Raw genomic sequence first — 72089 nt, 5'->3', positions numbered from 1 at the left:
GTTTGCCTCATCTATAGAAGTTGAGCACAACAACTACCGGCGGCCACATACTCCGCTTCGGTGGACGAGAGAGACACACAACTTTGCTGCTTAGAAGACCAACTCACCAAAGAGCAACCAAGAAATTGGGACCCTCCGGAAGTTGACTTCCTATCTACTTTGTCTCCCGCCCAATCCGAGTCTGAAAAGCCCACAAGGTTGAAGTTAGCTCCTCTTGGGTACCATAAGCGAAAGTTTGGGGTATGAGCCAAATACCGAAAGATTTGCTTGACCGCCGCATAGTGGCTTTCCTTAGGTGAGGCTTGAAACCATGCACAAATTCCCATACTCAACATGATATCCGGTCTAGATGCCCAAAGGTAAAGCAAGGAGCCAATCATGGAATGATATACCTTTTGATCCACCGCTTTACCATTGGGATCTATGTCAAGTTGGCATTTGACGGGAATTGGAGTGGAAGCCGGCTTGACATCACTTAGCTTGAATCTCTTGAGAATGTCTTGAGTGTATTTGGCTTGGTTGGTGAAGGTTCCTTCTCTTCTTTGTTTGATTTCGAACCCGAGAAAGAATTTCAACTCTCCCATCATGGACATCTTGAACTTTGAGATTATGAGAGTGGCAAACTCCTCATTGAAAGCTTTGTTTGGCGAACCAAAGATAATATCATCAACATATAGTTGGCATACAAACAACTCCCCATTGACCTTGTTAGTAAAAAGAGTGGGTCGATTTTCCCGATTTCAAACCCACAATCTTGCAACAACTGGGTGAGGTGCTCATACCACGTACGTGGGGCTTGTTTAAGGCCATAGACTGCCTTATCGAGTTGGTACACATGATTGGGGAACTCGGGATCCTCAAACCCCGGGGGTTGCTTGACATACACCAACTCATTAATAGGACCATTAAGGAAAACACTCTTCACATCCATTTGTTGCAACTTGAAGTTATGATGAGAAGCATAAGCAATCAACAAAAGAATATATTCAAGGCGAGCAACGAGAGCAAAGGTTTCACCGTAGTCGATACCCTCGACTTGGGAGTAGCCTTGTGCTACCAAACGAGCCTTGTTGCGAACAATAATCCCATGAGCATCTTGCTTGTTCATGAATATCCACTTGGTTCCAATAACATTATGGTTCTCCTTTGGCCTTTGCACCAATCTCCACACCTTGTTGTGCTCGAAGTTGTTGAGTTCTTCATGCATGGCATTAAGCCAATCCGGATCCTCGAGCGCCTCATAGACCTTTTGGGGTTCAACACAAGAAACAAACGTGTGATGTTCACAATAGTTTGCTAATTGTCTACGAGTGCTTACCCCCTTTCTTAAGCTTCCAAGCACATTTGTCATGAGATGATCTTTGGTAGTGAGCTTGGATGCAATCTTGGCGGCACGACGCTCCAATTCCTCCTCGGGAGAAAGTTGAGGAGCGGTAGCTTAATCATATTGAGCGTCGTCATGAGCTTGTTCTTAATCTTGAGCTTGCTCTTGATCTTGAACTTGCTCGGTGGTTAGAACTTGACCTTGGGCATCACTTGGTGGTTCACCACCATCTTGAGGTTGATCTTGCCCTTGATCTTGTTCATTTTTTTGAGGGCCTTCACTTTGTTCTTCGGAAGCGTGTGGGTCTTGGGTTGGTGATGGTTCCACTTGAGTGGAACATTGTCCTTCTCCTTCGGCCACAAGGGGTTCCTCAGTGGGTAGGATATGACCAACACCCATTCTTCTTATGGCTTGGGGAGGAATTTCATCAGCTACATGATACGTCTCCAACGTATCTACTTTTCCAAACACTTTTGCCCTTGTTTTGGACTCTAACTTGCATGATTTGAATGGAACTAACCCGGACTGACGTTGTTTTCAGCAGAATTGCCATGGTGTTATTTTTGTGCAGAAACAAAAGTTCTCGGAATGACCTGAAACTTCACGGAGATTATTTTTGGAAATAATGAAAAATACTGGCGAAAGAATAAAGGCTAGGGGGCCCACACCCTGTCCACGAGGGTGGAAGGCGGGCCTGCCCCCCTGGGCGCGCCCCCCTGCCTCGTGGGCCCCCTAGTGCTCCACCGACCTCAACTCCAACTCTATATATTCACGTTCGGGGAGAAAAAAATCAGAGAGAAGGATTCATCCTGTTTTACGATACGGAGCCGCCGCCAAGCCCTAATCTCTCTCGGGAGGGCTGATCTGGAGTCCGTTCGGGGCTCCGGAGAGGGGAATCCGTCGTCGTCGTCATCGTCAACCATCCTCCATCACCAATTTCATGATGCTCACCGCCGTGCGTGAGTAATTCCATCGTAGGCTTGCTGGACGGTGATGGGTTGGATGAGATTTATCATGTAATCGAGTTAGTTTTGTTAGGGTTTGATCCCTAGTATCCACTATGTTCTGAGATTGATGTTGCTATGACTTTGCTATGCTTAATGCTTCTCACTAGGGCCCGAGTGCCATGATTTCAGATCTGAACCTATTATGTTTTCATGAATATATGTGAGTTCTTGATCCTATCTTGCAATTCTATAGTCACCTACTATGTGTTATGATCCGGCAACCCCGAAGTGACAATAATCGGGACCACTCCCGGTGATGACCATAGTTTGAGGAGTTCATGTATTCACTATGTGTTAATGCTTTGGTCCGGTACTCTATTAAAAGGAGGCCTTAATATCCCTTAGTTTCCATCAGGACCCCGCTGCCATGGGAGGGTGGGACAAAAGATGTCATGCAAGTTCTTTTCCATAAGCACGTATGACTATATTCGGAATACATGCCTACATTACATTGATGAATTGGAGCTAGTTCTGTGTCACCCTATGTTATGACTGTTACATGATGAACCGCATCTGGCATAATTCTCCATCACTGATCCAATGCCTACGAGCTTTTCACATATTGTTCTTCTCTTATTTACTTTTCCGTTGCTACTGTTACAATCACTACAATACTGCTACTGTTACTTTTGCCACCGTTACCGCTACTATCATATTGCTTTGCTACTAAACACTTTGCTGCAGATACTAAGTTATCCAGGTATGGTTGAATTGACAACTCAACTGCTACTACTTGAGAATATTCTTTGGCTCCCCTTGTGTCGAATCAATAAATTTGGGTTGAATACTCTACCCTCGAAAACTGTTGCGATCCCCTATACTTGTGGGTTATCACTACATCAAAAGTACCACTTTGCTCCACTTGGGATCCGTTATTCTCATAACTCCATGTTACACGTTTCCTCAGTGAGTCCAGTGGACTTGTTGAGGACACGGTAAGCATGACAGTTTGTAGCATAACCAACAAATATGCCCTCGTGAGCTCTAGCCTCAAATTCAGACAAACGAACATCTTTCTTGAGAATGAAACACTTACACCTGAACACCCGGAAGTACTTGATGTTGGGCTTGTTACCGGTGAGTATCTCATATGGAGTCTTGTTCAAGCCTTTGCGGAGATAGAGCCAATTGGATGCATGACAAGCAGTGTTGATGGCTTCGGCCCAAAAGTTGTATGGAGACTTGAACTCCGCCATCATGGTCCTTGCCGCATCCATCAACGTCTGGTTCTTCCTGTCCACTACACCATTTTGTTGAGGGGTGTACGGTGCAGAATAGTGATGCTTGATCCCCTCATCTCTAAGAAACTCATCCAAGGTGTAGTTCTTGAACTCGGTGTCGTTGTCACTTCTTATCGTCAAGATCTTTGCATTATGTTGACGTTGAGCTTCATTTGCAAAGTCGACGATGGTTTGTTGGGTCTCACTCTTCCTCTTGAAGAAATATACCCAAGTGTATCTTGAATAATCATCCACAATCACCAAGCAATACTTTCTACCCCCAAGACTATCAAAGGATGGAGGCCCAAAGAGATCCAAGTGAAGGAGCTCCAAGGGCCTCTTCGAGTAGATGATAGTCGTGGGAGAGTGAGCCTTCTCATGTAGCTTTCCTTCGATACAAGCACTGCAAGAACGATCTTTGGCAAAACTAACATTTGTTCGTCCTCGGACATGGCCCCCCTTGAGAAGACTTTGCAAAGATCTCATATTGACATAGGCTAAACGGCGATGCCAAAGCCATCCCACGTCAACTTTAGCCATTAGGCATGTCGCGGTATTAGTGGGTCGCTCCAAAAGTTAATCACATATGGACCGTTCTCGACATGCCCAACAAAGGCTACTTTAAGAGTCTTGCTCCACAAGAGGGCCATGGTATCAATATCAAAGAAAGCGGCAAAGCCCATGAGTGCAAGTTGACGAACGGAAAGTAAGTTGTATGCAAGGGACTCAACAAGCATGACTTTCTCGATCGTGAGATCATGAGAAATGACAACCTTGCCAAGACCCAATACCTTAGAAGATGAGGCATCACCCCACTCGACATTGGTGGGCATAGATGAAACCTTGTGCACGTCCACCACCAAGTCCTTGATTCCGGTCATATGATTTGTGGCTCCACTATCGAGCAACCATGATCCCCCACCGGAAGCAAACACCTACAAGAGATCAATGCTTGGTTTTAGGTATCCATTTTGTAATGGGTCCTTTGATGTTAGCAACAAGGGTCTTAGGAACCCAAATAGACCATTCAATGTACTCATAAGGAGAACCAACAAATTTGGCATAAACATGTCCATCACTAGCACGGCACAACACATAAGAAGGGTTAAAGTCGTCGGCTTTGTTGGAAGGGGTGGCATTGCCCTTCTTGACACCACCACCCTTCACATTGTTCTTCTTCTCCTTAGAAGCACCCCCTACCTCCTTCACAAAAGTTTGCTTGAGAGGAGGAGGTTGTTTGGACTCGTCATTCTTCTTCTTATTCTTGGACTTGGGTGCAAACCCAATTCCCTCCTTGCCCACAACTTCCTTTTGATTGCTCAAAAGGTCGTTGAGGTTCTTCTCACGTTGTATGCAAGACACAAGGCCTTTCTCAAGTTGCTGCTTCAACTTGGCATTCTCCTCCACAAGATGCACATGCTCACAACACGGGTTAGTAGCATTTGCATTATCAATTAAAACCATATGAGGAAATGTGGCTTTCTCCTTGGTTAGCTTCACTTGGAGTTGATCATGTGACTCTTTGAGGCTAGCATGAGCACCCTTCAAGGCCTTGTGAGCCTTGTCAAGTATATCAAACTCCTCCTTGAGTCTAGCATGATCAACCCCAAGTTTGGCCTTCTCGGAATTTATCACACGAGATACAACAAGAGCATGATCAAGATCTTTTTATAATTTAGCATGATCATCGTTGTGTGACTCCTCAAGAGCCAAACGATGACTATGCTCTTCCTCAAGCACATTAGAGAGATCCGATATCTCATCAGCATAGTCACGACTATGCCCTTCCATCTTAGAGATGGTTTCTTCGTGAGCCTCCATCATGTCATTGGCTTCACCAAGTTGTTCCAAGAGAGCAACAAAGTGCTTCTTGGATTTACCCTTGAGCTTACTCATAAAAGACTCAAATTCATTTTCTTCCTCCTTTGATCCCTCACTTTCATCAATGCAATCTGTCAAGGAAGGATCAGTAGTGATGGTAGTTTTGATGTTGGGGGTTACCTTGTTGGTGGCTTTAGCCATGAGGCACTTGGCGGTGATGTTCTCGTTGGGTGAATCGAAGAGGGACACCTGTGGAGTTGTTGCAATGGCAACGGAGGCCATGGCAACCCTCTCACCGTCTTCATCATCATCATCATCATCATTGTACTCTTCTTGCGCCACCAACCCCTTGGGAGGAGTCTTCTTGATGAAGTTGTTCTTGTTGGGGAAGGACTTGGCCTTGTCTTTTCGGATAAGCTTGCCACCATTGTCTTCCCTCTTCTCGTATGGGCAATCTGCAACAAAGTGGCTCACATTGCCACAATTATAGCATGTCCTTGCATGTTGCTTGCCCTTGGCGCCACTTGAGTTGTTCTTGTTGAAGTTGGGCCTTGATTTCTTCTTGCTCCAAGATCGCCGTGAAGCGAGAGCCATGTGCTCATGATATGCATACTTGGTATCTTCGGGGAAACACTCCTCATCTTCCTCTTCACCCTCTTCTTTCCACACTAGCCTTGGCCTTCAAGGCAAGGTTGGGCTTCTTTGCTCATTGATAACGCAACACCGCATTGTCGGCGGTCTTGTCCAAGGTCCTCATTGCAAAAAACTAATCCAACACCTCACTTGAGGATAGGGTGTGAAAGTCCGGCCTTTGACGGATGACGGAGGACGTGGCCTTATGGTAAGGCATCATGGCCTTGAGAAACTTGCGCTTGATCCAATTGTCATCCATATCCTTTCTCCCATGATCTCGGAGTGAGACCGCGAGAGTGGTTAATCTCTAGTAAAGCTCTCGAGGTTCTTCATCTTCATTCATTGCAAACTCATCGGCTTCATCTTGCACCACTTCAAAGTTTGAGCATTGAATGCTTGCGCTTCCCTTGTAAATGGAAACAACATGTTGCCATGCTTCCTTGGCCACGATGAAAGGTTGGAGATGCACAATATCTTCGGGTGGAAATGATTCTTGGAGAATGAAGAGAGCGGACTCGTTGAATTGATGATCCGCGGCTTCTCGAGGAGTGAATTTTCTTGGGTCGTGTGGGTATAAACCTTGCTCAATAACTCTCCAAAGATTAGTATAACTATGATTTAAATGACGTTTAAAGCGATAGACCCAAGAGGCAAAATCCTCATTTTTCACAAGCTTAGGAGGAGGACCAACATGATTCATATGCGTGGAAGGAACTAGTCCTCCATAAGTAATTGGAGGTTCAACATGGGCAAAGATGCCATTTCCACTTCTACCACTAGTCAAAGGAACTTGATCACTAGTAGCTTCCCCCTTTTTGGAGTAAGCATCCATCACCTTGTTAGTGGGATCGACCACGTCCAACGGTGCGGTGGATAATTTAAGACCATCGAGGAAATTCTTAAGCATGCCTCTGACCTCGGTCGTCATGGAGGTTTTCAATGTGTCCAAGGCCACATTCAACTCCTCACGAGAGACCGAGGATCCCTCATAGGCCGTAGACAAAGTGGGATTCGCACCGGGGTGCTCCTCCACCTCGTCCATGGTGTCAACCATACTCTTCGGACGACAAAGTCCTTAATAAATAGATGAGGCTCTGATACTAATTGAAAGGGTCGATATATATAGTTGACTAGAGGGGGTGAATAGGAAACTAACAAGTTTTAGCTTTTCTTTACCAAATTAAACTTTCCATCAAAGTAGGTTGTTTAGATATGCAACTAGGTGAGCAACCTATATGATGCAACAACAACAATCACACAAGCAAGCAAGGGACACAACACAATATAATCTTGCACAAGTAAAGGTATAAGAGATAACCAAGAGTGGAGCCCGTGGAGACGAGGGTGTGTTACCGAAGTTCCTTCCCTCTGAGAGGAAGTATGTCTCCGTTGGAGCGGTGTGGAGGCACAATACTCCCCAAGAAGCCACTAGGTCCACCGTATTCTCCTCACGCCCTCACACAATGCGAGATGTCGTGATTCCACTATTGGTGCCCTTGGAGGCGGTGACTGAACCTTTACAAACAAGGTTGGGGTAATCTCCACAACTTAATCAGAAGCTCCCAACGACACCACAAAGCTTCACCACAATGGAATATGGCTCCGCGGTGACCTCAACCGTCTAGGGTGCTTAGAGACCCAAGAGTAACAAGATCTGCAAGGGATTAGTGGGGGAATCAAATTTCTCTTGGTGGAAGTGTAGATCGAGGCCTTCTCAACCAATCCCTAGAAAATCATCAAGTTTTTTTGAAGGTTAGGACAGTAGGAAAGGCTCCTACTGCTTGTATATTACCTCAGATCAAAATATTTGTTACATATACACAGTATGGGGGGGAAGCAGCTACATAGTCAAATTACAAGGTGAAGATGCTTTCCTTAACAAGGATCCCCCTATGTGTTCCTCTATGGGCAGGATCAGTATATAGATGCAAGAGTATCATGCACAAGTTGTTTTTTGTGATCAGACAGTCTGTGTAAGAGGTCTTGAAAGTCATTTTTGAATCTTCTTTTCCATGACTCCACGCAGGGCAGCACCTTCCTAAAGTGATTGTTGTTGCGTTCTTTCCACAAGCTCCAAGCTGCCAGAAGGAAAATCTCCATGATCATTTTGTTGTTGTGTCTTTCCTTCATTCTCTCAACAAGCTGGAGACGATGTTGGTGATCACTCCAAGCAATGTTTAGAATCCTCCAGCAAGACGGACTGAAGGTGCAGTGGAAGAAGAGATGTTCCACCGTTTCTTCAATGTGTTGACCACAAAGCAGACAGTCCAGATTGGTCCCAATGTTGTAGTGTCTCCTCTTCAGCATGTGTCCTTGTATTGAGACGGTCAGATAGCAGCAGCCATCCGAAGACCTTTATCTTGGCCGTGCACTTAGTTTTCCATAGCCATTTTAAAGCAACATGTGCAGTTACCTCTCTGAAGTAATAGCTGTAGTATGACATTGTTTTGAAGCTATGTGCACCCCAGCAGTAGGTCCATGTGTCATTCTCGTTAGATAGTTCCATTTCAGCCACCTCTCTTTGAATCTGTCTCAGCTCGTCGAGGGCTTGTATTAAAAGTGGGAGATGGAAGGTTGTGGCCAGATCTTTTGTATTGAGGAAGGCCTGGACCGAAATATCTCCAGTTTTGCAGTATGAGTATGCTCTTGGGTATTTTTCCTCGTATATAGAGTGGTTCCAGTTGTCCTTCCAGAACAGGGCCGTGTTGCCGTTGTGTACATGGGTTTGGGTCACTCCCCAGTAGATTGGCATTAACTGGATGAGATCTCGCCACCAGAAGGAGTCGCAGGGTTCTGTTGCATGTGGAACAGCCTCTGTATAATATGTATTCCAGATGAGGTTAACCCAAGGAGTGTCATGCTGATTATAGAACTTGTGTAGGAGTTTGAGCAACATGGCATCATTTTGACATCTAGGTCAAGTATCCCTAGTCCGCCACTCTTTTTTGGGCGGCAAACCATGGACCATGCTGCCAGCGAGTTGCATTTGACACCATTATCCGTTTTCTTGTTCCAGAGGCAGTGTCGTCTGATTTTGTCCAGTTGGGCAATTATTTTGGGTCGAAGCCTCAACGTTCCTATCGGATAGATGGCCAGAGACGTGATGAGGGAATTGAGAAGAGCTAGTCTGCCAGCATGAGACATGAGTGACATAGCCGTAGTAATTTTCCTTTCTGCCTTGCAGACGAACGGTGTCAAATCCATGACTGAAGGTCGAGTTGTGCCCAGAGGCAGTCCAAGGTAAGTAAATGGCATGCTTGCCTGAGCACAACCAAACAGTGCTGCCAACGCATCACATTTGTCCTGTGGGGTGTTAATGGGCACCAGAGTCAATTTGTGAAAGTTGATTTTGAGTCCACTGAAGTGGCATAATCTTCTAGGATCTTCTTGATCGTGGCTGCCTAGTTGATGCAGGCCGGAAGGACAATGATTGTGTCATCGGCGTATTGGATAGGGAGAGAGATCAGGCGAAAATGGAGCTTTGAGCTACAATGGAGCTTGGGGAGGGAAGAGGTAGTCTTCTTGGGGAAGAAGACCCCCTTTATATAGTGGGGGAAAAGATCCAACCGTTACCCACCCACTCAGCCCGCGACGTGCGGTACTACCGCAAGGGGCTGCGGTACTACCGCTCGTGCGGCAGTGACCAGACGAGGCCCTGTTGCATATAGCAACGAGCGGTAGAGCCACCGGAGCTGTACTATCGCGCTCCCTTGCGGCACTACCGCAAGGCAGGGCTCAACTGGGCTGGAAAGGCACGGACTAAATAAATTACGTCCATGGCTACTTCCGCTGAGTTTAGGACTATGCAAAAATCCAGCACGGTACTACCGCTGGCAGGGAGCGGTACTATCGCATGGGGGCAGAAGTAAAAATTACTTCCGCGCCTACTTCCGCACGCCCCAGTGTCAGGGCCGGAGCTAGTGATACTACCGCTGGACCCTGCGATACTACCGCACCCTTGAGAGGTACTACCGCAAGGCCCTGCGGTACTACTACTCCCTTGAGCAGTACTACCGCATGCCATAGACACTCAAGCATTTGAAAGCCTTAATTTCGCAAAGACAAGGGTGAACGACCGGTGCTCCAATGAAGAGAAGGAAAGGTGGTGCAAAGGAATAGATGTGTACGTGTTGATTCCACCCTAACCTTTCCAAAGCGGACCCCCGATTAATAGTACGGCTTTCCTACGACTCAAATCCACCGAAAAGAAACGTAGAAAATTGTCGTCTTCGATAGGCTCCGAGGGGCACCGAATCGTCTTGTTCCTAGACATGAGATATCTGGAATTCTCAATGCACATGATTAGTCCGCAAATGCATTGTCATCAATCACCAAAACCACATAGGGAGAAATATGCCCTTACACGTACAAACTCCCCCAAGCTTAGACTTTGCTTGTCCTCAAGCAAAAGCCGAAATCAAAAAATATGTCCACATGTTTAGAGATAGAGGTGTCGATAAAATAAAATACGGACATGAGGGCATCATGATCATCTTCGGAACAGCAACATATATTGTCATATAATTTCTTATGCTAAAGTGACAATTCATTCACAAGGTGAAGTATGAATTAGAAACTTCATTGAAAACTAACAAACTATGATCTCTGTCATCGAAGCAATTGCAATTTATCATAACATCGGAAAGAGTCAATTCAAGAGCTTTTCAGCAAGTCCACATACTCAACTATCATTTAGTCTTTCATAATTGCTAACACTCACGTGATACTTATGGGTTCAAAGCTTCAGTTGGACACAAAGAAAGATAGGGGCTTACAATTTCGCCTCCCAACCTTTTACCACAAGGCTAATGTCAACAATAATACTTTATGATAACCTACATCCGAGTGGATATATATATTTGTATCTCCCCAACATAAAGTGCTTGCCAAAAAGAAAAAGTGTAAAAAGGAATAGGTGAAGATCACCATGACTCTTGTAGAAGGGTAGAAGATAAAAGTAAAAGATAGGCCCTTCGCAGAGGGAAGCAGAGGTTGTCATGTGCTTTTATGGTTGGATGCACAAAATATTAATGCAAAAGAACGTCACTTTATATTGCCCCTTGTGGTAAAGAACTTTATTATGCAGTCTGTCGCTTTTATTTCTTCCATATCACAAGTTCGTATAAAGTTTATTTTCCTCACACTAATAGATCATACATATTTAGAGAGCAATTTTTATTGCTTGCACTGATGACAACTTACTTGAAGGATCTTACTCAATCCATAGGTAGGTATGGTGGACTCTCATGGCAAAGTGGGTTTAGGGATTTTTGGATGCACAAGTAGTATCTCTACTTGGTGTAGGAGATTTGGCTAGCATGAGAGAGGAAAGCAAGCTCAACATGTTGGAGGATCCATAATAATATAACTTCTATTCGGATATAACAAAACATAACCCATTATGTTGTCTTCCTTGTCCAACATCAACCTTTTAGCATGTCATATTTCAATGAGTGCTCACAATTACAAAAGATGTCCAAGATAGTATATTTATATGTGAAGCCTCTCTTTCTTTATTACTTCCTATTAATTGCAACAATGACCAAAACTACGTTTGTCAACTCCCAACAAATTTTATTCAACATACTCTCTATATGTGAAGTCATTACTCTCCATAAGATCATTATATGATCTTTTATTTCTTTTTATTCTTTTCTTTTTTCTTTTTTTCCCTCAAGATCATAGCAAGAAAGCAAAGACCTCAACTCAAAACTACTCTTTATTATATATCTCTCGGATTCGATTACATAGATAGATCTCAAAACAAAACTCAAAGCTAGATCATACTAAAATTTTATTCTACTAGATCAAGATATAACCAAAAGGATCGAACTAAGAAAAACGATAAGGGTAAAGGTGTGATGGTGATACGATACGGGGACACCTCCCCCAAGCTTGGCAGTTGCCAAGGGGAGTGCCCATACCCATGTATTTATGTCTCTTTCTTCGGAGGTGATGATGATGGAGTTGATGATGATGTAGGCTTGTCCTCCATCTTCCAAGGCATAGGTTCACCATCATAGAAAGATGAACGAGTCTCCGGGATCCTCAAATATGTAGCCAAACTCATCCTCTTAAATCTGTATTCATACTCACAGTTTTGGTTTTGTAGGTCATAGATCTGGGCTTGGAGATGCTCGATTTTCTCATGAAGCTTGAAGATGGCCTCCCAGATGTTCTTAGCATCCAGCTTGTGGTCACGGGTAAATTCCGTGTTCATGGAGTGATTGGCGTTGAGTCCACATTCCACCATCCCCTAGCACTTGAAGACTTGCTGCTCCATTGCTTCGAGCCTTGTCTCCGCGCTTCTGGTCTCCTTTGGCCCTTCAATATCACGGATGTGCAGCACCCCTCACGCATCTCAATGGTTTGAGGGTGTCGCAACACCTCCGCAAGGTAGGGGTTGATGACCTTCTCGAAGAACTTGTCCTTCGGAGCAATTGGGGACATCATGGCGATCTAGATCTGTCTGGAAAAACAACACAATACAAGAACAGAGGATTTTGTCGTGGTACGGTGGTCAAAACCTTCAGGAGATTATATAATGAATTTTTACCGACCAAAAGAAGTATTGTGCAAGAAAATGGAGTTCGGAGGGCACACGAGGTGGCCACAAGGCAGGGGGTGCGCCCTCCACCCTTATGGTCTCCTCGTGCAACTTTCGGGCTACTTTTAATTTTCCTGTTTTTTAAATATTCCTAAACAAAGAAAAATTGCCATTGGAAACGTTTTGGAGTCGGTTTACTTACAGTACCACATACCTATTCCTTTTCGGGGTCTGAAACATTCTGGAAAGTATCCCTTATGTACTCCTCCGGTGTTATGGTATTAATTATATTGGTCTCAACATTTATGGGAGTACCTGAGATATAATGTTTGATTCTTTGACCGTTTACCACCTTCGGATTTGTGCCTTCGGCGTTGTTGATTCGGAGCTGATGCATATAATGCAATATTCGGGACGCCGAAGTATACTCTGAAAGTGTTCAAACTTTTTTTTGGAAATATATGTGGCCGAATAGAGCCCCTGGCATTTTAACCTATGCTGAAGTGTATATGCCAATCTGACATGAAGAGGGAATACAGATTATGAAATAAGCCAATACCGAATAGGGTTTGGTAAAAAACTATTTCCATTATAGTCTGATTGATATGTCAAAACGTCCTCTTACAGATAATGTCATAAGCATCAGGGCTATTTTACATGCCAAGAATTTGAGAACAAGGGAAAGCTGTATACAGGTCCTAAAAAAGAAAAGGTAATCGTGAAGATCCTTTGGACACCCTGCCGCACGTCTGCGCCGCTTTTCACCTTGGTGGAGGATCCTTTGAAAGGATCGACGATCGTGTATATAGAAGGGGCCTGGGAAAGAGACCTTGTACCACCGTAAAGTGATTTAGGTTTTAAAGAACCTGTAATATGAGAAAAAAGAGAAAAAAGGAAGGAGGAGATTAAGGTCCGAATAGGGTCAAGCCATATTATGGACCTCGTCCGCAGAGTCCCTCCGTCGTCGCCCAAGTTATTTTGAGTGCGTAGTTATGCACACGTGGTACATATGCCGTGATTAGATGTGGCAGTGGACGGAGGCAAAACTGCTAGTCCAGCTCTGGGTTGACCAGGCTGTCGTTCTGCAAAGTAGGCCGGACTCTTTTAGTAGTGTCTAGAGGCTTGATGGCCGATGAAGTATTCAGCTTGATAAGGCCGCTCTGTACCTCGGCTACAAGGGCCGCAGTGTGCTCCTCAGTACGGAGGGAGCGTTCCATGTTTCCATTAACCGTGATAACGCCGCGGGGTCCAGGCATTTTGAGCTTTAAGTAAGCATAATGCGGGACTACATTGAAGCGGGCAAAGGCAGTACGTCCGAGCAGTGCGTGATAACCACTGCGGAAGGGGACGATGTCGAAGATCAAGTCCTCGCTTCGGAACTTGTCCGATGAACCGAACACTACTTCCAATGTTAATGAGCCCGTGCAGCGGGCCTCAACGCCGGGTATCACACCTTTAAAGGTGGTGTTGCTAGGCTTGATTCTTGACGGGTCAATACCCATTTTAGGGACAGTGTCTTGATAGATCAAGTTAAGACTGATGTCGCCGTCCATAAGGACTCGAGTGAGATGATAACCGTCGATAATTGGATCGAGGACCAGGGCTGCCGAACCTCCATGACGGATACTGGTCGGGTGGTCTCTACGATCAAAGGTGATTGGACACGTCGACCACGGGTTGAATTTGGGGGCGACAGGTTCTACGGCGTAGACGTCCCTTAGTGTGCGCTTGCGCTCCCTCTTGGGGATATGTGTGACATAGATCATGTTCACTGTTTTCACCTCAGGGGGGAATTTCTTTTGCCCCCCTGTGTTCGGTGGGCGGGGCTCCTCATCATCCTCGCTTGGCGACCCTTTCCCCTGATTTTCGGTATTTAACTTACCGGCCTGTTTAAAGACCCAACAGTTTTTGTTGGAATGATTGGCAGGCTTGTCAGGGGTGCCATGAATCTGGCAAGGACTATCGAGTATTTTGTCTAAATTAGATGGACCATCTTTATTTCCCTTGAATGGCTTCTTTTGCTGACCAGATTTAGAGCCGCTGAATCCGGTGTTGACCGTTGTGTCTTCAGTTTCTTCATTGTTGTTTCGACGCTTGTGTTTTTTGCGTCATGGCCTGCCATTACCATCCGTGACTTCGAAGGTGCCAAGGTCACTGGTACTATTGCTTCTACGAGCCAGCCAGTTGTCCTCTCCAGTGCATAAGCGGGTCATGAGTGCGGTAAGAGCTGCCATAGACTTTGGCTTTTCCTGACCGAGGTGTCAGGCGAGCCATTCGTCGCAGACGATATGTTTAAAGGCCGCGAGGGCTTCAGCATCTGGATAGTCGACGATTTTGTTCTTTGTAATTAAGAACCTAGTCCGCAGTTTGCGGGCTGACTCACCGGGTTGCTGGACTATATGACTAAGGTCATCGGCATCCGGAGGCCAAACATAGGTACCTTGGAAGTTGTCTCCAAAGGCATCCTCCAAGTCTTCCCAGCTACCAATAGAGTTCTCTGGTAGGCTGTTTAACCAGTGTCGCGCTGGTCCTTTCAGCTTTAGGGGGGGGTATTTGATGGCGTGGAGATCGTCGCCGCGGGCCATGTGAATATGGAGAAGAAAATCCTCAATCCATACCGCGGGATCTGTCGTTCCATCGTATGATTCGATGTTTACGGGTTTAAACCCTTCTGGAAATTGGTGATGCATTAATTCATCGGTGAAGCACAAGGGGTGTGCGGTGCCTCTGTATCGGGCAACGTCACGACGGAGTTCTGATGACAACCGTGTTTGGTTTTCGGCCCGAGTTCGGTTATGCTGCTCGCGCCAAGCTTGAAGGTCGTCGTCTCTCATTGGAGCATGCCCCCTTGATCCGTAGATTGGTCTGGTATGGCCGACTCTATTGTCCAGGTCCTGACATAAGTCGTAGGTGTAGCCCGGAACCGCTACCTCTTTGCTTCAACGGCGAGGTGGCGCGGGCTGGTGTTCGGCGTAAGCAGCCGATCTGGCTCACCCACGTGGTGGTCGGTCTGGTTCATCAGCACGATTATATCTTGACGGTATTGGCTCAAGGGCCTCATCGTCAAATTGTGGCAGTAGCCGACACTTCGGATAACTCTTTGCTGGTCGCTCGAGGCCATATTCCTCGGCTGCAAGGACCTGGGTCCATCTATCGTTGAGCGTATCCTGTTCGGCTTGAAGCTGTTGCTGTTTCTTTTTTAGGCGGCTCGCAGTTGCGATGAGCTGTCGCTTAAAGCGTTCTTGCTCGAGGGGTTCCTCTGGCATGATGAAATCTTCGTTGCTGAAGCTGACTTCCTCCTCGGAGAGCGGTAAATAGTTACTGTCCTCCGAATCTTCATTCTCGGCCAGTTCTTCTGGGTTGATTTGTCCGTCTTCCCAATCATCCTGCTCTACGGCAGGCTCGATGGGGTGGTCAGAGTCTTCGGCCTTCTCCAGAGTATCATTGTCTCCGGTGACGGTATTGCTTTCTTTTTCCCACCGCGATCGTGGGCGGCGCCGTTGGCGTCGACGCTTTGGTGGTGCCTCGACGGGCTTGTCCTTGATCGGATCCTGATTGCCATCGTCATCCTCTTTGGGTGTATCCACCATGTACACGTCATATGTAGAAGTGGCAGTCCACCGTCCGGTGATAGGTGGGTTTCGGCCTGGTTCGGCGTCGGCATCGTTGTCCAGACCGTTGATGTCTTCGGAGGCGTAGTCGAGCATGTCGGTTAAGTCTTTGACAGTGGCTACCAAGTGGGTGGTGGGTGGGACGCAAAATTCCCCGCACTCAGCCCCTAGTTCGGGCTGGGCATAATTCGGAGGTGATACCTCCGTGATGGCGAGAGACCGCATTAAGTCCAAGGCCTCGCTTAAGAGTGAAGTCCGGACGAGGAACTGAGGACCTGCGGAGCTGGGCATGGAAGATTCTGCCAGGTTGTGCTCGCCAGACGCAGACCTCGAGAGTTTGGAGTTGGCGTCCAAAGGCAAGTTTGGCTCTCCGATGACAGGGAGGGTCCTGTTTGATTCCAGGCTCGCCGAACATACAGTTGCTTCTGGGTCTTCGGAAAAGAGCTCCATGGGAGGAGAGGGTCCGGTGGGTTTTAAGATCCAATCTTCGGATGAGGTGGCCTGCTCTGGATCTATGGCTAGGGCAGGGATGATAGTTGGTCTTTGAGCGGCACCTGATGACGTATCCGATGGGTTGCCTTCTTGGAGATGAGGAATAGTGGTCGAGGCTGTGACCCCTTCAAAGATCAAGTCTCCTCAGATATCGGCGACGTAATTCAGGCTGCCGAATTTGATCTGATGACCAGGGGCGTAGTTGTCGATCTGCTCAAGGTGACCAACTGAATTGGCGCGCAGAGCGAAGCCACCGAATACAAAAAGTTGACCGGGGAGGAAGGTCTCCCCGGAAACAGCATCATTGTTGGTGATCAAACGAGCCATCGAACCTTCTGCCAATGACACAGTGGAACTCTCAATGAAAGCACCAATGTCGGTGTCAAAACCGACCGATCTCGGGCAGGGGATCTTGAACTGTGCGTCTGAGGATCAAAGGTAACAGGAGACAGGGGACACGATGTTTACCCAGGTTCGGGCCCACTTAATGGAGGTAATACCCTACTTCCTGCTTGATTGACTTTGATGAGTATAGGGGTTACAAGAGTTGATCTACCTCGAGATCGTAATGGCTAAACCCTAGATGTCTAGCATGTATGAATTCTAATAGCCTCTACGGACTAAAGCCTCCAGTTTATATAGACATCGGAGGGGGCTAGGGTTGTACGGAGTTGGTTTACAGAGAAAGGAAACTATACATCCGGACGCCAGTCTTGCCATCCACGCAAAGGAGAGTCCCATACGGACACGGGGAAAGGTCTTCTGCCTTGTATCATCACGGCCCATCAGTCCGGCCCAGGTCACATAGCATGGACGCCCGAGGACCCCTTAATCCAAGACTCCCTCAGTAAGTGACATGCTTTTCCATAAACCATTTTATACAGAGACATACCCATAGGGTTTTTATATTTAGTTCTATAAGCCCAAAATGCATCATCAAGTTTCTTAGACCAATTTTTTCTAGATCTGTTAACAATCTTTTGCAAGATCAATTTAATTTCTCTATTGCCCAGTTGTACTTGACCACTAGACTGAGGGTGATATGGAGACGCAATTCTATGGTTGACATCATACTTAGCAAGCAATTTACGGAAAGCACCATGAATAAAGTGTGAACCACCATCAGTCATTAAATACCTAGGGACTCCAAACCTTAGAAAAATAACTTCTTTAAGCATTTTAATAAAGGTGTTATTATCAACACTACTAGTTGGAATAACTTCTACCCACTTAGTAACGTAACCAACAGCAACCAAAATATGTGTATACCCATTAGAGGAAGGAAAAGGTCCCATATAATCAAAGCCCCAAACATCAAATGGTTCAATAACAAGTGAATAATTCATAGGCATTTCCTAACATCTACAAGTATTACCAATTCTTTGACATTCATCACAAGACAAGACAAACTTATGAGCATCATTGAAGAGAGTAGGCCAATAAAAACCAGATTGCAATACCTTGTGTGCAGTTCTATCTCCAGCATTGTGTCCTCCGTAGGCCTCATAGTGGCACTTGCATACGATCTGTTCATGTTCATGTTCAGGTACACAACGTCTAACAACACCATCTAATCCTTCTTTATAAAGGTGTGGGTCATCCCAAAAGTAATGTCTTAAATCATAGAAAAACTTTTTCTTTTGTTAGTATGTGAAGCTAGGTGGTATAAATTTAGCAACAATGTAATTAGCATAATCAGCATACCATGGAGTATCATTTATGATAGCTAATTTCTCATTAGGAAAGCTATCATCAATAGGCACTGGGTCCTCAAGAACATTTTCTAACCTAGACAAGTTGTGTGCAACGGGGTTCTCAGCTCCCTTTCTATCAATAATATGCAAATCAAATTCTTGTAACAAGAGAACCCCTCTAATAAGTCTAGGTTTAGCATCTTCCTTTTCCATAAGATATTTAATAGTAGCATGATCAGTGTGAATAGTTACTTTGGAATCAATAATATAAGATCGGAACTTATCTCAAGAAAACACAACTGCTAAAAATTCTTTTTTAGTAGTAGCATAATTTCTCTGGGCACTGTCTAGAGTTTTACTAGCATAATGAATAACATTCAATTTGTTATCAACTCTTTGTCCTAGAACAGCACCAACAGCATAATCGCTAGCATCACACATAATTTCAAAGGGTAGGTTCCAATCAGGTGGTTGAACAATAGGTGCAGAAATCAAGGCTTTCTTAAGAATTTCAAATGCTTCTACACAATCATCATAAAAACAAATGGGACATCTCTTTGCAAGAGATCAGTGAGACGCCTAGAAATTTTAGAGAAGTCCTTAATAAACCTCCTATAGAAACCAGCATGACCAAGGAAACTTCTTATACCTTTGATATCTGTAGGACACGACATCTTTTCAATAGCATCTACTTTAGCTTTATCAACTTCAATACCTCTTTCAGAAATTTTATGCCCCAAGACAATACCTTCATTAACCATAAAGTGTAACTTTTCCCAATTCAAGACAAGATTAGTTTCTTCGCATCTCTACAAAGCTCGATCAAGGTTGCTCAAGCAATCATCAAAAGAAGTTTCATAAATGGAGAAATCATCCATGAAAACCTCAACAATCTTTTCACAGAAGTCAGAGAATATAGCAGCCATACATCTTTGAACGGTAGCAGGTGCATTGCATAAACCAAAAGGCATACGTCTATAAGCATAAGTACCAAAGGGCAAGTAAAAGTAGTTTTTTCTTGATCCTCTTTTGACACAGGTATTTGAGAGAAACCAGAATAACCGTCTAGAAAGCAAAAATGTGTATGTTTGGATAGTCTTTCTAGCATTTGATCAATAAAAGGTAGAGGCTAATGATCTTTCCTAGTAGCTTTGTTTAATTTTCTAAAACCAATTACCATTCTATAACCTGTAACAATTCTTTGAGGGATCGATTCATTCTTATCATTAGGAACAACAGTAATACCTCCCTTCTTAGGGACACAATGAACAGGACTTACCCATCTACTATCAACCATAGGATAAATTAAACCTACCTCCAGAAGCTTTAGTATTTCATTTCTTACCACTTCTTTCATCTTATGATTTAACCGTCGTTGGTGATCAACAACTGGTTTAGCATCCGGCTCCATATTGATTTTGTGCTGACATAGAGTGGGACTAATGCCCTTAAGATCATCAAGAGTATATCCAATAGCAGCACGGTGCTTCCTCAGAGTTTTCAATAATTTCTTTTCTTCATGCTCTGAAAGGTTAGCACTAATAATAACATGATATATCTTCTTTTCATCAAGATACACATATTTCAAAGTACCAGGCAATTGTTTAAGCTCAAACACGGGATCACCCTTGGGTGGAGGAGGATCTCCAAGGATTTCAACAGGCAAATTGTGTTTCAAAGCAGGCCCTTGATTAAAGAATATTTCATCTAATTCCTTTCTTTCATTCATAAACATATCATTCTCATGGTCTAGCAAATATTGTTCTATAGGATCAGTAGGAGGCACAACAATAGAAGCAAGACCAATAATTTCATCCTTACTAGGCAATTCTTTATCATGGGGTTGTCTACAAAATTTAGAGAAATTAAAATCATGAGACATATCCCCAAAACTAACAGTAACAATTTCTTTCTCACAGTCTATCTTAGCATTAACAGTATTCAAGAAAGGTCTACCAAATATAATGGTACAAAAATCATCTTGTGGGGAACCAAGAACAAGAAAATCAGTAGGGTGTTTTATTTTCCCACACAAGACTTCAACATCTCTAACAATCCCAATTGGTGAAATAGTATCTCTATTGGCAAGCTTAATAGTAACATCAATATCTTCTATCTCAGCAGGTGCAATATCATTCATAATTTCTTGATATAAAGTTAAAGGAATTGCACTCACACTAGCACCCACATCATATAAGCCATGATAGCAATGATCTCCTATTTTAACAGAAACAACAGGCATGCCAACAACAGGTATATGTTTATCTATAATATCGGGTTTAGCAATTCTAGCAGCTTCGTCACAGAAATAAATAACATGCCCATCAATATTATCGACAAAGAGATCTTTAACCATAGCAATACTAGATTCAACTTTAATTTGTTCAGGGGATGTAGGTGTTCTAGTATAACTCTTACGAACCATAGTTGAAGCTTTAGCATGTTCCTTTATTCTAACAGGGAAAGGTGGTTTCTCAATATAAGCAGTAGGAACAATAGGATCAACATTATAAGTAATAGTTTCTTCTTCAACTTTAATAGGTTCTACACAAGATGTTGATCCTATTAAAGTTGATCCTATTAAAGTTATTTCATAATAAATATTTTCAGTAGGTTCAGTAGGTTGAGGAGCAACTTCTTGCTCTACCGGTCGAGGTGAATACACCCCGAACCAGCCCCTTAAAGGATTATTTTCCATAGTGACAAGTGACAGTAAATTTCAGCACACTATATAAATGTTTCCTTACCAAATTCCACTTACCAAAGGTGCTTCACTCCCCGGCAATGGTGCCAGAAAAGATTCTTGTTGACCCACAAGTATAGGGGATATATCATAGTCCTTTCAATAAGTAAGAGCGTCGAACCCAACGAGGAGCAGAAGGAAATGACAAGCGGTTTTCAGTAAGGTATTCTCTGCAACCACTGAAATTATCGGTAACGGATAGTTGTATGATAAGATAATGCATAATGGGTAACAAGTAACAAAAGTAACTAAGGTGCAGCAAGGTGGCCCAATCCTTTTTGTAGCAAAGGACAAGCCTGGACGAAATCTTATATAAAGCAAAGCGCTCCCGAGGACACATGGGAATTACTGTCAAGCTACTTTTCATCATGCTCATATGATTCGCGTTCGTTACTTTGATAATTTGATATGTGGGTGGACCGGTGCTTGGGTGTTGCCCTTACTTGGACAAGCCTCCCACTTATTATTAACCCCTATCGCAGGCATCCGCAACTACGAAAGAAGAATTAAGATAAATCTAACCATAGCATGAAACATATGGATACAAATCAGCCCCTTACAAAGCAACTCATAAACTAGGGTTTAAGCTTCTGTCACTCTAGCAATCCATCATCTATTTATTACTTCCCAATGCCTTCCCCTAGGCCGAAATCATGGTGAAGTGTCATGTAGTCGACGTTCACATAACACCACTAGAGGAAAGACAACATACATCTCATCAAAATATCGAACGAATACTAAATTCACATGATTACTTATAACAAGACTTCTCCCATGTCCTCAGGACAAACGTAACTACTCACAAAGCATATTCATGTTCATAATCAGAGGAGTAATAATTATCATTAAGGATCTGAACATATGATCTTCCACCAAATAAACCAACTAGCATCAACTACAAGGAGTAATCAACACTACTAGCAACCCACAGGTACCAATCTGAGGTTTTGAGACAAAGATCAGATACAAGAGATGAACTAGGGTTTGGAGAGGAGATGGTAATGGTGAAGATGTTGATGGAGATTGACCCCCTCTCAATGAGAGGATCGTTGGTGATGACGATTGATAGCCCACAAGTATAGGGGATCGCAACAGTTTTCGAGGGTAGAGTATTCAACCCAAATTTATTGATTCGACACAAGGGGAGCCAAAGAATATTCTCAAGTATTGGCAGTTGAGTTGTCAATTCAACCACACCTGGATAACTTAGTATCTGCAGCAAAGTATTTAGTAGCAAAGTAATATGAAAGTAACGGTAACGGTAGCAAAAGTAATATTTTTGGGTTTTGTAGTGATTGTAACAGTAGCAACGGAAAAGTAAATAAGCGGAGAACAATATGTGAAAAGCTCGTAGGCATTAGATTGGTGATGGAGAATTATGCCGGATGTGGTTCATCATGTAACAGTCATAACATAGGGTGACACAGAACTAGCTCCAATTCATCAATGTAATGTAGGCATGTATTTCGAATATAGTCATACGTGCTTATGGAAAAGAACTTGCATGACATCTTTTGTCCTACCCTCCCGTGGCAGCAGGGTCCTAATGGAAACTAAGGGATATTAAGGCCTCCTTTTAATAGAGTACCAGACCAAAGCATTAACACATAGTGAATACATGAACTCCTCAAACTACGGTCATCACCGGGAGTGGTCCCGATTATTGTCACTTCGGGGTTGCCGAATCATAACACATAGTAGGTGACTATAGACTTGCAAGATAGGATCAAGAACTCACATATATTCATGAAAACATAATAGGTTCAGATCTGAAATCATGGCACTGGGGCCCTAGTGACAAGCATTAAGCATAGCAAAGTCATAGCAACATCAATCTCAGAACATAGTGGATACTAGGGATCAAACCCTAACAAAACTAACTCGATTACATGATAAATCTCATCCAACCCATCACCGTCCAGCAAGCCTATGATGGAATTACTCACGCACGGCGGTGAGCATCATGAAATTGGTGATGGAGGATGGATGATGATGACGACGACGGATTCCCCTCTCCGGAGCCCTGAACGGACTCTAGATCAGCCCTCCCGAGAGGTTTTAGGGCTTGGCGGCGGCTCCGTTTCGTAAAACGCGATGAATCCTTCTCCTTGATTTTTTTCTCCCCGAACACGAATATATGGAGTTGGAGTTGAGGTCGGTGGAGCAACAGGGGGCCCATGAGGCAGGGGGCGCGCCCAGGGGGGGCAGGCGCGCCCCCACCCTCGTGGACAGGTGGAGTCCCCCCTGACGTGGATTCTTCTTCCAGTATTTTTCATATTTTCCAAAAATATGTTCCGTGGAGTTTCAGGTCATTCCGAGAACTTTTGTTTCTGCACATAAATAACACCATGGAAAGTCTGCTGAAAACAACGTCAGTCCGGGTTAGTTCCATTCAAATCATGCAAGTTAGAGTCCAAAACAAGGGCAAAAGTGTTTGGAAAAGTAGATACGACGGAGACGTATCAACTCCCCCAAGCTTAAACCTTTGCTTGTCCTCAAGCAATTCAGTTGATAAACTGAAAGTGATAAAGAAAAACTTTTACAAACTCTGTTTGCTCTTGTTGTTGTAAATATGTAAAGCCCGCATTCAAGTTTTCAGCAAAGATTATGACTAACCACATTCACAATAACTCTTAGGACTCATGTTTAGTCATATCAATAGCATAATCAACTAGCAAGCAATAATAATAAATCTCGGATGACAACACTTTCTCAAAACAATCATGATATGATATAATAGGATGGTATCTCGCTAGCCCTTTCTGAGACCGCAAACATAAATGCAGAGCACCTTTAAAGATCAAGGACCAACTAAAATGTAATTCATGGTAAAAGAGATCCATTCATAGTCACACCCAATATAAATTAATAGTAATGAATGCAAATGACAGCGGTGCTCTCCAGCTGGTGCTTTTTAATAAGAGGGTGATGACTCAACATAAAAGTAAATAGATAGGCCCTTCGCAGAGGGAAGCAGGGATTTGTAGAGGTGCCAGAGCTCAGTTTTGAAATAGAGATAAATAATATTTTGAGCGGCATACTTTCATTGTCAACATAACAACCAAGAGATGGCGATATCTTCCATGCTACACACATTATAGGCGGTTCCCAAATAGAATGGTAAAATTTATACTCCCCCTCCACCAACAAGCATCAATCCATGGCTTGCTCGAAACAACGAGTGCCTCCAACTAGCAACAGCCCCAGGGGGAGTTTTGTTTGCAATTATTTTGATTTGATTTGCATAAAGCATGGGACTGGGCATCCCGGTGACCAGCCATTTTCTCGTGAGTGAGGAGCGGAGTCCACTCCTCTTGAGAATAACCCGCCTAGCATGGAAGATACGGACAACCCTAGTTGATACATGAGCTATTCGAGCATACAAAACAGAATTTCATTTGAAGGTTTAGAGTTTGGCACATACAAATTTACTTGGAACGGCGGGTAGATACCGCATATAGGAAGGTATAGTGGACTCATATGGAATAACTTTGGGGTTTAAGGGATTGGATGCACAAGCAGTATTCCCGCTTAGTACAAGTGAAGGCTAGCAAAAGACTGGGAAGCAACCAACTAGAGAGCGACAACAGTCATGAACATGCATTAAAATTAATAAACATTGAGTGCAAGCATGAGTAGGATATAATCCACCATGAACATAAATATCATGAAGGCTATGTTGATTTGTTTCAACTACATGTGTGAACATGTGCCAAGTCAAGTCACTTGAATCATTCAAAGGAGGATACCACCCCACTATACCACATCACAACCATTTTAATAGCATGTTGGCACGCAAGGTAAACCATTATAACTCATAGCTAATTAAGCATGGCACAAGCAACTATAATCTCTAATTGTTATTGCAAACATGTTTATTCATAATAGGCTGAATCAGGAACGATGAACTAATCATATTTACAAAAACAAGAGAGGTCGAGTTCATACCATCTTCTCTCATCTCAATCAGTCCATCATATATCATCATTATTGCCTTTCACTTGCACGACCGAACGATGTGAAAATAATAAGAGTGCACGTACATTGGACTAAGCTGGAATCTACGAGCATTCAATAAACAGGAGAAGACAAGGCAATATGGGCTCTTGGTTAAATCAACAATAATGCATATAAGAGTCACTTCAACAATTCAATTATGGTCTTCTCCTATCGACCCCCAAAGAAATGAAAAGAAATAAAACTAATTACACGGAAAAGCTCCCAACAAGCAAAAGAAGAACGGGAAATCTTTTTGGGTTCTCTTTTTAATTATTACTACTACAGCAAGAAAAGTAAACTAACTAAAAGCTACACTAAATTTTTTTTGGTTTTTCTTAAGGTTTATTAAACACACAAGAAGAAAGCAAGAAAAAGGAAAATAAACTAGCATGGATATTAGAGAGAAAGAGTATGAGCACCGACATCTAGCAATGAGTGTGTGAACATGAATGTAATGTCGGTGAGAAATACGTACTCCCCCAAGCTTAGGCTTTTGGCCTAAGTTGGTTTATTGCCACGGATGGCCTGTCAGATATCCATAGTTGTAACCGGGGTCGTACTGAGATGAAGAAGACTCTGATTGCCACTGGTTGGCAATCATCTCCGGATCCCACTGGTAATTAGATTGTCATGGAGGATCAAATTGTGGTTCCGGCTCCAGCTCTGTGGCTGATGTAGGGTTCCGGTAGGCGTGAATGGCCGCCAGTGGAACGAGATACGGACCTGCAGATAAATCAAACAAGGAAGGAGCAGGCAAGGTAATAGTCTCAGGGTGATGTTTATCAAAGAACAATTTGTATTTAAGCGCCCCTTCCCTATTCTTAACAATAAAATCATGCGCTACCATACTCTTATAATCTAAATAAACAGTGGGCAGCAATTTTTCTTCTTTTTCATAGTGCCTAATAGGTATGTTATAGTGTGCAGCAAGGCGTGAAGCATAAATACCTCCAAAGATGGGGCCCTTTGTACGGTTCAGACTTAACCGTTTAGCAATAATAACGCCCATACTAACAGAGTTATCACAAAATAAACCATGGAACAAAATCATAATATCAGGAACACTAAGGTTTCCACAGTTTCCGCGACCAATTAAGCAACGACTAGCAAATATCGCAAAGTAGCGTAAAACAGGAAAATGTATGCTAGTGATTCTTGCGTCAGAAACCTTCCTAGTTTCACCTACAGTAATAGTGTCAATAAACCCATCCACATCTTTACGATGTGGTTCCTGTAAACTACCCTCGAAAGGTATTTTGCAAACCTTGCAAAATTCATCTAGTGATATCTTCTTAACCACATCACATAAATGAAACTCTACTTAAGGAGGTGATTCCATAGGATAATAGTAGAAGTTTTGCACAAAAGTATTGGTGAGTAAGAGATATTGTACGCGTTGGTCGCGGAGGAAGTTGGTGAGGCCTGCATTCTCAGCCAATTCATAAAAATCATCATAAATCCCGGCTGCTCTCAAGAAATCATTGGAAGGCCATTCACACGGCCGAACCTCCGTGGTGCGAGGCAAATTATATTTGGGCCTCTCTGCTTCTTCACCTTGCTTTTCCTTCGAGCTTCGGCTCAATGAGCCCCTCAAAAATCTCTTCATTATTTTCTGAAAAATTCTGAAATTTTTAGTAACTTCAAATAAAAGTGAACCAAGCTCAACAAAATTGATAGCAACTACTCCTACAAGTGCCTAGAGCCTATATCATGCATTAGAACTACTTGGAACCATATAAATTTGACATGCAAGCTCAAGAACATGGTCACCTAGGCAGCACAAATTTGCAATGAATAAAGCACTAGAACAAAAACTAATTGGACCAATGGAGGAGTCATATACCAAGGAACAATCCCCCCAAGCAGTTTTGTGATAGGTGCTTTGAGCAAGGAGATCAAAAATCGCAGCAAAATGAGCTAGAACTCGTGCTTGAGCTGGATGGTGATTTTTTGGGAGGAAGAAGAAGTGTGTGGGTGCAGGAATAAGTGGAGGGGAGCCACCATGGGCCCACGAGGCAGGGGGGCGCGCCCTGTAGGGGTAGGCGCGCCCTGGACCCTCGTGGCCAGGTGCTTTCTCCCCCTGCTATGTTCTCAGTGTCAGATATTCTCAAATATTCCAGAAAAAATCATATTCCATTGGCAGGGCATTTGGGGAACTTTTATTTTCGGGGTATTTTTATATTGCACGGATAATTCAGAAAACAGACAGAAAAATACTATTTTTACTTTATTTCAACTAAATAACAGAAAGTAAAAGGAGGGTTCAGAAGGTTGTTGTAACGTCCACGATGCGGCTATATCTCCCACGTGTCGAGGCATGACTTAGAGGCATAACCGCATAGTGGTTTTGTCGCAAGAAGGGTCATCTTCACACAATCCCATGTAATGAACAAGAATGGGATAAAGAGTTGGCTTACAATCGCCACTTCACACAATACATAAATATAATTCATACATCATCCAAAATACAAACATATAGACCGACTACGGTCAAGATCCAGATGAAAATAAGACAACCCCAAATGCTAGATCCCCGATCGTCCCAACTGGGCTCCACTACTGATCATCAGGAAAAGACACATAGTAACGACCACGTTCCTCATTGAACTCCCACTTGAGATCGACCCCATCATCTGCACTGGCATCGTTGGCACCTGCAACTGTTTCGGTAGAATCTGTGAGTCACGAGGACTCAGCAATCTCACACCCGCGAGACCAAGACTATTTAAGCTTATAGGAAAAGGATGGTGTAGTGAGGTGGAGCTGCAGCGGCAATAAGCATATATGGTGGCTAACATACGCAAGAGAGAGCGAGAAGAGAAGCAAAAAGAACGGACGTCATCTAGCAATGACCAAGAAGTGATCCTGAACTTCTACTTACGTCAAACATAACTCAGACCGTGTTCACTTCTCGGACTCCGCCGAGAAGAGACCATCACGGCTACACACACAGTTGATGTAATTTAAATTGGGTCAAGTGACCAGTTCCCTACAACCGGACATTAACAAATTCCCATCTGCCTCATAACCGCGGGCACGGCTTTCGAAAGATAATACCCTGCAGGGGTGTCCCAACTTAGCCCATCATAAGCTCTCACGGTCAACGAAGGATAAACCTTCTCCCGGAAAGACCCGATCAGTCTCGGAATCCCGGTTTACAAGACATTTCGACAATGGTAAAACAAGACCAGCAAAGCCACCCGAATGTGCCGACAAATCCCGATAGGAGCTGCACATATCTCGTTCTCAGGGCACACTGGATTGTCCAAGCTTCCGATAGGCCAGACCAGAGTTGCCCCTGGTGGCCACCGGCGACTGACAGGTTGGACCAATACTCAGAGGAGCACTGGCCCGGGGGTTTAAAATAAAGATGACCCTCGGGCTCGCGAAAACCCGGGGGAAAAGGCTTAGGTGGCAAATGGTAAAACCAAGGTTGGGCCTTGCCGGAGGAGTTTTATTCCAGGCGAACTGTCAAGGGGGTCCCATAAATCACCCGACCGCGTAAGGAACGCAAACTCAAGGAACATAATCCCGGTATCTCAGAAACTAGGGCGGCAAGAGTGGAACAAAACACCAGGCATAAGGCCGAGCCTTCCACCCTTTACCAAAATATATAGATGCATTAATTAAATAAGAGATATTGTGATATCCCAACATATCCATGTTCCAACATGGAACAAACTTCAACTTCACCTGCAACTAGCAACGCTATAAGAAGGGCTGAGCAAAAGCGGTAACTTAGCCAAACAACGGTTTGCTAGGAAAGGATGGTTAGAGGCTGACATGGCAATATGGGAGACATGATATAGCAAGTGATAGGTAGCGCAGCATGGCAATAGAGCGGACAACTAGCAAAGCAAAGATAGAAGTGATTTCGAGGGGTGGTCATCTTGCCTGCAAGGTTCTCAGAGTTGTCGAAAGCTTGATCCTCGTAAGCGTACTCGACAGGTTCCTCGTTCACGAACTCGTCTCCCGGCTCTACCCAAGACAAGAACACAAACAAACGGAACCACAATCAACCACGGGAAATGCACAAGCAACATGATGCAAAACATGTATGATATGCGAGATATGATATGCGATGCATATGCGTGCTCTGGAAGGAAAAATATGAACAAGGCAGTAACTTGGCAAACCAAGCATGCCACTGGAAAGATGAGATGATTTTGGTCGAAATCGATATAAAGATCACCGGAAACGGATGCACGGTTTGCAAATGGCAAGCAAAACAAGAATGACACGAATCTGCGATTAACAGCATGATAGCACTTAGAATGCAACAAGTAACAATGCTACAGCACTCCAATATAGCAACAAAGCATATGGCAGTAGTCTACAGGAGATTCTTGACAAAAGATGAACACTGAGATACGGCTAAATCACAACATATCAAGCTCAAACAAGCATGGCAAAAGTGCAAAAGATAACAGGTTCACAGACTTGGTGAAAAACTGGACATGGCAGAAAACAGCATCAGGTAGCAATGTTCAGAGCACGAAATCAACATGCTACAAGAACTTAACATAGCAAAACAAGGCATGGCAGTATTCTAGTAAATGCATATGACAAAAGTCCCTTACTGACCATAAGCCAAAAAGGACCAGAAGATATGATGGCAAGCATGTAAACATAGCAAGTTTCGTTATCAGGTTACAGACTTAGCAGAAAACAGAGCATGGCAGAAATAATAATATGAAGGCCTCTTTGTGAGCTTTATGCACTCACTACAGAGCAATGCATGACAAAACAAGTATACCTACAGCAAGATGGCATGTTTATGAAGCTATAAATGGCAAGAACAAAAGCATAGCATGTATGGATCAACTACAACAAGCTTGGCAAAAATGAATATCATGTTAAGAATCTGCCAGAAATATTTTATAGCAAAAGTAGAGCAAGATTGAGTCATGCTATGGCACTCCATAATTGCAAAAAAGGGCAGGCATGGATCAATTCCAACTATAGATACAAAACATCCTTACTGAACATCACCAAAATATGCATGGATCTCTCTGTAGCATCAAGTTTACATGGCAACAAAATAACAGCAGACAAGGACTTGGAGAAATCACTAAGTCCCTGAAATCAGAAACATTACGGGGCCTAGTTTGCATGCTTGTGATAGTCACCACAGAGATCACAAAAATATATGGCATACACACTTGGAAAGATGGCATGGCATACAACAAAACACATGTAGAGCTCATGCCCATAAGATGCACAGATAAAATGATACAAAAATGACAAATCTCCAAGTTCTGATAAGAACCAGCAGATAACTGCAACTAGCCCTCTTGCAACAGAGATTTTGGCATCAAGATGACCTCTAATGAACATGGTGCCATTGAAACAAATGTAGAGCATCACGAGACGAACAATTTGACATATTACGCGCGTGAAACGGAGCTACATGCAAGGAGTTATGCAACGATGAACATGGGTACTTGCTGCAACAGGAAAAAAACTTGGAGGAAAAACGGGCTCCGGGAAAGTCAACCTTGCTACAGTGGATCTCAGATCCGATCGAGCTCGAGCTCCTTCGACGGCGATGGCGCGGCCACCGGAGAAGAGGACGGCGAGGCGGCAGGCCGGAGGAGAGGAGGAGGGAGGCCGGGGCGCGGGACGCGGTGGCGCACGGCGGCGGGGGCGCGCAGCGATGGGCGGCGGGGCCCCGAGAGGCGCGGCGGCGGCAGTGGGTGAGCCCGCCGGTGAGCGGTCGCCGGCACGGCGGCGGGACGACGGCGGGTCGCTCGGAGGCGGCGGGAGGAAGGAGACGGCGGGGCGCTCGGGGCCGGGAGGCGACGGCGCGGGCCGGGAGGGCCGGCGCTGGGCCCTCGCAGGCTTCGGCGGCGCGCGGGGTACGGGGTGACGTGCCGGCGCGCGAGTAGCTGGAGGCGGCGGCGGCTTTGTCCGGCCGGCGTACGGACACGTCCGGCGCGGCGCGAGGGAATTTTCTAGGGTTCGTCTGCGTTTCGTTTTCGGGAGGGGATGCTCTTTTATAGCTAGAGGGAGCTAGGAGGCTCCAAATGAGGTGCGGTTTTCGCCCACACAAACGTGATCGAACGACCTAGAGCATGGAAGATAGTTTGGTGGGTTTTGGGCTGGTTTTTAGGGGGGGTTTTACTGCTCACACAAATGGACTTTGCGGATGCCCGGTTAACCGTTGGAGTACCAAACGACCTCCAAATGGAACGAAACTTGACTGGTGGTCTCCGGATGGTATAATAAGGCCACTTGACAAGCCTCGGTCTATTCCGAGAAAGTTTGACACCCGCTCACGAGAGAAAACAAGAGGGGTGCGCCGGAGGAGATAGGAGCGCCGGATTGCAAAACGGACAACGGGGAAAATGCTAGGATCCAAGAGACGAACACGTATGCAAATGCAATGCACATGATGACATGATATGAAATGCATGACATGAACAAAATGCAAAAACGAAAAAAACAAACCTGACCACGGAGGGAATATCATAACACATAGCCGAAAATGGCAAGAGTCGGAGTTACAATTATGGAAAGGAATCCACTAACAAGGTTGATCAGGTCTTGTTAACAAACTCATTCCGACTAACATGGAACCGGAGAAATTTCGAATAACACTATGTTACCTCAACGGGGATATGCACATCCCCAATAATAAGAATATCATATTTCTTCTTGACAGTAGGAAGAGGAAATTCAAAACCTCCAAAAATAATTGATGGAATTTTTCCAATAGAATTGATACTGTGGATTTGAGGTTGTTTCCTCGGAAAGTGTACTGTATTCTCATTACCATTAATATGAAAAGTGACATTGCCTTTGTTGCAATCAATAACAGCCCCTGCAGTATTCAAAAAAGGTATTCCAAGAATAATAGACATACTATCGTCCTCGGGAATATCAAGAATAACAAAGTCCGTTAAAATGGTAACGTTTGCAACCACAACATGCACGTCCTCACAAATACCGACAGGTATAGCAGTTGATTTATCAGCCATTTGCAAAGATATTTCAGTGGGTGTCAACTTATTCAAATCAAGTCTACGATATAAAGAGAGAGGCATAACACTAACACCGGCTCCAAGGTCACACAAAGCAGTTTTAACATAATTTCTCTTAATGGAGCATGGTATAGTTGGTACTCCTGGATCTCCAAGTTTCTTTGGTATTCCACCCTTGAAGGTATAATTAGCAAGCATGGTGGAAATTTCAGCTTCCGGTATCTTTCTTTTATTAGTAACAATTTCTTTCATGTACTTATGAAAGTGCGTTATATCGACTAGAGGGGGGTGAATAGGCGATTTTTATGAATTCTTCACTGAGGAATTTGCCAGTGAGGAAATTCCTTAGCGAAGAACTACTTGCAGCGGAATAAGTACTCAAAAGTATGCATAGCAAAACACAAGCATGGTCATCATGATGAAATGAAGACAAGCACAGAGTACAGAAAGCGTAAACACAGGATAACACAGGATGAAGACAAACAGACTGAAGAAATTGAACCGAGGAAATTGAGAAAGTCTTCAGTCAAAGTCTTCAAACACAGATATGAGGAAATGAAAGAGTTGAGGAAATATAACCAGTTGGCTTGGTGAAGACAATGATTTGGTAGACCAGTTCCAACTGTTGTCTCAGTTGTACATCTGGTTGGAGCGGCTAGGTATTTAAACCTGAGGACACACAGTCCCGGACACACAGTCCTCACCATATTCTCCTTGAACTAAGGTCACACAGACCTCGTCCAATCACTCATGGTAAGTCTTCAGGTGACTTCCGAACCTTCACAAACTCGGTCACTCGGCGATCCACAATTTCCTCTTGGATGCTCTAGACCATGACGCCTAACCGTCTGGAAGAAGCACAGTCTTCAAAGGTAACAAGCGTCAGATCCACGCAGGATCAATCTCTTCAGTGATGCTCAATCACTTTGGGTTTGTAGGTGTTTGGGTTTGGGTTTTCCTCACTTGATGATTTTCGCTCAAAGTCCTCGGAGGATGGGATGCTCTCAAATGACAAGTGTTAGTTTCTCTCAGAGCAGCCAACCAGCTAGTGGTTGTACGGGGGAGGCTATTTATAGCCTAGGGAGCAGCCCATCATGATAAGACATAAATGCCCTTCAATGATATGACCGTTAGGTGGGTAGATATTTTGGGACAGCTGGCGCATAGCACAGCAACGGTCGGAAATTTGAGTATCAAATTCCTCAGGGCTATCATGTTCCTCACTGTGTAGGCAATCCGCACTGGCGAATTCCTAACTCCTCAGTCAGAACAAATTCCTCAGAGACCAGAAGAACTTTGCCTCTGTCACTGAAGAATATGACTAAACTGTATGAGATTTCCAATGGCTTCACTCGAAGGGATTGGTAGGTGTAGGATTTTGAGTTGAGCATCACATCGAAATTTTTCCTTAGTATTTCCTCGACCCCCTTTAACAGTACGGTGTTTCCTATGACTCAAGAAAGAGAAAATGAAACTATGAAAACAAAAGTCTTCACTCTTCATGTTCCTCAAATGAATACCAAGTCTTCAAGGTCACACCAATTTCTTCACTTTCAAAGTCTTCAGAAATGCAAAGTCTTCAGTCGAAGAACTTCATTTTTAGGGGTTGACTTTCTCTGTAAATATCAAACTCCTCATAGACGTATAGACCTGTGTACACTCATAAACACATTAGTCCCTTAACTTATAAGTCTTCAATACACCAAAATCACTAAGGGGCACTAGATGCACTTACAATCTCCCCCTTTTTGGTGATTGATGACAATATAGGTTAAGTTTTCAACGGGGATAAACATATGAAGTGTAAATACTGGTATTGAGGAATTTGATTTCAAGATATAGAAGAACTCCCCCTGAAGATGTGCATAGTGAGGAATTTGCTTTTGAAGCAATGCACACTTGAAGAGTAAAATCATGGAGATCTCCCCCTATATCTTGTAATTCATACACGCATTTGACATAATATATGAAGAATTTGAAATGCATGATGAAATATGGTGACTGATGTAATTCAGCATGCGTGCAATAACATTAACGAGGAATAAGCATGCAGAAGAAACAGCAAAAGTATCAGGCCACCATAGAGTTTAAGTTTACAACTCGATCCAACAAAGTCATCAGAAGAACGAGAGTTGTAACTTAGAAAAAAAACGCCCATATAAGATAGACCCGCTTGAAGACTAACTCAAATTTCTCCCCCTTTGTCATCGAATGACCAAAAGGTTCGAAAATGAGGACTAACGCCCCTGAAGAATATCAAGGTGATGAAGGAGCGCCAGCGTTGTTGGGGTCGTTTGTTGATGTAGGGCCTGTCGCAGTGTCGTCCAAGTCTTCATGCTCGTCGGTGTCACGCGATGAAGAATAGGAGCTGGCCACCAAGGATGGAACCTTGACCTTCTTGTATTTCTTTGGTGGAGGTGCAGACCAGTCAAAGTCCTCCTTGAGACCCATTTTCTTCAGATCTTCTGCGCTATAAATGTGCGACAGAACAGCCCAGGTGCGGTTGAGGTTTCATGAAGGTAGTAATGGTTTTTCTTCACTGCATTGTGGGTAGCAGTCATGTTGTGAAGAATTGAACCAAACTGACGCTTGACCCATTTGTGATTGCGATCAACCTTCTGATGAAGACTGAGGAGAAGCTCACGGTCAGTCATCACCCTGGGAGTTGTGCCTTGAGGATTTGGCTTGGTTGCGTTGGCGGCAGAGTCATGGGTGGCAGATTCATCATTGGTGGAGTAGGATGCAGCCTTGCAAAATTGACCATCCAATGGACGAATGCCTTCATCAATAACAGAAGTAGCCTTGCCCTTTTCATCAGCTGAGGAAAATGTCCGTTTGAGGACTTCAATCGGGGGCAAGTAGCTGCAATGGTTCAGTGTATCAGCTTTGTAGTTGAGTGAAGACCTTGTTCTGATGAATCTCATAATCCACATAGCATAAGGCTTCAACTCAAATGGTGACATTGCGACATTGGCCAGAGTCCTCATGAAGAAATCATGGAAGTTGACGGGAACGCCATGAATGATATTGAAAAGCAGATTCTTCATGATGCCAACGACTTCTTCTTCATCCGAGTCGTGGCCCTTGATAGGACTCAATGACTTTGTCAGAATGCGATAGACAGTCCGAGGCACATATAACAATTCCTTCACAAGGAATTTAGTTCTTGGGGCCTGACCTGGCTTCAATGGCTTCATCAGCACTTGCATATAGTGATCTGTAAGCTCAGGTTCACTGTAGATGCAACAACCAGCTTCAAGGGGAGGACTGAGAGGCAAAGCACGAAGCAATTCAGTAGCTGGTGCCTTGTAGTGAGTATTTTCAGACATCCAGTCCAACACCCATGAATTCACATCTTCAGAGTCTCCAGTGATGTCCAGAGTTGCATAAAATTGAAGAATGAGCTCTTCATTCCAATCACATATATCAGTGCAGAAATTTAACAGTCCAGCGTCGTAAAGAACACTGAGGACTGGCACGAAGCACGGCAGAGATTCCATATCCACGTGAGGAATGTGCTTATGATCGAAGACTTTGTCTTTGTTGAACAGCACTGAGGAATAAAAATTTGCCTGGCTGGCAGTCCAGAAATGCCTCTTCCTAATGCGAGCAGAGTCATAGGGGTTGTAATCAGTGAAGAATACATGCTCGCCGAAGAAATCATTAGCCTTGAATTTTTGCTTCCTTGAGAATGGATCATTTGGCTTGGGCAGAGGAGTGTCAGTCAGTTGCATTACAACCTCAGGGATCGCAATCTCAGGTTCTTCAGGCTGAGGAATTTCTGGTTCCTCTTTAGTGGCAACCTGGGTCTTCAATTCTTCATTTTCATTTTCTTCAGCACTAGTGGCTGGAATTTCTTCATGACCTTCATCAGAACCCATTTGAACTATAGTTGCTGGGGACTGAGGAATTTGTTGCAATGGTGTGAAGAGTGGAGAGTTGGGGTGCTGACTTTCCCAAAGGTCATCATTTAGCACAGGTGTGGTACAGCCAATGTCCACATCTTCATCTTCCATTTCTTCAACGCCGGCCTCTTCAGCAGTAAACTGAGGCATAGGCGAGAAAACTGTGGGGGTTGAAGGGATTTTATCCACTTCAATTTCTTCATCCATCTGCTTTGACGAAGCAGCAGAAGGATTTTCTTCACTGTTGCACGCTCTGCAGCCTTGGTCTTCTTCACATCTGATGCAGATGGAAGAATTGGAGTTGGGGTAGGCGCAGGAGGAGCAGAGGAATGTGGTTGATTTTCTTCAGGCACAACTGATGCAGTTGCCCTGACTTCTTCATTTTCTTCAGGCGCACCACTAGTGGATGCCCTAGAAATTTCATCAGCGGCTGGAATGCAGTCATCAGCCCTGGAACTCACATTTTCTTCAGCAGCTTGAATGTCATCAGCGGTGCTGGCATGTTCTTCAGTTGGCTGAGCAGATACTTCAGTTTGAGGAATTTCTTGTTGCGATGGGGTTGCAACATTGGAGGTGAACTTCTCAGTCAGTTTAACAAACCTGACCTTGGCTCCTTTCCAATCAGCATAGTAAGCATTGAAATCATCGTTGAGGACTTTGATTTCAGACTGGATCTTCACAAGTTCATCAGTTGTCATAGAGACAACGTTGTTCTTCAGGAATTTCTTCTTCCTGTACTGCACTTTCTTGAGCTGCCTGGCCTTCTCAAATTTCCATTTCTCTTCTTGGATGAAGGCAGTCAGCATATGACTTTGGCCAGGAGTCAGCTTGAAGTCAGGCATAGGAGTGTTTGGGTCCTTGTGCCAGAGATCAATGTAATCGAGGATCAACTTTGGATCCAAAAGCAGAGGCACATTTGTGCCCTTGGCTCTAGTGGCCCTGACTTGCCTATCTCTGATGATTTCAGCAAGTTCTTCATCATCAGCTTCGTCTTCTTCAGACGGCACTTGGAAGACGACCTGCTTCTTGTGAGGACTTGGGCGAGAGCCTCGTCCAGCAGTGGTCTTTGTCTTCAGCAGAGAGGGTCCTGTTGAAGAATTTGGTGCATCTGAGGAACTAGCTGAAGCTCATGAGGCAATAGAGATGCTTGTAGTCCTTTGGCACGTGGCAAGATGCACAGGTGCTGAGGATTTGGTCAGAGCAGCTGAGGACTTTGGAGGAGCAAGAGCAGCGTGAGGAATTGGCCGTGAGGGCTTAGCTGAGGAACTTGGCCGTGAGGGCATTGAAGAAGAAGCACTTGGCTTATGCGCAGGTTTCTTTGCCATGGATTTCTTCGGCTTTACAGAGGCCTCAGCAATAGCAGCAGCCGAGTCTTCGTTGAATTTCCTCACTGCATCTTTTGCCTGCTTGGCCAGCTTGGCCTGGCGCTTGGCCCATTCTTCAGGATAGTCTTCACCACGCTTAGGGCTGGTGAGATCGGCTTCTTGGCCAGGTGCCAACGGAGGTCTTGAGCATGGAGAATTGAGTGCGAATTTCTTCATGTACTTGGGAGTCACATACCTGTACTCCCTCCACTCTCTTGCCCATCTCCTCTCTATCTTCTGAATGCACACCTTGCGCTGATTTTTATCTTCCTCAGGGGGTGTGCAGTACCCAGCATAGATGTCCTCAGGGATTTCAAATGCAGTGTTGATCTCAGGCCTCTTTCCTCCTTTCTGTGGCTTCTTTCCATCAGCCATTTTCTTCAGATGAAGAATTTGAACAATTGAATTCTCTGAAGAAGTATGCAACTTTTCTTCGAGGAACGCTGCAAATGAGTTAAGTTGATGAGAACCTAGAGATTCAGCAGCGGACATGAGTACCTGTGAACAGAGTATAGTTGCGAGGAATTTGGAGAGGTCATATGCATTCTCAGAAGATTTTTTAAAAAGAACAAGTTTGAGAAATTTGACTAGATGAGTCTTGAAGAATTTCACTAAGCGTTCTTTGTCTTAGGTTCCAGAGTTGTATAGATCGAAGATCCACACAATTGAGGAATCTTGAAGAAAAATTATTGCTTAGAGAAACGAATCAAGAACAGATAACATGTGAGGTGTTTAGTGTGTGAAGAATTTGACATATCTCGAGGTTTCCTTGTGATTATATAGCCTCCTGGGGTCCTCATCTTCCCTTTTGGGCAATCATTGAAGTAGTGTCCTGAATTTTTTGCACCTGAAACATGTGATATGACTCAGGTCTCTCTTTGTAGAAATTGGGTTGTTCCTGGGATCCAATCTACTTCTCTTCCTGGACTTCTCCGTTCCAATCAGGGCTTCTATTTCCTGTGGGTCATACTCTACTTCCTCTGTCAGGAATTCTACTAAATCCCCATTCAGACAATTTTGGGAGATGTGTCCTTCTTCTCCACATGAATAGCATGACTTGGTGCAGGGTTTAATTGGTTCTTCTTTGGGTGTGTCCTCCACCTTTTCCTTCATCACAGATTCCTCTAAAATTTCCAAGAGGGCTCTTTTCATTGCTTCTTTCTTCTGTTGGATGGTCCTTTGTACCATGTGGTAGATGTGACATTGAGAAGGGTAGTGGGTAGTCCCTTCACACAAGAAACAAGTGATCTGCCTAGTTGGGCATTCTTCAATTGGGTGACTTCCTTCACAATTTGGGCATTCATCCTTGTGTTCCTTATGGTTGTGTCCTATTTCTCCACAAGGCTTGTATGCACAAGGTTTCTTCATATCCTTTCCATAAGGCTTCAATTTCTGGGACACAAGACGAGATCTTTGTAGAGTCCACTTAAATTCTTTCCAAGTGGTTACTCCTTGCCATCCATTGATGGTTTGGTACATCCTCCACCAAGTAGCAGCACCTCTTTCAAAACATTGAAGAGCATGCCGGGTCATATCCTTTCCGACTATAGGGTTATTCTTCATGTGATCCTCCATGTTCTGAATCCATCGGTCCGTCTCCAATTGACTCATCGGTCCAGAAAATACAAGCTCATCTCCATTCACCCTCTATTGGGTCCATGGGTTTGGGGTGAGATAAGAGAGGTCGAGAGGGATGCACACAATACAAACAATAGTTTTGAAAAGACAGATTTTTATTGTGGCTGTCGGAAAAACAACAAACAAATGACAGCTCACAAACGTCGCATCTAACGTAGGTATAACAGGGGTTTGGTCTTCTAAAGGTCAATAAGTCTTCAACGTCGCCAAACTCTTCAAGTCTTGTTCATGTCTCCGATGGCTTCTTCCAATCATGCTTGTCCTTCTCAAGTTCTTTTGCCAAATCATCTCTGTTGACGCGAAGCCTCTCGTGACGTCCTTTAATATTTCTGGAGTTGCGCTCCAACTTCTGGGTCTCAACATCCTTGACATGAACCATGATCCTACTGTCCTTCAGTTCCTGACGAGTCTCCGTTATCTCGAGGTTTTGCTTTCCCAGCTTGGCTACTTTCAGTTTCTGGGTTCTGAGTTCTTCACGAAACACTTCTTTGTCAAAAACTTCTTGATGTAATACTCCAGATCCTGGTGATACACCGGTCTAAAGTTAAAACTTCATCTTGCTGATAGGTGCTCCATCAGCCTTCTACCATCCAATCCTTCCATGCATATGCATGCTTAACTCGGCACGGTGACAATAGCATAAGCGGACGATAACATAGCCGTGTTTATGCCCATGTTACTGCCATGAGCTTTCATTCCATAACTGATATCTCCTGTCTTTGGGTTTTCTTAACAAAAACTTTGAGTTTCTAACTCTCCATGTTTCGGTCTTTCTCCGATACACCTTGATCTCGGGCATTGACGGCTTCCATAGTCTGCCAAGTTCCATAAGAGTAACCTTCCTAGGTCATACACATTTGGCAATTCTTCAGAGCCTTCAAATTCTCCTAGTCTTTGGAGTCTTCAACCGTTGTAGTTCCAATTATAACAATGCTCGATAAAATACTCTTCATTCCGAAGTGGTCTTGGTTGTCTGATATCTTGTCCTTCTTGGAGTGGTCTCATCAGTCGAATCTTCGTGTGGTCAAAAGGGGAAAGGGGTATGGTCTCACTAAAAGGGAATATTTGAATAAGACTCAGAAAAGGAGAGAGGTAAAAGATCTTTTCGAAAAGGAATGTTTTAGGGAAAATCCTTCCTATGGGCTTGCCAGTTTCTAGGGTCACGTCCTACAGTCAACATGTGCTCTGATACCATCTTGTAGCGACCCGACCCGAATGGATCAAGTCTCTGTGCTTAAGTGTCATCCCTGGATCGGTATGCTAACACACACAGTACTCGAGGATTTATAACAGAGGTAAATCACATGTATAAAGTAACGTAAATACTATTACCTCAATCCAAATAGCGGAAGTAACAAGGTTGTGGATTCCCATCAACACCAACGGCAAAGTTGAGTGTAGAAATCGTAACCCTAACGTATCACTTACTCGTCGTAAAATATCCTGCAACATGAAACGTTGCAGCCCGAAAACGGGTCAGCACATGGAATATGCTGGCAAATTCACACCATAGAGAAATGATGAACAAAGGCTATCACTACATGCATATATGGCTGGTGGAAAAGCTCTATGGTTATAATGTTTTTGCGAAAAGCCAAATTTTCCCTACTGCAAAGGAATAAATTTTATTTGACTATCATGGTGGTTGTTAAACATTGAGATGGTTGACAGCATCTCAATCCCAATTAAGTATCATTATTAACCCAACAGGATTAATTAAAGGAACATGATGAGATTCACATGATAATCCAAGTACTAGATTCTCAAGTTGTCCATAACCGGGGACACGGCTAATCATGATTAGTTTGTACACTCTGCAGAGGTTTGTGCACTTTTCCCCACAAGACTCGATCTCCTCCGTTGGATTTCTCGCACTACTTGGTGTTTGAGAAACGGATGATCGAGACACAGTCTTTCACAAACATTTACTCTCTACTCCGGGCAGACCGTTACACCTACAATCCCCCTACATCTGCTAGTCCACCTCTTCAAGAGCTCACACAACTTACTCAACTATGCCAGAGCCCATAATGGCTTGTTGCTGCACACGGAAGTTTCTAGCCTGAATAATCTTATGATCCCTTTGAGTCTGGGTGGCGGTCCATAGGATGATCACACGGGTACTCCGGGATATCCAAAAATACAGGCAACACTGGGTTCTCCAGGTGCCTCAATCCACCCAGTTGTTTATTTAAGTAGCCACCTTAAGTTGAACCATTAATTAACAATCTCACATCTGTCATGAAAAATTCACTCAAACCCAATCCACGTCTACGAGCATAGCATAGCAATATAAGCAAACGTAGAAGTAACTCCCAAGGGTCTGATAGTAAACAGGACAATAGGTACTACCTCATCTACTTCCCAAAAACCCACATATTAATCAGATCCTAATCATGCAGTTGTTTGAGGATTGATCTAATGCAATAAAACTGGGTAATGAAAAGTATGATCAAAGTGTGAACTTGCCTGCAATGTTGATGAAGATGATTCGCACTCAATACTCTGGATAGATCTACTCGTCACACTCCGGTCAATCTATCGTAAGCAAGCAATGGTAACCACACATAAGCAATCACTCAAAAGATCAGAAAGAACGAGGAAAACAATTCGGAAAACTTCAAAACCAAGCAAATAACTCTTGCAACATAAAACAATTTCTAACAGTACCAAAATTAGATGGATTTGGCCTTATCAGAAAGTTTAGGTCAAGAGCTTCGCTTTGCAAAAAGAATCAACTCAAACGGAGCTACGAAACTCAAGTTACGATCAGACGAAGTTTGAATATGAATTTGAACAAATTTTGAAATTTGAAAATTTCAAAATGTTGACATGACAGGTTAACTAGATAGGTGAAAACAAGACGAAACTATAGGCGCTGATTTCATCTAATTTGGATGAACGAGTAAAAAGTTATGGCTATTTGAAAAATCAGAGCCAAGCTGTTTTGCAGAAGAAAAATAGCTACAGCTAAAAAAAATTATGTCTAACGCATAAATACAAAGAACAAATAAATATACCTAAAAGACGACTTCGGAGTGAGGAGACAACTTTCAAAAGTCCCGCCGGAGAGGAAAAATATGTTTTTAGCTAGTCAAACCAAAATATTGATTTAACCCGCAATGGATAATTTTTTGGAGGCTTTATGGGTCTATATTTATAGGTGGAAAACAGGTTTAGGGATTAAAGGCTAGGCAATGTGGGACTAAACGTAGACGAACAAATAAAATAAACGGGGAACCGCATGGGCTAAAAGAACCACGGGCCGGCTGCGCGCGCACGTACATGGTGCTGCAGTTTTTTTTTTGAAATTGAAAAAAAACTATGGAGAGAAAAAAAATGGGAAGCATTATGGCCGGCTGGGCCTGGCCCATTTAGGAGAGAAAAAAAAACGATGGGACGCCAGATGCTATTATGCAGCGCAAGGGCGATAAATAAATATGGGTCGTACGTACAGTTTTTTATTAGAAACAGAAAGGAAAACTGTATAACAAAAAATAAAATAAAATTTTAAATAGGAATATTATATATCAAAATTTTCAGAAAAAGATTTCCTATAGCGTGAACATTTTTGTAGAGTCAAATAAAATCCACACAAATTTTAATAAATCAAACAGTGCTACTGCCTTAATAAAATCCAATAAAAATCATTTTAGAAATACCAAAATGATTTCAAATTTATTTTCTCCAATTTTCTGATTTAGGGAATCATGTTACCCTATTTTCTGTATATTTTTATTTTGGAGAAAAATAATTTGAATAAGACTCAAATAACTCCAAATTAAAAATAATTTCCAAAAGGACTTTGAATTTGACCTTTGAAACTCCCAACCCATATTTCATATATTTTGAAGAAGTCATTTTATCTTCTCTCGTGAAAATCATTGAGTTGCATAAAGTTTCAGAATTGGAAATATTTTCAAATGAAATTCAAATATCTTCAACACCTCTTGTCATTTGAATAAATGGAAGAAGTCATGTCATCTTCTCTCGAGGGTTTTGTGATGAAAAGAATTTGAATTCATGGAGATCAGAAAAGCAAAATGAAAGTTTGGGAAAGTCCTTTTATTCCCTCTCATTTAACTTTCAAAAGATTTCGAATTCACTCACTTTCAGTCAATCAATCACACAACAATCCAACAAACAATCAAATCTATCTATTTATTATAACATTCCAAAATTTAGAATTTTGGGATGTTACACAAATTCTTCAGCTGACAAGGACACAGTGAAGATTTTGAACGAGTTTCAAATAGAACGCACATGAAGAATTTGTTAATAGATTGGGTTGAGTATAGCATAGAGGGGGAAGAGTCCGATCCCATTCACTTAGCAGAAAAAACCAACTTGAAGAATTAGCCATAAATGAATGCTGTAGAGGACATAAACTCATATATATATATAGCCAATGAAGAAAAACGACGGAAAAAATGAAGTCAATGCAAAGTTGAAGAACATGAACAACTGAGGAATTTCAAAAATGAGGAAAAACTCAAATTGAAGATTTTCAACTTTTGTGGTGGCGTGACCCACCGTATAAGAATGATGATTTCAGACACCGCGTACAATTGTCGTAGGGTTCTGAGAATCAAATTCTTCATTAATTTCTTCACACTTAGAGTGTTATTCTTCATTGATTGAAGAAAAACGTTTCTTCATGTGTTGCACATCTAAGTAATCAATTTTGCATAAGTGTTAGGATGAATGTCCTTTTCAAAGAACATTCAAAGATTCTAGGATATTTAGCTCACACCGTAACTTGCTAAATCTCTTCTCATCCAAGGGCTTTGTGAAGATATCGGCTAGCTGTTCTTCAGTCTTCACATGCTCAATAGAAATGTCGCCCTTCGACACATGATCGCGAAGAAAATGATGACGAATCTGAATGTGCTTTGTCTTCGAGTGCTGAACTGGGTTATGAGCAATCTTGATGGCACTCTCATTGTCACAGAAGAGAGGCACATTCTTCACGTTGACGCCGTAGTCCTTGAGAGTTTGCTTCATCAACAGCAATTGAGCACAGCAAGAACCAGCAGCAATGTACTCAGCTTCGACAGTAGACAGTGATACGCAGTTCTGTATCTTCGAGGACCAACAGAACAAAGATCGTCCGAGGAAATGACATGTACCAGATGTTGATTTTCGGTCCACACGATCACCAGCATAGTCAGAGTCAGAATATCCAATAAGATCAAAAGCCGAGCCCTTGCGGTACCATAATCCAAGTGTTGGTGTGTGAGCTAGATATCGAAGAATATGTTTCACAGCCTTATGGTGTGATTCCTTCGGTGTAGCTTGAAATCGGGCACACATGCAAACACTAAGCATAATATCTGGCCTAGATGCACATAAATACAATAAAGAACCAATCATGGAGCGGTATACCTTTTGATCGAAGTCAATACCATTTTCATCAGTGCACAAATGGCCATTTGTGGGCATCGGAATTTTGACGCCTTTGCAATCTTGCATGCTGAATTTCCTCAATACATCCTTGAGGTATTTCTCCTGAGATATGAATATGCCATTGCGCTGTTGACGAATTTGAAGACCATGCCCAAGGGGCCTGCTTGAGGCCATAGAGGGCCTTATTGAGTCTGAAGACTTTGTCAGGATGCTTTGGATCTTCAAAACCTCTGTGTAGCCTTGAGCTACAAGTAGTGCCTTATTCCTCACCACAAGGCCATTTTTATCTTGCTTGTTGCGGTAGATCCACTTTGTGCCAATGATATTGTGCTTGCGAGGATCTAGACGTTTAACCAGTTCCCAGACGTTGTTGAGTTCGAATTGATGTAATTTCTTGCATGGCCTGAATCCACTCAGGCTCCAGAAACGCTTCATCTACCTTAGTGGGCTCTGTGATAGAGACAAAAGCATAGTGCCCACAAAAGTTAGATAAATGTGAAGCTTTTGAGCGTGTGAGAGGACCTGGTGCTTCAATGTCATCGATGATCTTTTCAACTTGCACTTCTTTAGCAACGCGAAGATGATTTGGTTGTCGTCGAGGAATTTGATCAGCATTTTCTTTAGCACCATTTTCTTCAGCATTTTCTTCAGGTGCATTAGCTCGACATTCTGGAATGAATTCTTCAGCAGATTCTTCGGTAGGAATGACATCCTCAGTAGCCTTGAACTTGATAGTTTCCTCAGGTGCTGGTTCATCTATCACAGAGGGTAGGTGCTCTCTTTGCGAGCCATTAGTTTCATCGAACCGCACATCTACAGTTTCAACAACCTTGTGAAGAACGTTGTTAAAGACTCTGTAGGTGTGCGAATCCTTTCCGTAACCAAGCATAAAACCTTCATGTGCTTTTGGTGCAAATTTAGCATTGTGATGAGGATCTCTAATCCAACATTTAGCACCGAAGACTTTGAAATACCTCACATTGGGTTTCTTGTCAGTGAGGAGTTCATAGGCAGTCTTCTTGAAGAATTTGTGAAGATATACCCTGTTGATGATGTGGCACGCAGTATAAATTGCCTCAATCCAGAAGTGACGAGGCGTCTTGTACTCATCAAGCATAGTGCGAGCCATCTCAACAAGAGTTCTGTTCTTGTGCTCCATGACGCCATTCTGCTGAGGAGTATAAGGAGCAGACAACTCATGATTAATACCAAGTTCATCAAGATAGTCATCAAGACCAGAATTCTTGAACTCAGTTCCATTGTCACTTCTGATGTGCTTGATCTTCACACCAAAGTTGGTTGAAGCCCTCGAGGAAAATCGTTTGAAGACTTCCTGCACTTCATGTTTGTAAGTAACAATGTGTACCCATGTGTATCGAGAGTAATCATCAACAATAACAAAGCCATAGAGAGATGCGTCATTTGTGACTGCTGAGTAATGCTTAGGACCGAAGAGATCCATATGAAGCAATTCAAATGGTCGAGTAGTGGTCATGATAGTCCTTGCTGGATGCTTAGCCTTGGTCATCTTTCCAGCTTCACAAGCTCCACACAAGTGATCCTTGAGGAATTTGACATTCTCAATGCCAATGACATGCTTCTTCTTCGCAAGCGTGTGCAAATTCCTCGTGCCTGCATGACCAAGTCGTCGATGCCATAGCCAGCCTTCTGAAGCTTTTGCAAGTAGGCACACGGCTGGTTGCGGTCCTGTAGAGAAATCAACAATATACAAGTCTCCTCTCCTAAAGCCTTCGAAGACTTTGGAATTGTCAGCTTCCATAACCACAACACAACGATACTTGCCAAAGACAACAACCATATCAAGATCACAAAGCATTGAGACAGACATGAGGTTGTATCCTAAGGACTCGACAAGCATGACTTTGTCCATGTGTCGATCCTTTGTGATCGCAACCTTACCTAGACCCAATACCTGACTTTTGCCTTTGTCAGCGAAGATGATATGCTTCAGATGAGATGGTGATAAGGGAGCATCCATCAATAGATTCTTGCCACCAGTCATGTGATTTGTACATCCACTATCGAGGACCCACTCAGTGGCTTTGGGTTGATCATCCTGCAGATGAATTAGTGCAGCTTACGAACTTCATATACTTCATCAGTGAAGAATATGACATCACAATTCATCAGACCAATTTCATCAAGCAATGCAATAGTTAAAACAGTATGAGGACGTGAGAAATGAAAGTTTATTTCTTCATGATTAGCCTGCGTCCTTTCAGGCACTTTTCAGGTCTCCAGCAAATTCTTCAGACATTTAAGTATGTCTGGAGACCTGTGCACTTTTCAGGTCTCCAGCAAATTCTTCAGACATTTAAGTATGTCTGGAGACCTGACCCTGCATAAAAGATTAGTTCTTTTTCTTCACCACCCACATCTGAAGGGGTGGCAAACATTTCATCACTCTGCGAGCTCCATACGAGAAAAGTGGCATAGAAGCCAATCCATTTCGTTTCACATAAGAGGAGTTAGGGTAAGCATATGAATAAGCAGAGAAATTCTTCGAGGACTTATGAACATAATGATTAGAAGAATAATGCTCATATTCATAGCCCTTAGCTCTTCCCTGCGAAACGGAGTTGTTAGCACGATGATGTTCATATGAGGATTTTGATCCTTTTGAGGAATATGATCCACGTGAGGAATTCGATCCGTATGAGGACTTGGATCCATATGAAGAATTTGGTCCATATGAAGAATTTGATCTGGGGTTCCTATTCTTCACAGGTGGTGTCATGAGGACTTTCACCTGAAGACTTTCAAGGCACCTTTTGGGAACCCAGACTTTCTTCATAGGAGAACCGTTCCTGCACTTAGTGCCAACATATCTAGCAAATACTTCACCATTCTGATTTTTAAACAGTTTATAGTTGGAGTCAAATGACTCATCAGAAGAATGAGAATATTCACATGTAAAGCCAGATAAATTAGATGGATCAACTGGAGGTCCCTTTGCAGCAACCCATGAGATTTTGGGGTACTGCTCGGGCTTCCAATATGTACCATCAGCATTGAGTTTCCTCTCAAAGGCAATACCCTCTTTCCTAGGGTTCCTGTTGAGGATCTGCTTTTTAAGCACATCACAAAGAGTCTGATGCCCTTTGAGGCTTTTGTACATGCCTGTCATGTACAATTCCTTTAGCCCTGCATCGTCAGTGATACTAGCAATGTCCTCAGATGAGGAATTAGTGATAGCAGAGACAGTTGAAGAATTTGTAGCATTAGAAGCATTTGAACATTCAGGTGAAGAATTAGCAGTTTCACGTTCAATGCATTTCAAACATGGAGGAACAAATTCTTCCTGAGCAGCGCTGATTTGTTGAGCAAGTAATGAATCGCGCTCCTTCTGAAGATCTTCATAACTCACTCTTAGCTTCTCAAGATCTTGCTTTCTTTGAAGAAATCCATAAGAAAGCTTCTCATGATCAGATAAGAGAGTGTTATGTTGATCTTGAAGGGTGTCATACTTAGTATGAAGTCTCTAAAGACTTTCAGCCAAAGCTTTTGACTGATCCATTTCTTCACCCAACATATCATCGCTCTTATTTAGCATGTATTGAACTTTTTCCAAAGCTCTTTGTTGTTTAGTGGCAAGGGAAGCAAGTTTGACATAGTTGGGTCCAAATTCATCACCAGATTCATCATCACTTGACTCGGATAGGTAGCATTCAGTTACCTCAGCACTTTTGGCCATAACGCATGATGAAGAGGATGATGATTCTGGTTCGAATGTCATCGCTTTGAGAGATTCCTTGAAGTTCTCAAACCAAGGATCATGACGGGTTCGATGACCTTCATAGACCTCAGAGAGACGGTCCCAGATAAGCTTCGCATGATTGAGATGCATGATCTTCCTGAACTGATTTTGAGACAGACAGGAGCAGATGACGTCCTTCGCCGTGAGGTTGAGAAGAGTGTAGTTGCGAATGTCATCAGCTTCCGCCGTCTTGCACAGATTGGTAAGACCAATCTCAGTGACGGTCCGCAGTTCGCTGTTCATCGCCATGAGGCGCTTCTTCATCATGGCCTTCCACTTGGGATACTCGTGACCGTCAAAGATGGGGCATGTCACTTTCTTCATACCTGCGGTCGACATAACTAAAACTCCAGGCGGTTAAACCAAAATCACACAGAACAAGGGAGTACCTTGCTCTTATACTAATTGAAAGTGCGTTATATCGACTAGAGTGGGGTGAATAGGCGATTTTTATGAATTCTTCACTGAGGAATTTGCCAATGAGGAAATTCCTTAGCGAAGAACTACTTGCAGCGGAATAAGTACTCAAAAGTATGCATAGCAGAACACAAGCATGGTCATCATGATGAAATGAAGACAAGCACAGAGTACAGAAAGCGTAAACACAGGATAACACAGGATGAAGACAAACAGACTGAAGAAATTGAACTGAGGAAATTGAGAAAGTCTTCAGTCAAAGTCTTCAAACACAAATATGAGGAAATGAAAGAGTTGAGGAAATAGAACCAGTTGGCTTGGTGAAGACAATGATTTGGTAGACCAGTTCCAACTGCTGTCTCAGTTGTACATCTGGTTGGAGCGGCTAGGTATTTAAACCTGAGGACACACAGTCCTCATCGTATTCTCCTTGAACTAAGGTCACACAGACCTCGTCCAATCACTCGTGGTAAGTCTTCAGGTGACTTCCGAACCTTCACAAACTCGGTCACTCGGCGATCCACAATTTCCTCTTGGATGCTCTAGACCATGACGCCTAACCGTCTGGAAGAAGCACAGTCTTCAAAGGTAACAAGCGTCGGATCCACGCAGGATCAATCTCTTCAGTGATGCTCAATCACTTTTGGGTTTGTAGGTGTTTGGGTTTGGGTTTTCCTCACTTGATGATTTTCGCTCAAAGTCCTCGGAGGATGGGATGCTCTCAAATGACAAGTGTCAGTTTCTCTCTGAGCAGCCAACCAGCTAGTGGTTGTAGGGGGCGGCTATTTATAGCCTAGGGAGCACCCCGTCATGATAAGACATAAATGCCCTTCAATGATATGACCGTTAGGTGGGTAGATATTTTGGGACAGCTGGCGCATAGCACAATAACGGTCGGAAATTTGAGTATCAAATTCCTCATGGCTATCATGTTCCTCACTGTGTAGGCAATCCGCACTGGCGAATTCCTAACTCCTCAGTCAGAACAAATTCCTCAGAGACCAGAAGAACTTCGTCTCTGTCACTGAAGAATATGACTGAACTGTATGAGATTTCCAATGGCTTCACTCGAAGGGATTGGTAGGTGTAGGATTTTGAGTTGAGCATCACATGGAAATTTTTCCTCAGTATTTCCTCGACCCCCTTTAACAGTACGGTGTTTCCTATGACTCAAGAAAGAGAAAATGAAACTACGAAAACAAAAGTCTTCACTCTTCATGTTCCTCAAATGAATACCAAGTCTTCAAGGTCACACCAATTTCTTCACTTTCAAAGTCTTCAGAAAGTCTTCAGAAATCCAAAACTTCAGTCGAAGAACTTCATTTTTAGGGGTCGACTTTCTCTGTAAATATCAAACTCCTCATAGACTTATAGACCTGTGTACACTCATAAACACATTAGTCCCTTAACCTATAAGTCTTCAATACACCAAAATCACTAAGGGGCACTAGATGCACTTACAACTTAGTATAAGGATTCATTTTGAGCATATCAGTTAATCGCATAAGCAAAAAGATAGGTCTAATCATTTCAGCAAAGCGCTCAAAATCCTCATCATCCTTTTTCTTGGATGGCTTGGGAGGAAAAGGCATGGGTTTCTGAACCCATGGTTCTCTTTCTTTACCGTGTTTCCTAGCAACAAAGTCTCTCCTATCATAACATTGATTCTTTGATTGTGGGTTATCAAGATCAACAGCAGGTTCAATTTCTATGTCATTGTCATTGCTAGGTTGAGCATCAACATGAACATCATTATTAACATTATCACTAGGTTCATGTTCATTACCAGATTGTGTTTCAGCATCAGAAATAGAAATATCATTTGGATTCGCAGGTGTTTCGGCAATAGGTTCACTAGAAGCATGCAAAGTCCTATCATTTTTCTTTTTCTTCTTTTTAGAAGAACTAGGTGTGTCAATATTATTTCTCTGAGAATCATGCTCAATTCTCTTAGGATGGCCTTCAGGATACAAAGGTTCCTGAGTCATTTTACCGGTCCTAGTAGCCACTCTAACAGCATAATCATTATTCTTACTATTTAATTCATTGAGCAAATCATTTTGAGCTTTAAGTACTTGTTCTACTTGAGTGGTAACCATAGAAGCATGTTTACTAATGAGTTTAAGTTCGCCTTTAACTCTAGACATATAATCACCCAAGTGTTCAAGCATATCAGAATTGTATTTCAATTGTCTACCGAAATAAGCATTGAAGTTTTCTTGTTTGACAATAAAATTATCAAACTCTTCTAAGCATTGTCTAGCAGACTTATAGTGAGGAATATCACCTTCATCAAATCTATATAGAGAATTTACCTTTACTACCTGTGTCGGGTTATCAAGACCATGAGTTCCTTCAATAGGTGATGGATTAAGATCATATGTTTCTTCAACAGGCGGTAAATTAAGACCATGTATTTCTTCAATAGGAGGTAAATTCTTAACATCTTTAGCTTTAATACCTTTTTCTTTCATGGATTTCTTTGCCTCTTGCATATCTTCAGGACTGAGAATAGAACACCCCTCTTCTTCGGAGTTGGTTTAGGAATAGGCCCAGGAATTGGCTCAGGAAGTGTCCAATTATTTTCATTTGTCAACATATTATTCAATAAAATTTCAGCTTCATCCGGTGTTCTTTCCCTGAAAACAGAACCAACACAACTATCCAGGTGGTCTCTGGAAGCATCGGTTAGTCCATTATAAAAGATATCAAGTATTTCATTTTTCTTAAGAGGATGATCAGGCAAAGCATTAAGTAATTGGAGAAGCCTCCCCCAAGCTTGTGGGAGACTCTCTTCTTCAATTTGCACAAAATTATATATATCCCTTAAAGCAGCTTGTTTCTTATGAGCAGGGAAATATTTAGCAGAGAAGTAATAAATCATATCCTGGGGGCTACGCACACAACCAGGATCAAGAGAATTAAACCATATCTTAGCATCACCCTTTAATGAGAACGAAAATATTTTAAGGATATAAAGATAACGAGATTTCTCATCATTAGTGAATAGGGTGGCTATATCATTTAATTTAGTAAGATGTGCCACAACAGTTTCAGATTCATAGCCATAAAAAGGATCAGATTCAACCAAAGTAATTATATCAGGATCAACAGAGAATTCATAATCCTTATCAGTAACACAAATAGGTGAAGTAGCAAAAGCAGGGTCAGGTTTCATTCTAGCATTAAGAGATTGCTGCTTCCATTTAGCTAATAATCTTTTAAGATCGTGTCTATCATTGCAAGCAAGAATAGCTCTAGCAGCTTCTTCCTCCAAAACATAACCCTCAGGAACAATAGGTAATTCATATTTATTAGGGGGAGAGCCTTCATCATCACTATCTTCATTATTATCAATAATTTCATTCTCTCTAGCCCTAGCAAGTTGTTCATCAAGAAATTCACCAAGTGGCACAGTAGTATCAAGCATAGAAGTAGTTTCATCATAAGTATCATGCATAGCAGAAGTGGCATCATCAATAACATGCGACATATCAGAATTAATAGCCGAAGCAGGTTTAGGTGTCGCAAGCTTACTCAAAACAGAAGGTGAATCAAGTGCAGAGCTAGATGGCAGTTCCTTACCTCCCCTCGTAGTTGAGGGATAAATTTTTGTTTTCGCGTCTTTCAAGTTCTTCATAGTGACCAGCAGATATAAATCCCAAGTGACTCAAAGAATAGAGCTATGCTCCCCGGCAACGGCGCCAGAAAATAGTCTTGATAGCCCACAAGTATAGGGGATCGCAACAGTTTTCGAGGGTAGAGTATTCAACCCAAATTTATTGATTCGACACAAGGGGAGCCAAAGAATATTCTCAAGTATTAGCAGTTGAGTTGTCAATTCAACCACACCTGGATAACTTAGTATCTGCAGCAAAGTATTTAGTAGCAAAGTAATATGAAAGTAACGGTAGCAAAAGTAATATTTTTGGGTTTTGTAGTGATTGTAACAGTAGCAACGGAAAAGTAAATAAGCGGAGAACAATATGTGAAAAGCTCGTAGCCATTGGATCGGTGATGGAGAATTATGCCGGATGCGGTTCATCATGTAACAGTCATAACATAGGGTGACACAGAACTAGCTCCAATTCATCAATGTAATGTAGGCATGTATTCCGAATATAGTCATACGCGCTTATGGAAAAGAACTTGCATGGCATCTTTTGTCCTACCCTCCCGTGGCAGCGGGGTCCTAATGGAAACTAAGGGATATTAAGGACTCCTTTTAATAGAGTACCAGACCAAAGCATTAACACATAGTGAATACATGAACTCCTCAAACTACGGTCATCACCGGGAGTGGTCCCGATTATTGTCACTTCGGGGTTGCCGGATCATAACACATAGTAGGTGACTATAGACTTGCAAGATAGGATCAAGAACTCACATATATTCATGAAAACATAATAGGTTCAGATCTGAAATCATGGCACTCGGGCCCTAGTGACAAGCATTAAGCATAGCAAAGTCATAGCAACATCAATCTCAGAACATAGTGGATACTAGGGATCAAACCCTAACAAAACTAACTCGATTACATGATAAATCTCATCCAACCCATCACCGTCCAGCAAGCCTACGATGGAATTACTCACGCACGGCGGTGAGCATCATGAAATTGGTGATGGAGGATGGTTGATGACGACGACGGCGATGGATTCCCCTCTCCGGAGCCCCGAACGGACTCTAGATCAGCCCTCCCGAGAGGTTTTAGGGCTTGGCGGCGGCTCTGTATCGTAAAACACGATGAATCCTTCTCCTTGATTTTTTTCTCCCCGAACACGAATATATGGAGTTGGAGTTGAGGTCGGTGGAGCAACAGGGGGCCCAGGAGGCAGGGGGCGCGCCCAGGGGTGGCAGGCGCGCCCCCACCCTCGTGGACAGGTGGAGGCCCCCCTGACACGGATTCTTCTTCCATTATTTTTATTATTTTCCAAAAATAAGTTCCGTGGAGTCTCAGGTCATTCCGAGAACTTTTCTTTCTGCACATAAATAACACCATGGAAAGTCTGCTGAAAACAGCGTCAGTCCGGGTTAGTTCCATTCAAATCATGCAAGTTAGAGTCCAAAACAAGGGCAAAAGTGTTTGGAAAAGTAGATACGACATAGATGTATCAACGATGGCTTCGATTTCCCCCTCCGGGAGGGAAGTTTCCCCAGCAGAACAGCTCCACCGAAGCCCTAGATTGGTTCTGCCCAGGTTCCACCTCGAGACGGCGGCGCTTCGTCCCGAAAGCTTCCTTATATTTTTTCCAGGTCAAAAGACACCATATAGCAGAAGATGGGCACCGGAGGCCTGCCAGGGGGCCCACAAGACAGGGGCGCGCCCAGGGGGTAGGGTGCGCCCCCACCCTTGTGGATGGCTGGTGGCCCCCCTCTGGTCCTTTCTTCGACCAATATTTTCCATATATTTCAAAATAATTCTCCATGAACTTTCAGGACTTCTTGAGTTGTGCATAATAGGTCTCCAATATTTGCTCCTTTTCCAGCCAAGAATTCCAGCTGCCGGCATTCTCCCTCTTCATGTAAACCTTGTAAAATATGAGAGAAAAGGCATAAGTATTGTGATATAATGTGTAATAACAGCCCATAACATAATAAATATCAATATAAAAGCATGATGCAAAATGGACGTATCATTGACTTTCATTCTCTCTCTATCTTCTTTCGTGGTCGGGCTTTGAGTCTTACTCAACTTCGCACCTTACAATACAGGCTAGAACTCCTTCGACTGATCCATTTTTGAACTCCTTCAAAATCTTGTCAAGGTAAATGTACTCATTGAAAATCTTATCAAGCGTCTTGATCTATCTCTATAGATCTTGATGCATAATATGTAAGTAGCTTCACCGAGGTCTTTCATTGAAAAATTCTTACTCAAGTATCCTTTTATGCTATCCAGAAATTATATATCATTTCCAATCAACAATATGTTATGCACGTATAATATCAGAAATGCTACAGAGCTCCCACTCACTTTCTTGTAAATACAGGCTTCACCGTAAGTCTGTATAAAACCATATGCTTTGATCACCTCATCAAAACGTATATTCCAACTCCGAGATGCTTGCACCAGTCCATAGATCGATCGTTGGAGCTTGCACACTTTGTCAGCACCTTTAGGATCGACAAAACCTTCTGGTTGCATCATATACAACTCTTCTTTAAGATATCCATTAAGGAATGCAGTTTTGATGTCCATTTTCCAGATTTCATAATCATAAAATGCGGCAATTGCTAGCATGATTCGGACAGACTTAAGCATCGCTACGGGTGAGAAAGTCTCATCGTAGTCAACTACTTGAACTTGTCGAAAACCTTTTGTGACAAGTCGAGCTTTGTAAACAGCAACATTACCATCAGCGTCCGTCTTCTTCTCGAAGATCCATTTATTCTCTATGGCTTCCCAATCATCGGGCAAAATCCACCAAAGTACATACATTATTCTTATACATGGATCCTATCTCGGATTTCATGGCCTCAAGCCATCTGTTGGAATCTGGGCTCATCATAGCTTCTTCATAGTTCGTAGGTTCGCCTTGGTCTAGTAACATGACTTCCAGGACAGGATTACCGTACCACTCTGGTGCGGATCATGCTCTGGTCGACCTACGAGGTTCAGTAGTAAGTTGATCTGAAGTTTCATGATCATCATCATTAGCTTCCTCTCTAGTTGGTGTAGGCATCACGGGAACGGTTTTCTGTGATGTGCTACTTTCCAATTCGAGAGAAGGTACAATTACCTCATCAAGTTCTACTCTCCTCCCACTCACTTCTTTCGAGAGAAACTCCTTGTCTAGAAAGGACCCATTCTTAGCAACAAAGATCTTGCCTTCAGATCTGTGGTAGAAGGTGTACCCAATAGTTTCTTTAGGGTATCCTATGAAGACGCACTTCTCCGATTTGGGTTCGAGCTTATCTGGCTGAAGCCTTTTGACATAAGCATCACATCCCCAAACTTTAAGAAACGACAGCTTAGGTTTCTTGCCAAACCATAGTTCATATATATGGTGTCGTCTCAATGGATTTAGACAGTGCCCTATTTAACGTGAATGTGGATGTCTCTAATGCTTAACCCCAAAACGATAGTGGTAAATCGGTAAGAGACATCATAGATCACACCATATCTAATAAAGTACGGTTACGATGTTCGGACACACCATTACGCTGTGGTGTTCCAGGTGGCGTGAGTTGTGAAACTATTCCACATTGTTTTAAATGAAGGCCAAACTCGTAACTCAAATATTCACCTCCGCAATCATATCATAGAAACTTTGTTCTTGTTACGATGATTCTCCACTTCACTATGAAATTCTATGAAGTCTTCAAATGTTTTAGACTTGTGTTTCATCAAGTAGATACACCCATACCTACTCGAATCATCTGTGAAGGTCAGAAAGTAACAATACCCGCCGCGTGCTTCAACACTCATCGGACCGCATACATCGGTATGTATTATTTCCAATAAGTCATTAGCTCGCTCCATTGTTCCGGAGAACAGAGTTTTAGTCATCTTGCCCATGAGGCATGGTTCGCAAGTATCAAATGATTCATAATCAAGTGATTTGAAAAGTCCATCCGCATGGAGTTTCTTCATGCGCTTTACACCAATATGACCTAAATGGCAGTGCCACAAATATCTTGCACTATCATTATCAACTTTGCATCTTTTGGCATCAATATTATGAATATGCGTATCACTACGATCGACATTCAATAAACCATTTATATTGGGTGTATGACCATACAAGGTTTTATTCATGTAAACAGAACAACAATTATTCTCTAACTTAAATGAATTAATAACTGTATTGCAATAAACATGATCTAATCATATTCATGCTCAACGCAAACACCAAATAACATTCAGGTTCAACACTAATCCCGAAGGTAGAGGGAGTGTGCGATGGTGATCGTATCAATCTTGGAATCACTTCCAACACACATCGTCACCTCGCTCTTAACTAGTCTCTGTTTGTTCTGCGACTCCTGTTTTGAGTTACTAATCTTAGCAACTGAACCGGTATCAAATACCCAGGAGCTACTACAAACACTAGTAAGATACACATCAATAACATGTATATCAAGTATACCTTTGCTCACTTTGCCATCCTTCTTATCCGCCAAGTATTTGGGGCAGTTTCGCTTCCAGTGACCATTCCCTTTGCAGTAGAAGCACTCAGTTTTAGGCTTAGGTCCAGCCTTGGGCTTCTTCACGGGAGTGGCAACTTGCTTGCCATTCTTCTTGAAGTTACCTTTCTTTCCCTTTGCCCTTTTTCTTGATTTCTACCTTCGCCAATTTCAGCATCGGAAGAGCTCGGGAATCATTTTCGTCATCCCTTGCATATTATAGTACATCACAAAGTTCTAGTAGCTTGGTGATAGTGACTAGAGAACTCTGTCAATCACTATCTTATCTGGAAGATTAACTCCCACTTAGTTCAAGCGACTGTAGTACCCAGACATTCTGAGCACATGCTCACTGGCTGAGTTATTCTCCTCCATCTTATAGGCAAAGTACTTGTCAGAGGTCTCATACCTCTCGACACGGGCATCAGTCTGAAATACCAATTTCAGCTCTTGGAACAACTCATATGCTGTGTGGCTTTCAAAATGTTTTTGAACTCCCGGTTCTAAGTCGTAAAGCATGGTGCACTAAACTATTAAGTAGTCATCATATCGAGCTTGCCAAACGTTCATAACGTGTGCATCTGCTCTTGCAATAGGTTTGTCACCTGGCGGTGCATCAAGGACATAATACTTCTGTGTAGCAATGAGGATAATCCTCAGATCACGCACCTAGTCTACATCATTGCTACTATCATCTTTCAACTTAGTTTTCTCTAGGAACATATCAAAAATAGGGGAGCTATATTGCGAGCTATTGGTCTATAACATAGATATGCAAAAAATATTAAGACTAAGTTCATGATAAATTAAGTTCAGTTAATCAAATTACTAATGAACTCCCACTTAAATAAACATCCCTCAAGTTATCTAAGTGATACATGATCCAAATCAACTAACCCATGTCCGATCATCACGTGATATGAGGTAGTCATCAATGTTGAGCATATCTATGTTGATCATATCTACTATATGACTCATGTTCGACCTTTCAGTCTCCAGTGTTCCGAGGCCATGTCTGTACATGCTAGGCTCGTTTAACCCAAGTATTCTGCATGTGCAAAAACTGTCTTACACCCGTTGTATGTGAACGTAGAGTCTATCACACCCGATCATCATGAGGTGCTTCGAAACGACGAACTTTAGCAACGTGCATACTCGGGGAGAACACATTTATCTTGAAATTTAGTGAAGGGATCATCTTATAATGCTACCGCTGTTCTAAGCAAAATAAGATGCATAAAATATAAACATCACATGCAATCAAAATATGTGACATGATATGGCCATCATCATCTTGTGCTTTTGATCTCCATCTTCAAAGCATCATTATGATCTCCATCGTCATTGGCTCGACACCTTGATCTCCATCGTTGCATCGGGGTCATCTCGCCAACTATTGCTTCTACAACTATTGCTAACACATAGCGATAAAGTAAAGCAATTACATGGCGTTTGCATTTCATACAATAAAGAGACAACCATAAGGCTCCTGTCGGTTGCTGGTAAATTACAAAACATGATCTCTCATACAACAACGTATATCACATCATGTCTTGACCATATCACATCACAACATGCCCTGCAAAAACAAGTTAGACGCCCTCTACTTTGTTGTTGCAAGTTTTACGTGGCTGCTTGGGCTTCTAGCAAGAACCGTTCTTACCTACGGCAAAAACCACAACGGTGATTTATCAAGTTTGCTGTTTTAACCTTCTTCAAGGACCGGCCGCAGTCAAATTTGATTCATCTAAAGTAGAAGAAACAGACACCCGCCAGCCACCTTTATGCAAAACTAGTTGCATGTCTGCCGGTGGAACCGGTCTCATGTACGTGGACATGTAAGGTTGGTCCGGGCCGCTTCATCTTACAATACATCCGAATCAAAATAAGACGTTGGTGGTAAGCAGTATGACCATCACCACCCACAACTCTTTGTGTTCTACTCGTGCATATCATCTACGCATAGACCTGGCTCATGATGCCACTGTTGGGAAACGTTGCAGGGAAAAACAAAAAAATATGTGCACACGCAAGATCTACCATGGAGATGCATGGCAACGAGAGCGGAGAGTGTGTCTACGTACCATCGTAGACCGTCAGCGGAAGCGTTTAGTAACACGGTTGATGTAGTCGATCGAACTTCTTCACGCTCCAACCGATCAAGTATCGAACGTATGACACCTCCGTGTTCAGCACACGTTCAGCTTAGTGACGTCCTCCGCCTTCTTGATCCAGCAAGATGGCGAGGTAGTGGATGAGTTCCGGCAGCACGATGGCGTGGTGACGGTGATGGTGAAGTTATCTCCGTAGGGCTTAGCCTAAGCACTACGAAAATATGACCGGGGTGTAAACGGTGGAGGGGGGCACCGCACACGGCTAAGAAATTGTCGTGGGTGTGCTAGGCGCCCCCTTTCCACATATATATAGGTGGGAGGAGGAGGGAGCAACCAGGAGGGCGCCCCAAGTAGGCTGAATCCTACTTGGGGTCCTTCCCAAGTGTCCCCCCCCCTTTGCTTGTTTAAGTGCGGGAGGAAGGAAGGAGGAGGTGGCGCCCCCCCCCCCCTTCATTTCTCTCCTGAGGAGGGAAAGGCAGGAGGGGCCACCCTCCCCTTTCCTTCCCCTAGGGCCGGCCAGCCTTGTAGAGGGGTGCACCAACCCCCTAGTGGGCTGGTCTGTCCCCTCCTATGGCCCATTAAGCCCATACACTTACCGGAGGTGTCCGGAACCCCTTCTGGTGATCCGATGACTACCCGGTGCACTCCGAAACACTTCCGGTGTCCGAATACCATCGTCCTATATATCAATATTTACCTCTCAACCATTCAAGACTCCTCTTCATGGCCGTGATCTCACCCGAGACTCCGAACAACATTCGGTCACCAAATCATATAACTCATATAACACTATATCATCAATGAACGTTAAGCGTGCGGACCCTACGGGTTCGAGAACTATGTAGACATGACCGAGACACCTCTCCAGTCAATAACCAATAGCGGAGCCTGGATGCCCATATTGGCTCCTACATATTCTACGAAGATCTTTATCGTTCGAACCGTTATGACAACATACATAATTCCTTTTGTTCATCAGTATGTTACTTGCCCGAGATTCGATCGTCGGTATCTCTATACCTAGTTCAATCTCGTTACCGACAAGTCTTTTTACTCGTTCCATAATACATCACCTTGTAACTAACTCCTTAGTCATTTGCTTGCAAGCTTATGATGTGTATTACCGAGAGGGCCCATAGATACCTCTCCGATACTCGGAGTGACAGATTCTAGTCTCGATCTATGCCAACTCAACAAACACCTTCGGAGATAGCTGTAGAGCATCTTTATGATGACCCAGTTGCATTGTGACATTTGATAGCACACAAGATATTCCTCCGGTATCCGGGGGTTGCATAATCTCATAGTCGAAGGAATATGTATTTGAATTAAGAAAGCAATAGCAATAAACTGAATGATCAATATTCTAAGCTAACAGATGGGTCTTGTCCATCACATCATTATCTAATGATGTGATCCTGTTATCAAATGACAACACATGTCTATGGTTAGGAAACCTTAACCATCTTTGATCAACGAGCTAGTCTAGTAGAGGCTTACTAGGGACATGGTATTTGTTTATGTATTCACACATGTATTTAAGTTTCCGATCAATACAATTCTAGCATGAATAATAAACCTTTATCATGAATAAGGAAATATAAAATAACAACTTTATTATTCCCTCTAGGGCATATTTCCTTCAGCAAGCTCCAAAAAGTGCTTTAGCCGGAGGGTGCCTTCGTGGAGACCATCAACGCATGGCAGAGAGAATGGTTTTATATCGCCGACGTGTCCGCCACAGGTCAGACAGAGATCCCCACCTTCACGACTGAACCCTCGAGGAGACTCGTCTCCTGGATGAAGAAGGGTCTCGGCTAGGGAACCCAGCCGAGGTTCAGACGCTCCAAAAGCGGCTTGATGCCATGATCAAGCAGAGCATCAAGTTGGTGGACGTAGTCCATGTTATGCTCCATCGCAGTATCCTCCCACTTCAGCTCAGGGCCAAACCTGTGTGGTGCTACAAGCTAGAGCATGAGGCGACTGTGCTGCACTTCTTCCACACCAACCTCGCCGGGATGTGGACGACACTCTTCAAGCCATCTCAAAATGACTTCCTCGAAGAGGAAGGAGATGTTGGCTATAATGCTGGTAGGATCCATCCGAGGTATAAAACAACCCTACATTCCTTACTGCCCCTCTGAAGCTTTCCAACCCATTACAAAGTGATTGACTCGTCGTCTCGAAATAAAAAATGGTGCGACATGGCCCAGAAGATGAAGTCCTCGACGCCACTGCCCGAAGAGGCGAGGGCCTTTCAGCTTGAAGCCCTTATGGCTGAAGAGCCATACGAGGTTTCGGTCAAGGAGCCGAAGAAGAAGGAAGGCCAACATAGCCGAAGAGCAGCTTCGGAAGCCAGGTCCGAAAGCAACCCCGTCTCCTCCATGCACGAGGAGAGGGAAGAGAAAGAGGAGGAAAGGGAGAGGGGTGAGGCATCCTCTCCCAAAAGGAAGAGGGGTTGTGTGAGGACATCGAGGAGGACGATCCTCCTCGGTTCACGAGACTTCAAAAAGCCCGTGCCGCCCAGCCAAACCAATCCCGGGTCCACGTCGAGGTCCATTCTAGCTCCTCCGAGGATGTGTTCCCTCAGCGCAGCTGAAGAGGTAGCTCATCTGACATACTTGCACATAACAATTTTCGATTACCATGCATTTGATTTTGCTGTCATGATTGCTTTTATAGTCCACAACGCCGCTTCCCAAGAAAGGGATCGAATGACGTAGTCCCCCCACCTGAGCTAGCCGAAAGCTCCTCAGGCGTGCGCGTGTGTTCCTCCCCCGCCCACGACGATCTCGGGGAGGTTTCTTCACATCGGGCCCCTCCCATGTCAAACACAGTGGGCGGTGCTGATGTACTTATGGTCAAGGTTCAAACCTCGGTCATCGAGGACCAAGGCGAAAGGTTTCCCCTGCTTTTTAAGGAGTCGGTGCTTAACTGCCCGGAATCCTAGGTCCCGATTACTCCATCGCTGCCAAGCCACCTGGAAGCAAGACCTCTTTGGCGAGGAACAGGGCCGAGGATGCCCAGCCGCCCATCTTGGGGCAACGTAAGGACAAAATAAAAGATGCACCACGGAGGTGCCACAAAAAAAGAAAAATGAAAAAAGAGAGAAAAAAATAAAAAGGAGAGGAAGAGAGAAGGAGCAACACTATTATCCTTTTTAGTATACATTTGTGCTTCAAAGTATCACCACTTCATGCATTGTCAAGTAGGAAGTTTCATGAGCTGCATGTTTCATACTAGTGGGGAACCTACACTATAGAACTTGGTTTGTATATTCCGATGACGAGCATCCTCAAAGGCTCGAGGTCTTCATGAGCAAGTAAGTTGGATGCACCCCAAATTAGTCCATAGGATATCTTCCATATATTCAAAGCTCTATGTGCATCCTAGTTGCATGGCAATCACTACTCCTTGCGTTGACATCGATCATAAGGCCTTGTCCATTACCTAGTGGTCAGTTGCGTTGATGCAAGATTTTCTTTGTTTTATACTTCTCAAAACCCCAACCATTTTCTACCTTCCCCTTAAGTGCGAGGCATAGGCTTGCGCTCAGTTCTGCATAGGTAGTTGAGCAATTGAATAATGCAGAAAGGCAATCTTGCTATTATACCTAGTATGCCTCAGGTTGGTGTTTTTAAAGAGGTCACTAATGCGAGATTTCTTTTAATCTATGATTGTCATTGTTGTGTTCCTAACATAATATTGACCTTCTCTCTAAACCTTTGGCAATGGGAATTTGTGCTCCACAAAAATATTTTCCTCTTTCTTGACCTCCAGGGCAATGGAACTAAGAGGATAACTTGTATTACTCTATTATTGGTTAATTTTTGCATGCTTGCATGATGAACATGGATATCACTTTTGGTTTAGTTCAATGTATGCTTTAGAGTTGGTAGCAAGAGCTTATGGTAGTCAACCTTCTTACTCGAGGACGAGCAAGATTTAAGCATGGGGAGGTTGGTGGCTCCTTATTTTACGCATTTTTAGAGCTCATTTGTTGCATGTTCTCTTCATATATCATGTCACATTTAACCAAATAGTTGTCCATTATGTATGATTACCGGGTTTGCATTTATCATTGTGAGCATTGCACATTTATTATTTTAGTTGGTTTTTATTAGTTTTCTTTGCTTTCTTGTGTCTACGGGTGTTCTGGAGCAACCTAGGACCAAGCACGATCAAATGACCAATGATGGGTTCGATAGGGAGTCAGCCAGGGGTCAGACCTAGCCATTTCGAAGGTCAGAAAAAGTCATTTTTCAAAGTGATCCAAATCAAGGTCTAAGAACAAAAATGGATTGGCATCATTCATGTGAATCCAATGAGCCCAAGAACATCAAACTCCGAGTTCATATGAAGAAATGACGACCATTTTACCAGAGAAGGTCACACCAAAAGACGGCCTTTCATGCGACCGCGTGCGGTCATTTTGGCGGTCGTTTGACATGCAGATAGCTTCAAAATTTCCCTTCCAAACAGGATTCTTCACCTATTTCGTCCCCGTTCAATCCCACGGGATCCTTGGCTCGTAAAGAAGAGATTGGGAGAGGATAAGGCTCATCTTGATCCCTTGGATGAAGCCCATCAAGAGAGGAGGCCAGGGAGGATCCTTATATACACCTCCTCGACCCTAGCCACCGGCATCGCATCTCATTCATCAAGACCACATCCAAGTTTCATCCCCATTGCTGCTACATCACCACCATAGAGGAAGGGACAAGATCAAGAGGGAGATGACGAGGCTCCACCACGCGAGCACCGACCCGAACTCTCCACCTCGCCAGCGGCATCACCATCATCTTCATTGCACCGCCGCCGCCATCATCATCATCACCTCCTCCCTTCACCGACATGATGCCAGCTTGTAACTTGACCCTCTCCTTTATGTTTAAGTAGATGTATCTGTTCTCAAGGATACAGATGAACTACTTTATAATTAGAATTATTATTACCAATCGATCCAATATGTTCTTGTTCATGTTTAAGTTAGTATCCCCGCGAGTGTTGAGAGGAGGCCTCGCTTGCACTATTGCCGTGATTGGCCGTGGGGGAAGTACTATCATTGCATAGGGTAGGACATTGAGAGAATTTGAGCTGGCAGTAAAACCTCAATCCCTAGTCTGTGCAAGTTGATAGGGGAGTTCAGTTTAACCCATATTTGGTTGCCTCCACGGGGTAACCCTTAATTATCATGAGTTGTAACCCTATGGTGGAGACTATGATGGTGGCGTGTGTGGCATGAAGTCTACCTCGAGTAGAAAGTGTACTATACCCGACACCGTCCACTTATGCATATGAAGAGTGGATAGAGGATACAATAGAGAGTGTTTGCTCCGCACTTGATGTGCATGTCATATTTGTGGTAATGACTTTGGAGTCCTAGAGAACGCTTTACTACTCAATCACTTTCACCACTAACTCAGTCTCTTTTTATTACGGTTTTACCTTCTTGTTCTTAATGTAGTAAAGCCCTTTTATCCAGCGTCCTAGCAACTTATAGAATAGGCTATTTCCAAACTCCGGTTTGGGTGCCTACGTAACTGCGTTAAGTAACAGTGTGGTTGCGGGGTTTGTGGTGCCTTCCTATCAGCTCCCCGTGGGTTCGACACTTATCACGGAAGTGCTACAACAACATTGTGCACTTGCAGGTCATCACCCCTCCCCGAACAAACAACACAAAGTTGCAGTCGCGTTGTTGACATGTAGTTGCAGTTGGGAGCCACACTTGCAGTTGTGTGTTGGTGGAAAAGATGCAATTGCCCCTCCCTCAACAAAACAACACTAAATTGCGGTCACATTGAAGACATGCAATTGCAATCGGAGTGACACTTGTAGTTGCGTGTTGGTGGCAAACATGATTGCCCCTCCCTCGACAAAACAACACCAAGTTGCAGGTGTGTTGAAGACATGCAATTGCAGTCGGGGGCAACAATTGCAGTTGCGTGTTGGTGGAAACATGCAATTGCCCCTCCCTCAACAAGACAACACCAAGTTGTGGTCGCGTTGAAGACATGTAGTTGCAGTCGGATGCGACTTTCGCGGTTGCGCGTTCGTTGCAAATATGCAAATGCCCACCCCCCCCCCCAAAAAAAATCACTAAGTTGCAATCACTTTGAAGACATGTAGTTGTGGTCTGGAAAAATGTACAAGGTGACAAATATTTTCAAATTCCAAAAATAAAAAATGTTATTTAATAATAATTAAAACAAAATTGATAGCAAGAATATTACTGTTAGCAAGAAAAATGTCTAAAAATATCATTAAGAAACAAGTAAAGGTGATAAGACATATGCAGAAAATACCATAGGTAACACTAAAAAAAGTTTAAATCTAAAAAAATATTTTGAAAAATACCATGTCAAACGACATGAACCAAACAAATTAAAAAAAGTCATACAAAAATCAAAAATGTATTTGCATATATACGTACATAAGTGTCAAATAAATATGGTCATCCCGTATTTAAAATAAATTATGCACAAAAGTTGTCCATTTAAAAAGTCTATGTATATGTATAAAAATATTGCAGATTTTAAAATAATCCACACATTCAACCCTCAACCCCATAACCGCTTGCGGTCAAACAACTCTAGTTTACTACAAAAGGGAGTCAACAACAAATGAAGAAATAGTCAAAAACGAAAGGAAGAAAAGGCTAAAAAAAAACCTCGGGCCCGTCCAGCATGCCCCAACCAACAACAGGCCCAATAGAGAAAATCTAAAAGAACAAAAGGAAAAAGCCCAACGTGAAAAGAAACTGAAGAAAATAAATGAGCTGGTCACGCACCTTAGCAGGCTGAAACGAGAAAACTCACACTCCAGCGCGATTCTTGAAGCAAGTAACGCAGACGGTTGAGCGTCGACTCAGACTTTGGGAAGTCCCAGTCGACTGAGATTTAGCAGTATCAAAAATAAAAAATTACAAAATGTGTGTAAAAATGTCTATTCTAAAAAGAATTAGATTTTCTATTTTCATTAGTAAGAGAATAAAAAATAGAAATGCAAGGGAAAAACAGTTTTATAAAAATAAAATAATAAATAAATACACTAAAATACAAACCGGAAAAGGAAATATAAAAAGGAAAAAATATGTATACCCAAAGTGAGGTGCACCAGTGAGATCCTACTGTACACAAAGCCCCACAAAAAACAAAGAAAATACAAAATGTTCACATGAAACACCTATGAGTGAGAAAGAAAATGAAATAGGAAAGGACCTCAAGCCGCAGCCCACGGCCAGATACAAAAGCAAAGCCCGTAGAAGGCACGCTCTGCCGGCTGGAACAAAGCCCAATAAGTTTTTTGGACGAGCTCTCCTTCATGAGTCTCCCCAACGGTCATTTGGGGTGGGTAGAAACCGAGTCACTTGGCGCACTTTCAACCACCGCCACGTGTCGCACTCTATGCGTTTTCTTCGGATTTTATTTGTTTCTATTTTCCCACGCGTTTTCGGATTTTTAGATGATTTTTTTCAGGATTTTTTTGGCTTTCCGGTTTTTACACTTGTCTTTATTTGCATTTAAACAAAAAACAAATTCAAGGAAAAATTTGGTGAAAACAAGTTTTTCTAGAAAACGAAAAAACATGTTTTTTTTAATTTCTGCAAGAGGTACGAATTTGTTTTCACCAGAGGCACGGCTGTTCCTTTCGCAAAACAGAAAAAAAATACATTCTCTTTTTTCTCCTTCCGCGAGAGGCACGGATTTGCCTCTCAGAAACGGAAAAAAACGCATTTTTTTCTTTTCCTTCCGTGAGTGGCACTGATTTGCTTTCGCGAGAGGCACGGTTGTGCCTCTCCTTCTGCGAGAAGTAGGGTCACGCCTCTCGGAAACGGAAAATGCGAGAGACATGGGTTCACTTCTTGTGGAGGCACAGATTTGCTTTCGCGAGAGGCACAGTCGTGCCTCTTTTGGAAAGGAAAATAAAATATGCTTCCGGTTTGGTTTTTTTATTAGAAAAATCATTAAACCTATCAACATGGATCTAGTTTTGAAGATCTCAACACGACGAATCCAATGGTGAAAACAGTTTGAGATTTGAACACACGGTTTAAAAGATATTTTTTTGAAAAAACGGATCTACGAGAAAAGGAAAAACTTCCTGGTTGCGACAAGTAGCGCACAACCACCTGTCACGGCTTAGAGAGATGGGAGTGATCTTTGCTTAATCAGTGATTTCGACAAATCACAGATCAATTGAATTGTACAAATAAAACTCGTTGACTGAGACATAGCTAATTCAACTGAAAATTAGCACAACTGAAATAGCAAATCATATGTAGTTTGCGCTATGGGATTGCTAAGTCTCAGTCGACTGAGACTTAACCAAGTCTTAGTCGATGATATATTCGTGCGATCTCACATGAAGATCTGTGCAAAAAAATAGTTTTTTTACTTACATGTTATGTCACTTGACTTAGACTTGGTTGGAGCATCTATAGCCGACGCCTTGAACCCGCCTCATAAGCCCGGGTGGGCCGCCCGGTCACTGTCAGGTCATGATTTTTTGACCCAAAGGGGCCCATCAAACGGCCCTCAAAGATCCGGACTGCCCGGCACTCCTCATATCCAGCCCAAATATGGGGCGAATATGGGGGTGCCCGGACGCGGTCGGGCACGCCCGCCACGTCGGACCCGACAACCCGCCCCCACCCCAAATTGCACCAAATCCACCCTCAAGACCAGTCGGATCCATTTGTTATCTCCTCTCTTCTTCATCCTCCGTGTCGTCCGTCTCGCGCTCCGCCGCCGCGCCCGCTCCCAGGCTCTTCTCCGGAAGAGCAATCATCTCTCCCGTCCTCGTCGCGGGGGATGTCGTCGCCGGTCCGGACGCCACCGTGGTACGTCCGGCAACTCTCTGGCTCCGTCTTGCGCTTGATGTGTTCGACACATTGTCCGATCGTATTTTTTTATATTTTTGTTAGGAAAAACGATGGATTCCGATGCTTCATCCGACGAGGAGTAGGGACCGACGGAGCTTGACCAATTGGTTCAAGATGAGTTCTTCAATTCGTCGAATTCAGATGAAGAAGTGGACATGATTATGCTCATGAGCATGCAAGAGGAAATGGACAGGCAAATGGAGCATATTCTCAACTTCAAGGGCTCAATCAAAGGGAGAAGAGTGATCAACCGGGACAGGGTGTCCGGAGCAAAGCTACTCCACATGGACTACTTTGCTCTCAAACCTACTTTTCGTGGATGATCCATGGTTTCGTCGCCGTTTTCGCATGCGGAAAACATTGTTTTTGCGCATTGGGGGGGAGGCACACAACGACTACTTCAAGCTCACAAGGGATTGTTGCAGCCAACTCTCTTTCTCGGGCAAGCAGAAGTGCACGACTGCTCTAAGGATGCTTGCACTTGATACTGCTGCAGATGTCGTTGGGGAGATGGTCGGGATGGGGTAGAACATGTGCTTGAAGACTACTGTCAAGTTTGCTCGCGCCGTGGTGGAGGTGTTTGGACTTGAGTATCTCATAGAACCAAATGTGCAGGACACGAAGAAAGATGTTGCCTATTGGAGAGGCAAGGGGGTTTCCAGGAATGCTCGGATCAATTGATTGCATGCATTGGCAATGAAAGAACTGCCCCAAAGGTTTGTGGGAAATGTATCAAGGTCACATCAGAGAAACCACCATCATACTAGAAGCGGTGGCATCACATGACTTATAGATTTGGCATGCTTTCTTTTGAATGTCGGCTTCTCCCAATGACATCAACGTGCTTCAACGATCTCCGGTGTTCAGGAGGCTTTGCAATGGGGAATCACCGCCGTGCAACGACACCGTCAACGACAGAGAGTACAACATGGGATACTATCTTATCGATGGTATCTATCCTCAGTGGGCGGCGTTTGTGAAGACCATATCCGAACCACATGGCAATAAACATAGCCACTTTGCAGCAATGCAGGAAGCGGCTAGGAAGGATGTGGAGAGGGCATTTGGCGTGCTTCAGGCTATCCATTTGGAGCGCTGCAATGATGTGGGAATCAGAAACTTTGTGGCAGCTGATGACATGTTGTGTTATTTTGCACAATATGGTTGTCGAGGATGATGATGATGGTGTAACCCTAACTCATGATTCCTGGAGAACAAGTTGAAATCCGAGAAGATCAAGATTCGGCTAAGCTTATGAACTTTATGCAGATGCATCAGAATCTTTGAGATCAGCAGGTGCACACGCAGCTACTCAATAATCTTGTGGAGCACATGTGGGCCCACAATAGCAATCAAGGAGCCAATGCTTGAGTTTAGCACTTAAATAAATTTTATGTAAATACTATCTATGCTTCGTATCAACATTTGCTATTTATGTGCGACATTGGATTGTATGATCGATGTGCATGTGTCTGCATGAATTTAAGAATCCGGATTTGAAATATGTGGCTACCAGGACGGAAATATGAGGGTCCGTCCGGATGCGTCCACGGGCGTGCCCGGACGCGTCCGCGGACGTATAGAGAATCGGATTTGTTAAGTCCGGTTGTAGATGCTCTTAAGTCTTAGTTGACTAAGACCTAACCACACCCTTAACACTATTTAGTTTCAATTTTGGAAACTTTCCATAGTAGTACGCAGCGGCCACCAAGGATTTGCCATGCTTCTCTTCTGATCATACGGCAACGAAGCGGTCCGATAAGAAGCCTCGTCTCCAACTCTTCGCCATGACCATTCTCTATTCCAACGTGCTCATTTTCTTGGCTGCTGCGTTTGCGAGTCGGATATGATAATAGCAGCACCAGCTGCCGCTGCAACTTCCTTCGGATCGTTTGACCGCGACTCGGCAATCAGGTAGCCTCGACGACTATCAACTACTCTTAGCACCCGGAGTCTCACTCCCACCCCGTGTGCACACGAATGGAAGCATCGCCCTCCCACTAATCTTAAGCAACCACCACCGCATGCATGACCATCGCGTTCGGGCATCCGCATCCTCTCCTCCTTCCCTGCCGTTTGACCATGTCCACACTGCCCTCATCCACTTCAATCATGGAATGGACTTGTTTTCTCAAGCCGGGCAGCAGCAACAGGCCAACGGCAACAGCAACTTGACCAAATATCCCGTTACCCAGCCCGTTCTGTTGCCACCAGCATGCTTTGCAGAACATTCACACGGCAATAATTTTCTAGCAGTAAAGGCGTTGCCAAGGTCTAGAAGGTTTTTCAAGAACGGACTTGGGCTTCCGAACCTACGGCGACCGAGAACGCACGCGTGGTGGACGGTTCAGGACCAAGGATGACCGCTCTTCCCGTTCAGGGTGCGTGTCCAGTTGCGTACCATCACTAGTGTGCCGTGTGGCGATATGATCCGTCGTTCATCCTAAGTCACCGTGTGCCGTGGCAGCGCAGGAGATGGAGTGTGTGAACGCCTCGTCGATCGACCCGCTTTCCTCTGGCACGCACACGCTCTTCCCGCTCGCGCGATCCGCGGGAGGCAACGCGGGGACATGGATGCCCGGTTTCCGTTGACAGGGCAGGGACACGGAATCCGTGCCTTCTCAAAAGATAGCGCTCCTTTTTTTTTAGGGTAAGCATCTACTTTATTTAAGCAAAGTCCAAGACTTCGTCCGCGATTACACTTAGAATATAATCCGGAGGCGATGACCGCCAAACCCTACACACACCTTCACCTACAGCTAGTCTAGCAAGAGCGTGAGCAGCCTTATTTGCTGTTCTTCTCCTCCAAGTAACCTTGCAATCCTGCTAGCACCGCATTAGCGACTTAATGTCCTCCACAATAGTGCCCACCATCAAAAGGTTTCTCCTCGCGTCGTTGATCATGCACACGGCCTCTTTGCTATCCATCTCCACATGCAATCTCTGAAAGTGAAGTTCCCGCCCAACCTGCAAGGCTTTTTGACATGCCATAAGCTCTGCCACTTCAGGTTTTTGTCACTTGAGGAAAGAGATGAGCGAGGGCACCACGAAAGGCTCCTGCGTGGTCGCGAAAGACAAGCCCGCCACCTCCATCACCCGAGCTCCTGCCCACCGCTCCGTCCACGTTCGCCTTGGTCCATCCTTGCTCCGGCGGGCACCACTTGTCCACAGGAGGCGCTGATGAGGACCGAAGCTTCTTTGGCACCGCGTTACTCCACTCGTCCATGAAGCGGGAGACCGAGGCAGCAACCTCAGTCGCATCTTGGATCCGAACTCCATCCCTCGTAGCATTCCTAGCCAGCCAAAGACCATAAGCTCCCTGAAAGAACATCTCTTTCTGCTCCTCCTGCGCCTCACCTATCCAGGACCGAAGCCACCGTCCCAGTGCATGGTTTGATTCAATCTCTTCAGGCGGGACCAAAGGAGGAATGCTCCTTTTCTTAGCCAGTTCTTGCCAGAAAACCTTCGAGTGTGGACAGCCCCAGAATCGGTGGACCAGTGTCTCTTCCCTCCCACACGTTGCGCAGAAAACGCCCGGCTTAATACCCGGCGATGCAACTCTGACCCAGTGGCCAGCCCATTAGACAGGAGTCTCCACACATGAATTTTAACTTTATTTGGGACATGGGTATTCCAGAAAGCCAGCCAATTCCTGTGAGTGTGTACCGACGACGAACCTTCTGGTCGGCCAGCTTTCGCACGCCGTAAACTCATAGCAAGATGATAGGCAGAACGAACGTTGAACTCTCCAGATTTTGTAAAGTTCCAAGCTAGGAGATCATGAGCCCCATGCCCACCCATCAGAATTTGCTTAATATCCTCAGCATCATCAGCAGAAAACATTGCATCAACAGTTGCATGATTCCAGCCATCACCACCCTCCGATAGCAGGTCCGCCACCCTAGTGATTCCATGCATGAAGATGTGTCCTAGTGGCCGCATGGAACCCTTCCGAGGAATCCAGTTATCATGGTGAATTAAGATATCAGCCCCATCTCCAACACGCCAAACCAGCCCCTCTTTCAACAAGTCACGACCAAAGAGGATACTCCGAAAGGTGTATGATCCGTTTGAGGGGCACGTAGCCTGCATGATAGATGAATCCTTGTAGTACCATGCCCGTAGAAGCCTGGCGACAAGCGAGTCAGGCTCTTGCAAAAGCCTGGCGACAAGCGAGTCAGGCTCTTGCATAAGCCTCCACGCTTGCTTAGCTAACAAAGCTTGGTTGAAAGCCTCAAAATTCCTGAAGCCCATGCCACCATCTCGTTTGGGAAGACACATCTTGTCCCATGCTACCCAATGAACTTTGTTCTCACCATGAGTTGACCCCCACCAGAAGTTAGAAGAGATCGTAGTTAGGTTCCGGCACATTTTCTTTG

The sequence above is a fragment of the Triticum aestivum genome, chromosome 2D (assembly GCF_018294505.1).
Source record: "Triticum aestivum cultivar Chinese Spring chromosome 2D, IWGSC CS RefSeq v2.1, whole genome shotgun sequence".
NCBI lineage: Eukaryota > Viridiplantae > Streptophyta > Magnoliopsida > Poales > Poaceae > Triticum > Triticum aestivum.
This window is presented reverse-complemented; position numbering follows the sequence as displayed.